This window comes from Amblyomma maculatum, chromosome 8 (genome assembly GCF_055883805.1).
Source record: "Amblyomma maculatum isolate TAMU_Amacu chromosome 8, ASM5588380v1, whole genome shotgun sequence".
Classification (NCBI taxonomy): Eukaryota; Metazoa; Arthropoda; class Arachnida; order Ixodida; family Ixodidae; genus Amblyomma; species Amblyomma maculatum.
The window spans coordinates 47,003,385-47,075,473 of record NC_139351.1 but is presented as its reverse complement, the minus strand read 5'-3'; the positions used below and the strand labels follow the sequence as shown (position 1 = coordinate 47,075,473).

General features: G+C 44.2%; 1 protein-coding gene, 2 long non-coding RNA genes and 3 other non-coding genes across 7 annotated transcripts; 5 read left to right on the top strand and 1 right to left on the bottom strand.

Annotated features, from left to right (window-relative positions):
- Positions 1-203: 203 nt before the first annotated feature.
- On the bottom strand, positions 204-7,189 carry LOC146181104 (uncharacterized). The gene is made up of 3 exons (XM_084576249.1): positions 7,032-7,189; positions 2,880-2,934; positions 204-1,590 (listed from the first exon to the last, which is right to left on the bottom strand). The coding sequence occupies exons 1-3, from the start codon at positions 7,082-7,084 to the stop codon at positions 259-261; spliced, it is 1,440 nt and encodes a 479-aa protein (XP_084432375.1). The 5' UTR covers positions 7,085-7,189; the 3' UTR covers positions 204-258.
- Positions 7,190-27,197: 20,008 nt separating this feature from the next.
- Positions 27,198-45,987, top strand: LOC146181100 (uncharacterized). 2 transcript variants are annotated; one of them, XR_014700158.1, is made up of 4 exons: positions 27,198-27,313; positions 27,894-27,978; positions 41,136-41,266; positions 45,800-45,987. It is a non-coding gene; the product is annotated as an uncharacterized LOC146181100 (long non-coding RNA). The 2 variants fall into 2 exon arrangements; XR_014700157.1 differs by lacking the exon at positions 27,198-27,313 and having other exon boundaries at positions 27,571-27,978.
- On the top strand, positions 35,920-35,993 carry TRNAS-GGA (transfer RNA serine (anticodon GGA)). Its single transcript has one exon. It is a non-coding gene; the product is annotated as a tRNA-Ser (tRNA).
- TRNAS-GGA (transfer RNA serine (anticodon GGA)) lies at positions 36,205-36,278 on the top strand. The gene has a single exon. It is a non-coding gene; the product is annotated as a tRNA-Ser (tRNA).
- TRNAS-GGA (transfer RNA serine (anticodon GGA)) lies at positions 36,490-36,563 on the top strand. Its single transcript has one exon. It is a non-coding gene; the product is annotated as a tRNA-Ser (tRNA).
- A 602-nt stretch (positions 45,988-46,589) lies between the features above and the next one.
- LOC146181099 (uncharacterized) lies at positions 46,590-66,996 on the top strand. Its single transcript, XR_014700156.1, has 3 exons — positions 46,590-46,721; positions 64,596-64,716; positions 66,578-66,996. It is a non-coding gene; the product is annotated as an uncharacterized LOC146181099 (long non-coding RNA).
- Positions 66,997-72,089: the final 5,093 nt, after the last annotated feature.

Genomic DNA, 72,089 nt, shown 5'->3' with positions numbered 1-72,089 from the left:
CTGTTTTTATTCAAGGAACCTTCGATTATTGAACGTTCACAAACTGCGCTGAGAATCTCTAGGTGCGCTGTAGCCCTTTGAGTATCGCTCCTTTGAGTATCGCTCCTTTGAGTATCGCTCCTTTGAGTATCGCTCCTTTGAGTATCGCTCCGAAGAAGTGCTTTCGCTGTGGTCTGTGCACTAGGAAAAGAAATATGCAGCCGTTTTTAAAATGACGTGAAATGCATTTATTTCCCGGCAAAAAATGCCCACACAAGTTTATCCTCTCAGTTTTGGAAGCTTAAGTTTAAGCTTTGGGAACCTAAGCTCAACTTTCGGAAACAATGAGTTTTTAGCAGGTAGCGGCGGTAGAGGCCGGTCTAAGCTTCCAAACATTTTAGGTGGCAGGGGGAGTGGCGCGACGGATGGTCGTCTTAAAGGCGTCCCTAGTGGTTGTAACGATTGAGGCAAACGTGGCAGAGGTGGAGACGACAGGCTTCCTGGCTTTCCGTGAGGCGGCACTGGCGGAGGCACAGACGTCAACGAGTTGACAGATGGCCGACGTGGTGGTACTGGCGGGGAGAGTTTATTTTGCAACAATGGGGTTGCTTGTTTCCCATGCGGCGGTACTGGTGGAGGGACAGGTGGGTTAAGTCGTGGGGCTGGAGTTGGGGGGAACGGTCGCTCAGGTGGAGAGGCCGACAGGGGCAGCGATTTCCGTGGGGCTGGAGTTGGTGGCGCTGCTCCATTTTGCGCAGGTACTGAGTGTGGCGAGCGTTCCGACATATGGGGCGGAATTTGAGGTGTGCTAGATTGCGTAGGTGGAGGTGCCTGCGAGAGAGATTGTGATTGCGCAGCACCCGTCGTTTGTACGTTAGATGGACGCTGTCCAGGGGTCGATATATAATCACCGTCATCATATGCCGTATATCCGGGACGGCGGATTCCATTCAAACCGGCGCCTGGCATTCCTACACCCGCCATTCCACCCGCTCCATGTCCTGCGCCAGGGTACATACCCATGCCTGGCATCATTCCCGTACCTGACATCATTCCCATGCCTGGCATCATTCCCATTCCTGCGCCAGGGTACATACCCATGCCATATCCTCCCATTCCTGGCATTCCAAATCCTCCTACTGCTCCCATTGCTAATTGCGACAGCGCTTGACCTACCCCTCCTCCACCTCTTACTGGCATATGCCCTGCCATCCCCGCTGGCGCACCATTTCCCATTCCTCCTTCGTATTCCATCCCACCTGCATTGAGGCCATTAGCACCCTCGACTGGATAAACACCAGAGCCACCTGCAGCTGTGGGAGGCACTCCCTGCAATGCACCACCAGACGAAAGCGGGTTCTGCTGCGGTTGTTGAGGTCCGACATTCGCCGGCAGTTCTGCCGTCTGTGGCAAATGTGGGCTCATTGAAGAAGGCAGCTCAGAAGTAAAATCGTCATCAGCCTCTGATAGTTGATAAGCCATGTCTTCGTATTTACGGGCTTCCTCCATCGAAGAGCAAATTCCCTTTTTGGGGTCCTTTGTTCCCGCTTGATATGGACGACATATGCAAGTGAGACCGCACTCCATTTTGTTTTCTGATAAACTGCATGGCTAGAAAAAAAAATAGCACCAAATAATGTAAGTGATGCGTTTACATCAGTAAACGCTTTCAGAAATAAATAATTAGTATAAAGCACATATTATTCAACACAATGCTTTACTGCAATAAAATAATTGTACAATATATGGTGAAATGAACTTTTACATTCACAGTTTCGCTTCATTACATCATTTTTCACAAACTTTCTTTATCGCATAGTAGCGGCATAAAGACATGAACCTTAGAAATAATAACGAATCGCAAAAATTGCAACTTAATCCAAACTTTACTCCAGAAAATGGCTTTTCAACATTTATGTTACGCAGGCTCCATAGAATGTGAATAGCGTCATTTTTCAGTACATGTTTTCAGATACCCAGATGTCTTCTGCATCGCTGAAGAAGCGTTATCAAACATCTGAAAACAAAGCAATTATGATAGCATATAGGTTGCTCAGAAACCTTTATAGTCAACTTCGTAGCTCCATCAGCAAGCGCCAAGTTGCGAACTAAATATTTGTAGGTCGTGGCCACATTTCACTGTGGCGCGGAGCTGCCAGCAACGGCGTGCGCGGCTTTGAGATTGCGATAAACCAGGTCATTTTGTTGGTTCACAGGGAGGGGACGTGAAGTCATTGACGCTTCATTGCAACGAGCGCTTTTTAAAATGGGAGCATGCGATAGACAAACTTTGTTCAGACACCGGTGAAGGAATACCTCTAAGACATTAGGTGGAATACGGCTAACGTAGTCAGCTGTATGTCTCAATTCAGTCTCAAGCTCTTGAGATGAACAGGTGAACACATAAATCTGTAGAATAAAGCTAATGAGTTTATACCTGAATGATTCCTAACAGCGAACATTGTTACTGCAACAACAGTTAGCTATCTTGATATCTCAAATATCATTGCTGAAAAAGGTGTAATTTGATATAAGAAAATCTGTTACACGCAGGTCGTGAAGGACCTACCGTTACGCTTACTCCGCATATACATAGCATTTAGTGTGTTCAGTAATCATCATACTAAATGCGGTCTGCGATGCGCTGCAAATAGGGCATATAGATCTTCAAGAAAAAACTAAAACTCCACTGCTCTGCAGGTCTCAATACAGAAAACCATTTTCTTTTTTTTTTTTCAGCGCATCCAATCCTCTGTATTTAGCGCCTTGACGGTGATGAAAAACAAAAAATTCATTTCCAAGTAGAAGTGCGTGGATTTTGTGTCTACATACGAGCTGAACCTAGGCTACATCTAGAGACTGGAAAGTGTAAAATGTGCAAATGCAAGCCAAACATTTACCGTTGACGGACAAATTCCTTCGCCGGCGGCATGATGGTGATACCTCAGGTTACCTCTGTTACGAAAGAATGAGAAAAAATTATTATATTTATTACTGAAATGCTAGGTGTAAAATTATGTGCGAAATGCTGTGAGAAGTATTGGAAAAGTACGTTTTGTGAACTATTACATCATATCTTTGTACTTTCGTGCTTCCTAATCTCCAACTATGATTAGTGTAAATTACGGTCCCAATGTGAATACTGAAATCAATAAAACTCTAATCCACCAAACCACTTGTGAGTTACTGCAGTTCATAAAGGCATTTCCGGCTTGGATTGTAATGGGAAAATAACGCGTAGAGAACAATATGTTACAATATTTTAGTGTTAATACTCCATGTTCCTTTTCAAAAGTACTTCCAACACGGCTTGTAAAGTAGTCTCTGCAAATTATCGCATCACAAAACATTGAAGTTCCGCGTTTTGATGTCATATTTATCGAATATTTTGCTCAATTATTTTGTCAAGGCAGGCATGATATGCACTGAAGAAAAGCACATTTTTGAACGCATCGAATAGATATCAATATCTATTTCTGCCTTTGGCTCAGATTATGTATGCACAGTGCCACATTTGAAATTACATTTACGAGTTAATGCAAGCTAAATATTTTGAAATGGCTCTCGGCAGTGTTATTCTTATTAGGAACTTCTGAAATTTTTCAATCTGTGCAAAAATTTAAAGCTAGGCACTTTTAAAAGTAAATAGAGCTACGAAGTTCGTTGTTTTTCACTAGCTCTTGGCCTGTACAGGTATAAAGGCGTCACGGACACCAATTCCAGAAAAGGTGGAATGAATGTCTCCAAGGATGGAGGATTTTCAAAGTGTCTGAGCGCCAAATATAAAGGCAGTAATATTTTTTGGTCCCTGCCGGAAAATTGTTTACATTACTTCCTGTTGTAAACTAAAATTAGGTCTTATGACAAATGTGGAAAGGGAAATAAAAACTGGGGTTACAGTTTGTGTTTGATATATTTGATAAGCACCAATTTATTCATACAGTTTTTCATTTCACAGCTACACAAGGGCACACAGGACATATTCCACATATACAAACGTAACCCTGGTCCTCCGCACAGTGTTTGCTATGAAAGTCGTCATATAAACACTAATTCCAGTTCGAAACGGAGCGCTTCACACTGACCTCAACAAGAAATTTTGCGGTTTGGTTTGGTTTGGTAAACCTTTATTTCCCACAGTAGGGGTCCTGAAGGACACTTGGCTAGGCGCCAGGTGTAGAGGGCAGCTCCCACGTCGGCACAGAGAGCCCGAAGCTCTCCGCCGCCGCGCGCGTCCAATGTATTTCTCGAGGAGCTCTAGCTTCCCGCACACGTCATCTAGCCTGCGCGAGCAGAATAATCGTTCGCCTTAGAATATGTTTCCTTGTTACGCCCTTCTCACGTGTGCGGAATTTGGACTTTACAGGGATGCCAACGAAGCGCTCTAAATAACCTCTCGACACATCAGCTTGTTTCTTTTGCTCTGTTCGCTATACTACGCTTTTTACCAGAAAGGAAACGCCCAGAATCCGCACGTTTGACCAATTTGGCGTGGAAGCGAACTGGGCTAAAAAAGATAGGGAGCGATTCAGTGCTCTAACGCCAACTACACGTCAAACTAAACGCGTCGAACTCTCTTAGGCATTGTGGTTTGGCCTTGAGGATTCCGCTTCGGAACTAGATTACGCCACAGAAATCTTGTGTGCCATGTTTGATTTATGCGCCGAGAAAGCATGCCTTATCAACATATATATATATATATATATAAGGTACGATGGAGTCCAGTCAGACTCCGCCCGCACCACTAATGTACCGCGGGTAGGGAAAGTTCCGCAATTAAAAATATAAATGAACAGGTTTCTCGGGCAAATGTTTTTGATTGATTGGAAGTTGAATAAAAGGGGGGGGGGGGTGCTGCTTTAGCGACCCACAGCCGAGGAAGCGGGCCCGGGGAGAACCCACGTATCTCCCATGGGAAGTAGCGGAAGGGATGGGTTATGGGGTAAAGGGAAGTAGAAATTAGGATTGGGTTATGGGAAATTGGAGGGGAATGTGGGCAGCGTAGGATTTTGACTGGCAAACAATTCGAGTCGAGCTCCCATGTGTGCCTCCGTAGAGGGCGAGCACTCGCTCTTAGCCGAATATGCAGCCCTCGGCACTCGGATCATTCCACCACCGCAATGCGTTTGCCGGGTCTCCGGCGTCTAGACAGGTTCCTACATGAAGCCACTTTTGAGGTTCCCCGTCCCCTAAGCCCGGTTCTCACACCCCGACTCTAGTTTAATTACTCAGAGGTAGATTTCGCAACATTCATACCTACTTCAAGGTGCTCGGCTAGTGAACAGACTTTAATCTGGGCACCCTGATGGATACTCTTCCCCGGTTTTCGCTCGACAGTGCATGTTGGAAGGTACATTTCATCGGCGTCACTCCACCTTAGAGTAACGCTTTGATCCCATCAAACGCTTATGACCGCCTCGTGCTAGAGGGCCTTGCATCGTACAGAGAATGCTCCCTGCGTGAGCACTTGGCGAATTGTTCACCGGCTACTAAACGCTTCCGAGGTCGGCTTTCAAGCCATTCAGCACCCCTTTCGGAGTTTGCACTCAGCCGTTAGGCCGTTCCGTACTAAGCGGATTGCGTAGGATAGGTGACGTTTAAAGCTTGAATAAACTAAGGGAAGCTGCTGTTTCATTGAAAGAAATGAGCGCCCTTCGCTGAGAGTTGAGAGGAAAGTAACTCTAAGTGTTAAGTACGCTATGGGAACAAATCGCTTTACTATCTCGTATTACTTTCATGGCGTCATACGCCTGGCTCCTATTAAAAAACCTTTATCTTGAAACTGAATCAAGGTAAAATTGAGTACAACCATATAATAACAATCCATGCAAATGTAAATTAGTTTATAGAAAGGGAAATGAGCCGCAGCAGTCAGACCTCTTGGAAACCTCAGCCTGAAGAGAACGGATGACCGCAGAAGGGACAGAACACTGAATGAAATGACGTATTGGAGGGCTCCGTAATAGTATCGATCACCTCAATATCTGCAACGTGCACTGGCATCAAGCAGAACCGGGGCAATTTTCCGTTTTGCCTCCTTTGAAATGCGACGGCAGCGCTTGGGTTGAAATTGGTGTAGTCCGGCGCAATAACCGTGCGTATTAATCACTCAGCCTACGTTGCTGGTGCTTTGTCCCATTATAATTAGGTTAAACTATGGTCAAATATCGGGCATTTTTATTCACGTCGGCTGTCCAACCCAGCCGATGGAAACCTCGGTTGCGACTATAGAAAGCAACAGCCAGTAACAAGCTACCACCTATTGCTGCCAGGGACGGTGGTAAGAGCACTTCGCTATTGATTTGAAGTGCCCGAGCTCGTAGCCAGCCTCAGCAGCCTCGCTTTGATAGAGGGGGAAATCTGAAGAGGACCCAGTCCTACATGCTATAGTGATTGTGGAAGATACCCTATTGGTCAAATGGCACTGAACAAGGCTTGAGAAGAAGCACCAGTGCTCGAAAGCCGAATCAACGTGTCGACAATGTTTAGAACGGTGGCTCGTCTTGCGAACTGTGACTCCCATTCCCTTGTTCAGTGTTTTTTTCATACTGTGTATCCATCTTCTTTCTCTCGATATAACCTTCATCCTAGTGGTTAAAATCATTCAGTAGTCGGCCGCCGTGGTAACGCCGCCTCTTAATTTTTCCACATCTGCCTTTCTCCTTTTCTTTAAGACAGCCTTGATGGGTGCACCATGAAGTTAGAGTTCCTTTTTTCTACAGCGCCTGACATCTTCGATTTTTAAACTAACATCTTGCTGCTCCATTTTATTTCATTTACTTTAATTTTACTTTGCTCGTGCAACGCCGGTAAGCGCAAGTCATGAGGCAGGTATCACTTTTTTTAACCCACTATATACTCTGTACCTCAGTCTTTCACTGTCTCAAACCTGACACTGGTTCACCGAAAACAGCCTAGTCAGTTTGTGCCTAGAAAAATTCAAACGAATAAAGATTACTAGCAACTTTAATATAAAAACTGAGCTCTGTCGACACATTTGGTGTTTGACCAATTTAAGACTTAGCAAATAAAACGATTTCGAGTTTACTCACAGAAAAAGTAGAACGAGTTCGAGCCAAAGCGCACAAATTGGTACAGCTCTCATCTTTTGAAGGAAGTATCATCTGAATTAATTGAGAAGTGAGGAACGCTCCTAACGGGTGCTTATATGCAGAAATTGTTGTTGTTTTTTTAATTATTCTTCGGAATTTTCGTTACAAGCTAATACTTCTGCATAATTATATGCAAACACTTAAGCACGTACTATACTGCTTTTAATAAGCCCCTCGCACTTCACAGCCAGGGCGTCTGACTTAGCAAAATGAATTATTTAAATACCATAATAATTAATACATTAACATGCACGTTTGCTGTCCTAGGATTATTAAAACGGAATTTTGAAAAAGCGCTCTCTTAGACAGTCGCGTTGTGTTACTTGCAACGCTCATTTCGTTCCACGAAATGATTCTTTGGAAAGGCTTTTTAGCTGGCGTAATAATTGTTGACGACTGTCGCAAAAAAAAAAAAACAATTCAGAGCTTTTCAATTGCATTGGAAAAGAGATGGCTCCGTTCCCACCAGGTTATCATTTGCGTAGAGCACATTTTAGAGCATGGTTTAGAAAGCAACTCCCAATATTCCAAACGGCGCAGTAACAGCGATGCCGGTTCAGTATTCCGAGACCCCAGTGTAACACCAGAACTCGATGTTTCTTAATCGACGTCCACGAGGACGAGGCGTCGCCTGAAAACTGCGACAGAAATGCGAAATGTGGCAGAAGCAGTCACGTGATATAACCATATCGTAAGACCGCCTTAGGCGCAAATAGGGCACGTTTGTTGCGGGTGGCAACGGGCTCTTTTTTGAAATAAACGATTTGCCAAATGGCAGTTTTGTAAACCAACAATAAACGATTAGGCAATTCCTATTTAGAAATAATTATTTCTACAATTTTAAAGGAGGTGTGCTTGTTACTAGGTTATATGAGTTTTAACGGCCATCAGTTGGTTTCATCGCAATAGATGATCCGGGGATATAAAAACCTTGGTTATCTTTAGCTCTAAGGCCTGCCCTTCTCTTTCACATGAAGTAGAGGAGTACGGTTTGTCGCGTAGTGATATACTTTTACAGCTGAGAGAGAATTGAAAGGCAGTTCGAGCGCGATTTGTATTTTCGCGCCGATTGTAAATCGCAGGACTGTTGCACGCCAGAGTAACTATTTTGCTGAATGTAGCCCAGTGTAGAGAAGCGAGCATCATCCTGCTATCTACATTGACTTTTTTCTCAACCATGTTACGTACATTCAGTATAGAAGCCATTTCGTAATAGCGTTCAGTGGAAACCGAAATGCCATTAAGAGCCCTGTGCGAACAATAATTGATAGTCATTACGTTCAGCCATTTAAGTGTACGTCATTGCCACAAACGTGACCCAGACTTCCAAAATTATTGTTTTTACCTCATGTTTTTCGATGAATCGTAGTGAGCAATTTGGAGGAAACATTGACAATTGCTCTCTTGTTAACAATTTTTAACCGGACGAAACAGTTTCTAATAGGTTTCGCCTGCTTAATTATCAGTAACTCAATTACGCGTACTGGAATAAATACTCTTGTAGAGCCCTGCAGTTATAGTGGCCGTTTGCAAGCTATAGCCAAGGTTTCCACACAGACGTTCTAATTTATTCTGCGCAAATATCTTTCCCTCGCCTTCTGAAGCACTTGGCTTCCATAAGAATTTATGCTGCCACCATGTACACGCTGCCTTTATCTTGCCTTTAAACTACATGATGTGTCCGGGCAAACATTGCAAAGATATTTTGCCCCAATGTACAGAACGGTTTTGGTAGCTGTCCTGTCACAAATTTTATGTTCTGTTTTCTGTGATTTCGCAGCTTTTTTTTTTTACAACGAACGTAAAATTTCTGTAAATTGACAGGAATCATTATCTGTTTTTGTTTTTTTTTCTGTAAATTTATAGGTTTTTTTTTGCGCCTTAAAGAAGATGTCAGTAATTTCTGTTTCTCTGTTTTGATTTGTGTGTTAAAAAAATAAAAGATTTGCGTATCGCTCTCTTTCATATAATTAAACTGCATTTTTATGGAAAACCCTCACTAGCCCAATGACGGGAGAAACTGTGTGCGGGCGCTGTAAACACTCGATGTCACTCACTATTAATCCTTGCAACAACCGTAGTCTAGCGACCGAAAATGCGAGTGCAACGACGGCATCCGTAACATATTTCACTGCACAGCATGGATCCAATCCTCCTTCCCTTGTGACGCGCTCTATGATCATAGACATCAATAACGGACCTCAGTATGGGCCCACTAGTTATCGTCTTTCTAAACAAAATTGTTACACACCCGTTCGTCGAAGAGCGCCTTTAGAGTCTGCATACCATTTCTCTTCCAATTTGGTGCCCACCAAATCTTCATATAAAACTCCTTTTGCGACAGGAGATTTAACTGACTGTACATGTACCTCGAATTGTAGTCCTTCCAAATAAGCTTTCGACAGGAAAAAAATAAAATAAATGTTTTTTAGCAGATTGCATTAAATGGCGTCAAAATGAATTTTGTCTTTGGGAACAAAACTTTCTCTTGTAATATGCCCCCCCCCCCCCCCTTTAGATCGGCTAGACTATTTTTAAATTAATTTGCTTTGTTATTTACCCAACCTCTACAATTTTCATCTATTTTATGTTAGCGTTTTACCTATCGCTTTTCTTATCTCTCTCTGCGTTTCCCCCTATTTGCTTCAATCCTCGTCGTTACCTATACCTCGTTTTGGCTGCATTGGTAGATACCATAATATATAGCTGTGATGTAATTATCTATGCCTATGGATACTGATAAGCTGCCATTGATGATATGAAAGCACCTGGAAGAACACCTTGAAAACTTTTTTATGCTTTTCATTTTCATTTTTATTTCAATCGCAGTCGTTGCCTGCGGACAGAACCTACCCAGAGGTGATATATCCTTTTTTACTAACAGTACCTCTCTACTCGTGGCAAAACTGCTCACTGTTAAGATTAGCTATTTCAGAGGCCCAAGGCTTCACGTATTATGGTGCGGCAATACGTGCCTGCAATCGTCTTCATAAATTAGCATAACCTCTTAATATAAATTAACCTTTTAGGGAAGATTGCTGATGAAAGCTGTGGGAAGTCGCTCGTTTTGAAAACAAGCTCAATGACAACGACGAATTGAAATATGCGCATATCGCATTCTTGAAGGTATGCAAGGTTGCGTCCCTATACCCGTAGTGCGCATATCAGCAAGATTTCACTACACTGTGCATTTCGCATTTAAATATAAGAAACGTTTTATGTTTGCACTCAGTGTGGCTTTCTCATACATTTCGCTTTTCATCACACTCTCCTTGAAGAATTCATCCAAAAGATGTCCCTGTGGGAGCTGCATTATTGCCATGTTTTACTCATTGTTGAAATGCATAGCTTAGACGTTCCGCGAAATTATTAGAACTGAGTCCAGTGTTTCATCTACGCCTCTTGTGCTGTGCAGGTACAGTGTCCCTGTTTTGCCTTGTAGCACACGTTTCATTATAAATTCAGACAGCGAAATTGTATTGCCGGAGAGAGACGTTGCCTGATGAACGCATGACAGAGTTCGTATGCGTTGTCACATGCCTGTGAACGATTATAACTGCATACTTGCTGTAGATATGTCAGCTTAGCATCCATATTGAGCACATAAATGTACTTAATTTTGTGAAATTGAGATCCTTACCTAAAAACGTTATAGAGCACTTTTTCTTCCCCTATCACGATCCGCATCCCCCCATTTAAGTCGTATCTGTTTGTTTTGCCTCCACATGACATCTATTCTCTGGCATTCGCACTCCTTTTAATCTATATGTAGCGCCGGTAAGCGATATGGAAAACTTTCTAAATGTAAGGTTATCGCGACATGAACGCTCAAAGTGCACAGAAGAGTGTAGCCGCGGCTAATATTTTCTGTAATAATTGCTTGCTCGCGCAATGTTACTTTAAAATCTATTCTTTACTAACTTTTGTGTATACATGGTGTTTCCATTCGTACCGTGACGCAAGGGCGGGTAGCTCGTTTCAAGCAAAACTTGCTTTTGCATTGCGTAGCACTGGTTCTTCACAGTTACATCGGGCCACATTAACGGCATTTATACGTTATAGATTTAGTGATTACTATTTACAAAAATAGTGTTGCACCCTGCGTGCAATTTTATTTATATTCAGTCATAAAAAGAGGCTGAATATTGAGTCAAGTTCGCAGCACGCTTGCTGGTGCTTGAAAGTCGAAAACATTTCAACATTCATTTTCTCCAGTTTCCTAAAACCGTGAGTCGAGTATATTGCGGCTGTGTTTCCTTCCTGCTTTCCAATCTACTGAGACGTGGCTTTCGTTAACAAGGCTTTCACTCTATTAGCGCTGCTGTTTAAAATTATGTCGAAATGTCCCAATTTGCATGCCCCACTTTCGCAGTCAATAGTTATGAAAATATATCCTATGATATATTCGATCCATAAGGCAGCGCATATTTTTACTGTCTCTTTAAAATATAATAGTATGGAGAAGTTCTATTCTTACAATAGGTAATTGATTAACACCATGGCCAGCTTGGATTGTTATGTCTATTCTTTTCGGGTACCCAACCCAAACTGCAAGCAGCGGGAAAAACAGAGGAACATTTTAAAAATTATTACTTTAATACCAGGTGCCTGCGCTCACTGTTGACAGCTCTACAAAGCAATACCATAAATACCTGGTACTAAGGATTGCAATTAGTGTACAAACCACCGCGTACAGCACAACGGCGTTCCTACGTTGACGTCAATATATGATACTCTTAAACAGCACTACCGAAAGAGGATAAGAGCATTTCAATCTTACCCATCTAAGCAAAGCATGCTAGGCTGCCTTAGAGGAACACGTGAGATGATCGTTATCGATCAACGTATGCCCGGCTCTGGGCGGCTCACCTGTAACACATATTTTTATTCGCGGCTAATAAAAACTGCACAAGCCTGTTCAAGAAGTCTCAAAGAAGTTAAATGTAAGCATTAGTGGCAGGATGACATCCAGATGCCAATATTTTGTAGGACCAAGTACCGACTACGACCGGCGCACTTGAATGGAGAACCAACGCGATAAAAGATATTCTGGTGCACTACGCTAAAGCAGGTCATTTGATTAGAAGTCTGACCTCCTGCCTAGGCACCTATGCCTACCATGTCCACGCACTCCACAGTTGGCCCACCGGGTCGCAAAATGTACTCATATATGGCCGCCCTCTTTGTGCACGTGCGATGTTAGGATAACAAAGATGACATACCGCAAAAGCATCATCGCAAGCAAAGCCAGGCATTGAAGGAAGTACTTTTATTTAGGTGGTATACAGATGAGACTTAAAGAAACGCTTTGTTTCTTACTGTATACTCGAAACATCATGATGAGTCATGTTGGGATGACTGTAATACGACGCGTACTTTGGATGCAAGGTATAAAGACATGGTATCTGCTACTCACGTTTTATTTGTGCAGTTCTCATAGCACATGTATGCACAAGAAACCACCACTGGGCGCCGGCAGGAAAGGTTTGCCTCGCTTGTTAGGTGAAGACGCGCTTATTGCTAGATAACCACTGCGGCGGTCTAATGGTTTGTGCATTATCTCAAATATAACTAATTATTTTTATCTTTAACTATATTTAAGAGGACCAAGGCAAAATCTGATCATACACATTCCAATTTTAATATCTTACCATCTTTAAGGCGAAAATAGTGCTTCAGACCTTCCCTCAAGAGTAAGCTTTCGGTTACAGTGAAGCTGCAGCCTAAATAAGGACCTGTTCTCTCCAGGAGCCCTCCAACAGGCTGATTCCAATCACCCATCAAGGTCGAGGGCAGTGAAACTTCAACAATATGGATGAAATATAGGAACATTTCTTTCAAAACGGAGAGGTGCACTCGCCACAATGCTTTGCTCTTTTTCTTATACTTTTTAATGCTGCTATATATCGGCAAATTTCTCTTTCAATATTACATTTTCATTCCTACTCTTTGAACTTTACGTCTTTGGTTTTGAGCCACCAATATTATAATCTCATTTTTGCTCACCTCTACCACAGATTCCGACACTTGAACATCTTACATTTAAATGTTTCTGAGAATTACTACTATTGCATTGACATCCTGGTGGACACCGTCACCTTCGACTATGAGAGGTTCAATTGTTTCCACAGATTTTGCACACACTGCACACGTCTCAGCTTCTTCAAAAAGTTGTTTTCTAGATGCAAGTTCTAAGTCACCCTGATGTATAGCTTTATGAGTAGGACGCTTTGTCTCACTTTCATTGAAATGATAAATTTTTTTATCCGCATTGTTTATACCAATCGTTTAAAGTTCTTTATTTCTCCTCCCGTGTAGCCGGCATATTTACAAATCTGCCTGCTATCCCTATTTTGGTACTTTGATCCAATGCTTTTTAGGTACAGGTATTTCTCATACTTAGTTCCCCACAAACGGCTGTCCATTTTTCTCGGGATTTCTACATATCCTGAAAGAAGTTCCGTTGGTGGTTCTTTAGCCCTGTGCGCCAGGAGTGCACCGTCAGAGACGGTATATACGTGTTGCAGCGGAAGTTCCTTGCGCCAGAGACAGAGACGTCGGAGACAGTATGAGCGAAGACTTGAAGGCAGGAGTTGACGAGAAGAAAACTGAATTTTATACACACAGCAAGTATTTACAACATTTACAGCATAGATACAGGTTGGAACTGGCTAAAAGGGAAATATTCCCACCTCGGCCTAGCCGATGATTCCGACCATCAAAACCTAGTCCGGAACTCCGGACCGTGCCCTCGGGCTCAGTTTTAACCCCCTTAGGTCCAGCCCTAATTTACGCAATGACCAATCACAACCAACCTCAACCTGATTGGTTCGTTCCGACGTCCTTTAAGAGGACTACACCTCCTCTCTCCCCACCCCCCCCCCCCCCAAGAAAAAAAGGAAAAGGAAACCTCCAAGGGCCACGTCCTTCCATTAGGCGCCTACATTGAATGAGCGTCTAGCTTGCCTCTGCGAGGTCGAGAAGCGCGCTCAACCCGGTGTACAAAAACAAGGAAAGAAAAGAAAACAGAGCAGTCCTGTCACGACTCGCCTGTCATCACAAGTTATACAGTGCAGTGCCATTGTTAGGCGTTCGCCACCGCGTTCTATTGGGACTCGCGCTAATCTGTCGTGCCCGTCGGTCCCTTACATGCTGTTTTACTCTTACCTTGCTATGTTTCCAATGATACTCAGTGTATATCCCCTGCATCATCCCATTTCCCGTTTTGGTGGTGATTCTCCTCAACCTTCCTAGTTGCGCCATGCGCACAGCCTCCGCTAGTTTCGTCCAATTGATGTGCACCCCCATTTCGAGGAAGCGTTCAGTCGAAGTCGAGATGGGTAGTCCCAGAGCCCTCCTCGCGCATCACCTGATGAGTGCGTCTATTCTCTGCTTTTCTTCTGATCTGATGTTTAGGAATTGTGTGGCGTAACATATGCGGCTAGCGATGCAAGCCTGAATCAGTTTCAATGCTTCGTTCCTTAAGGCATCGACCCTTAAGTGTGATTATCCAGAACATAACCCGTGACTTGCGTGGCATACGTGTTCAGCTTCTGATTGTAGGAACCGCCCCAGAATCCTAATTTGTTCGACTTTCGGCAGTGTGTGACCGTCTACAGTTATGTTGGTGTTTATCAGACATTTGCACCTGGGCGCCTTCGGGTTGTAGATAAGCAGTTCCGATTTTTTGCGGAGAAAACGAGAGGGCCCCTTTTGGCCGCGTAGGACACATCGATGTCCGCCGCCGCCTTCATGCGCTCCTCGATGTCGCGTCACTCCCCTGGGTTGGCCACAGGCTGACGTCTTCCGCGTACATGATGAATTGCAAGTCTTCCACCTTCCTCAATTCTGCCGGGAGGTCTCACATGGCCACATTAATGGTTGCGTTCCGGCCTGGCATGTGCGCAGAGGACGTAATGCTTCGCTTAAAAGACGACATCATAGAAAGCGGAACCAGGGACGCGAGGGTACCACTAGGTCTGAACTTAACAAAGGCCTTCGATAACGTAAACCACGTGTCGATTCTTTCTGGACTCCAAGAATTCGGGCTCTAAAAGAAGACGTACGACTACGGAAAAGACTCTGTCGGGCAAAATGATAAAGATAAAGTTTCAGGATATTGAATGCTCCACCGTCAAACTAGGAAGCAGAGGTACGCCGCAGTGTTCGGTGCTGTCTCCGTTCTTATATGCATGAATCGCCGGTTGACTTCATAACCTGTCATGACGGTACATCGCGCGCACCTCGTCAAACACAACGAGTAATTATTTGAACGCATCAAAGTTCACCGGAGGTCTATAACTCGTTTACCGGAAAGTAAAAGCGCAGTAACTGCCACTCGCCGAATCCCGCGATCACCCTGCGGTAGACAAAAGGGAAATGAAGAGCCTGTCATCATCCGAGACGTGGAGCAGTTGGTAAAGCTCTGGGCTGGGGATGAAAAGGATAGAGGTTCGATTCCCAGTGGTGACAAGGTTTATTATTTATTTTAACTATCGCCCTTGAAAGCGTACAACCTCTGCTGGTAACATTCTGTCGACAACGATGAGGCGTTAAAGGCTTTCTCCTTATTATGTCATGGAAATATGCCACACGCCAGCAAATAAGTAGACAGCAACGTTAGTGAGGCCTCCAAAGGCTCTAAATTCATACTGACGAGCAGTCACAGACCGACGAAAAATCAAACTGAATACGGACACTTACAGCAAGCTTCTCACTAAAGAAAATTGCTGGCCACCTCATCACATCGCCTACCTGATATGGGACTGCCCACCAATCACTACTACCCTCGACCCTCCTTCATATGTAGAAACATTCTGTGATGTATAAAATCCTTGGATATCGATTTGAACCACTCATGTGCATTAGGTAAGTGGCTAGTTAGAATTGATGTAAATTTTGAAAAGCGCATTGAACAAGTAGAAGCCACAATATTCAGAGACATGAAAGTGTTATTTTGGTTTTAATATTGCGGTTTGTCGAGGGAGTAGCGCTGCTTTGTTTGCTAAAAGCATTGGGTAGAATAATAAAATATATAAACGTGAAAGTAGAATGCAGTTGTCTCTCTCAACTTTTTGCATTAACTGGCCTTTTATCAAGTATTTTTTCCTTAGTGTAGCTTACCAGACAATACCATTTGGTTACTTTTTTACTTATTTCATTTTTCACAATTATGTGCAAATTTTCAAGAGAGATTTTAGCACTATATGAACTTGGACCTTCGTAGAAGATTATTGTATGGACTAAATGCAGCTTTTCTGAAGCTCTGGTTTCTGAGGCGATTAATTGATATTCCGCACGGAGGTGCTTTCTCTATGCGCCTGTATTGTAATTTTTTTGCGGTAGAAACTTTATGAATGGTCAACTGATATCTTTTATTCCTAATAATCCAGTTCAATTAAGCATTCGTGTAGCCTTTCGCCTTTACGCATTTCATGCCGTTGTCACTGCCAATATCTGCGATTACACTAGTGTGAAATAAAAATGCAAGGAACAATTTAGGAATATTACGATCATTATTTAAACGCTTATTCTGACATGACATTTAGACACATTTTGGAAATCAATGCGCAAGTCATAGTGTAAACTGACTTTCTGAATTCACCTTTCTCTCTTCAAGTACTTTAATAAAACACTATCGGTAATGCAGCTAAAAGCATTCGACATGCACACATTATCTTTCATTGATAGCTTATTTTCATTTCATTTCATTTTAAAGAATTTAAGGTTTTTTTCCTACGGTACACGAGGCACGACCGTTTCGGCAGGCCTCCAAATGCATAAACACCATCTCAAATAAGTCTGAATCTGAAACGATAGATTCGAATTGTTAGGTGTTAACCATACGGCACCCAGCTTTAATTTGGAACTTGAGGCTGCTAGAGAATATTGAATGGAATGGACATAACATAACATGTCTGCTAACTGCTGAAAACATAACATGTTTTCATAACATGTCTGCTAACTGATATTGGTATATATTTTCAAAAATGCCAACGTCAATCAGCGGGGTGTCCTAACCTACATCATAATTATATGCAGTAACAATTAAGCAGTTGTGATTACGCAGTAAACACTCGTAATTTAGGTAACTGAAAGCATGCATACGGCTTGAAAACAACCCTTAGAAATTTCATTGCTGCTTATTTTTCGGTATTTATGGATTCATTCTAATCGATCTCTGCCAATTGTGTGTACATTCGATATCTCTTCCGATTTCCTTATTTGAAAGCGTCACTCAAGCGGTAAATTGAACAAGAAGCTCTCCTATTTGTTTACTAAATTTTTTATAAACGTTTTCCGTGTCGGCTTCATCTTAGGCCAGGTATAAATTTACCAGTAGAACACCTTCGAACAAATTAATATTGCTTAGCGCTTTGAATATGCAATAAAATAAAGCAAGAATTTTAATATTTCTCTCATCTTTATCAAAACAAACATATTCCACTCTCTTGTGGTCTCACACAGACTGAAGTGCCCAGCCTAGCATTAATCAAATACCGATATTGTGCAACAATTACCTGAGAGAATTTGCTTGCACACAAGAAGGCTTTAGTGTTTAAAATTCAAACGAATGTGTTTCACTTCTTAAATTCTTCTGCGTAACACATGACTTTAAGTGGTTAATTGTGTAGCATTTACCATACAATTTTTCTTTATGCCATAATTCTTGCGGCTTGAAGGAACATTTTATTGAAGTAATTTTATGTCGTTTTTATAAGGTCACACACACACGTTACCCATAGATTCTTGCCAACAAGTAAAGACAAACAACTGTGTGAAATGTGCTCACAGTTAACGACATTTTAATCTAACGTTCTAATCTAGGAAAAATAATTTACAGCATTTTACAATATATACATTCCATTTCGTCCTGCCTTGTATTTAGGCCAACAAGCACTAGTCGATGTTCTTGTTTGTACGTTTCTGAAGGAAGCCAATATTTTAATATGATAACCATAATATCTAGCCATCCAGCATCTAGCCACCTAACGTTGCGTTTGGTGCATGATAGCCGCATTGCGTATGCGCCACAAAGCCCTATATAGGTAAATTAAATTTATGCCATAGCCGTGACCAGTTCGCAGAGCCTTTTGTCACTGACCGTGATGCCCGTTCATATTTTTCTGTCTCTGTCAAAATATGTATGCTTGTGTGAGTATATACCGGGTGTCCCAGCTAACTTGAACCAAGGGTTACAAAATAATATATTTGAGGTAGGTCAGTGAAACCAATTGCATACAACTGCCAGCCTGTTTGCGCATTACAGGCAATTTTTTGTTTTAGATTTACTTAATTAGCTAATTATGTTAATTTTTCTAATTGATTAAATATCGACTTTAGACTATACATGCAAATTGGAAAGTTGTAGAGCACCTTCAGAAACCCCCATTTCATTAATTGCGATAAAGGAAGTCTCACGTGTATCTTTTTTTCGGGCTCAGATGAAAGCCCGCGAAATACAAATAATACCACGTGACTAGCGCATTTGTGCGCCGCGATAGTGGTGCTCTCAGTCGTGGTTTGAGCGAACGAAATAAGCTGCGGCCGTGACCCGATGGTCCCGTTGCAGCGGCAGGCAGAAAGGTTGGCGATGGTTCGAGCGAGCTCGAGCCCGCCCGTCGCCACCGCGATTTTGGCCAGGCCAGCGCACCGCAGCAGCCTACGTCACGACTGGCGGATAGCGATAAAGAACCGGCAAATGAAGGTGCAGCGCTAATTTTAGTCGAGTCACATGATGTCATATCTCGCCCCTTTACCCAAGCCTGTATGCGCAGATTCAGTGGCTGATACATGGTAGAAGAACAAATGGTAGCGTAACTCCCATAGAAGCCTGCGTGTCGACTCTGAGCGAGGCTTTAGTTTCCCAGCGCCCCCTGCGAACTGTGAGGCACAACAAACACGTGACGTTGCTTGTGACGTCACAGTAACGTACTTTTGGCGGGGAATTTGTCTTTTTACTTATGAACGAAAAACAAGGCCAACAACGACGGAGGCAGAACGATGCTCGAATAAGGCAGAAAAATGGACACCGTAACTGTTAGCCAACTTTACTTGACATGGATTTCTACTGTCAAGTTTTACGTTAACTGAAATGTTACGGCATCTTTAACCACCTTATCATAGCATCGTTCTGCCTCCGTCGTCGTTAGCCTAGTCTTTCGTCGCGCGTCATGTAAACGCATTCTGGGGCTTATTTCTTCGGGCACGTTTGTGAACAAGGGCCTTCAAGTGAATTCGGCAAGCACATGGATAGAACCACATGGCTTGAGGAATTTCACTAAGGGCATAAATGAGTGAAGCTGTGCTGCATAGAAAGCCAGGCTTTATTAATTCACGATTACTTACATAGACGCTTCACGACAATGAAATCTAAGTGTAGGAGAGCGACCACCGCTCATTCGTCACGGTCTTCATGAAATCCTCGTGATAACAAAATTTCCTGAGCGTAGGTCTCCAAACGAGACGCGGTGAGATTATAAAAGGGTGAAAGATCTTGCTAACAAAGTACATATCAGCGTCAAAGAACAAAAAAAAAACAATCGAACGGAATAAATAACGCTAGCGCTAGAACGCCAACCTGTAAGAGCTTAGGTAAGCAATTCAAATTGGGATTGCTAGTATTTAGAAGTTAATGCGTCTGAGAAGTGAAAATATCTACGATATAGCTTCGCTCCAATTAATCTCGCCCTGTTCATGATTCCCATATTTTACTCGCGCTTTATTTGCCACTGAAAGGAGTCAATGTGAGGTTACAAATTTACAACTTAAGCATTTAACATGTTCATGAGAAAGATCCCATTGACAATAGGAACATCACTGTAATAACAGCTAAAGCACGTTCAGCGAACGTTGGTGCGGTAATACGACGCAGTAAGCAAAACACGCAGCAAAGGGAGGGGAACGGAAGGCTCTGAGCAATGCGACACGCGTCTTGGGGGCAATAAAATCTCACCTTCACCACTCAAAACATGCAGCGATACGCCGCTCATGCAGACGTGTATCCGTAAAACAAGCCACCACTTTTGCGACGTGCCTGGGAGGCCGAGCCGAGTCGCCGAGCTGTGACGCAGCATTGTCCCATCGTCCGGAAATGCGCACATGCAGCGGCAATCAGTTTTTCATCGAGCACAGACAGTCTTCGCCTTGCTGTAAAGCTCTACCACAACCAGCAGAATGAAATACTGTCTGTTTGTTACAGATAACCCACTCTGTACGCAGCACGCAACGATGAACGTTGAACCGGGGCCGACGACGCACCCATTCCAAGGTAGATATACCTTGCCCATTCCGCGGATGAAAAAAGCTTCGGCAGCATTGGTCTGAGCCATATCTGAGCTTTGGGCAACTAAGCAGCGGATAATAAGTGGCCGAGAGAGGCCGTTAGAAACAAGTTAAAATATTATTAAAAATGTGACACGTTTTTTCTTACGCAAGAAACAAAAACTGCATTCATTCCTGAGCGCGAATATTATGTTTACTTTCTAGTTCTTTGGAGTTCTGGCAGATCTTATTTTCTGTGCGCTAGTAATTTGCCTCACAGTTCGCAGGAGCCCTCATCATCGAGTTGATGCCGCTAGCAGTAGGCAGCTACACGCGTTTTCTTCCAAGTTGCGCGACCAGTTGTACATTGACCTTGGCTGATACCTTATCGCTCATTTGTTTGTCGTGACGTTCGCTGATGGAGAGAAGAGGCCTTGTTAGAATGTCGGTGGTGTCGGCTCGCCGCTCTCGCTGCTACTGCACCGTCACGTGGGCCGGCTGTCTGACGCGGGCGAAGAAGCCATCTCAGGCATATTGGCCTGCCGCTTTAACGGGGCCAAGAAGACACGGCCGCAGCTGATTTCGTTCGCTCAAACCACGACTGAGAGCACCACAATCGCGGCGCACAAATGCACTAGTCACGTGGTATTATTTGTATTTCGCGGGCTTTCTTCTGAGCCCGGAAAAAAAGATACACGTGAGACTTTCTTTATCGCAATTAATGAAATGGGGGTTTCTGAAGGTGCTCTACAACTTTCCAATTTGCATGTATAGTCTAAAGTCGATATTTAATAAATTAGATAAATTAACATAATTAGCTAATTAAGTAATTGCAAAACAAAAAAATTGCCTGTAGTGCGCAAGGAGGCTGGCAGTTGAATGCAATTGCTTTCACTGACCTACCTCAAATATATTATTTTGTACCCCTTGGTTCAAGTTAGCTGGGGCACCCGGTATACTCCCCCTCCTATTTGGGGTTATTGACAAAGGTGAATTCAACTCGTTCATTTGTATTTCGTCTCATGACTTGTATTCATTGTTAAACACGGTTTGACCTACTGGTAATATTGCAAATAGGCGCTCCGATAAAAAAGGAAAATGAAGAAGTGAGTCACTTCCGCTCCCGGCAGGACGTGCTGTCAACTGGTGCCGTCGCGCTGCCTACTAGGCCCACGTCTCATCTGATAGTTGTCATAAGCGCCATGACTAATCCGGTGAAAGTAAGGTGCGATGTCCCGTACCCACCAGTTAGCCGAAGTAACAGTCCTACATTCGTGGACGCTCCTGCTCACCGTGACAATCGCCGGCAACGAGGCCTACCACTAGAGCTTTCCCCATCAAACATGTCAACTGCGCGACCCGAAGTCGTCGCAATGCCTTACACGACACCAACGTAGGTGACGCTTTAGTACTCCCGAGCCCCAAGACTGTTCACGTGGTCAGCTTTTAGAATGTGAACGATTGTTTGCAGCATTATGAGTGGGTGGCCGCCTTCAGCTTCAGGGATGCCGCTGCCATGTTCCGAAACGTCTACTTCAGTCTTGAGGACGGCACTCGGACCTGGTTCGAGAACATTGAAGGACAGCTATCGTGTATGTATGTATGTATGTATGTATGTATGTATGTATGTATGTATGTATGTATGTATGTATGTATGTATGTATGTATGTATGTATGTATGTATGTATGTATGTATGTATGTATGTATGTATGTATGTATGTATGTATGTATGTATGTATGTATGTATGTATGTATGTATGTATGTATGTATGTATGAACAGATGGATGGATGTTTGTATGGATGGGTGTGTGGATACATGCATACATACATACATGCATACATACATACATACATACATACATACATACATACATACATACATACATACATACATACATACATACATCAGTTCAGTTCAGTCGTTCATTCGTGTCTGATTCTTCATGACCCTATGGACCATGTCACGCCACGCTTTCCGATCTCTCACTATCTTCCTAACATCACATAACTTCATCTGCAGTGCCTCGAGGATGCCATCTAACCATCGCGTTCGCTGCCTACCCCTTCTCCGGCGACCCTCAACCTTTCCCAACATCAAATCTTTCTCCAGCGACTCCGCTCTTCTCATCAGATGACCAAAGTACCTGAGCTTTAACTTTAGAATTTGACCCTCCAATAAGCAGTCAGGATTTAGGGTCGACAATATTGACTGATTTGATATTCTGGCAGTCCAAGGAACTATCAAGAGTCTTTGCCAGCACCACAATTCAAACGCGTCAATTCTTCGGCGGTCAATACATCACAACTGGAAAGACCATAGCACGAGTTATACGGATCTTGGTTGGCAGACTAATGTCTCTGCTCTTTACTAGGCGGTCAAGGCTAACAATTGCTCTCTTTCCCAGAAGCAGGCGTCTCCTAATTTCATGGCCGCAGTCTCCTTCCGAGGTAATCTTGGAGCCCAAGAAGAGAAAATCTGTCACAGCTTCCACTTCTTGTCCCTTGACGCTCCAGGACTTGATAGGGCAAGACGCCATGATCTTTGTCTTTTTAATGTTCAGTTTAAGCCCAAACTTCTCACTCTCTTGTACGCGCATCAGAAGTCTCTTGATTTCCGCTTCACTTTCTGCCATTAAAGTGGTATCATCCGCATATCTAAGGTTGATACGTTTTCCAGCAATCTTCACTCCAGCTTAAGACTCGTCCAGACCGGCCTTCCTCATGATGCACTCTGCATAAAGGGTAAATAGGCAGGGCGACAGTATGCAACCTTGCCTCACTCCTTTCTCAATCGGAAACCAATCAGTAAGACCATGCCTAGTACGGACTGTGGCCTCTTGCCCTTCATACCGGTTCCTGAGGAGACAGATGAGGTGAATTGGAACTCCCATCTCTTGGAGAGCTTGCCACAATCTGCTGTGATCTACGCAATCAAACGCTTTCGCATAATCAATAAAGCAGAAGTAGATGGGTTTCTGGAACTCTCTTGCTTTTTCCATGATCCAGCGAAGGTTGGCAACTTGGTCTCTATTTCCTCTGCCCTTGCGAAACCCAGCTTGCACGTCCGGAAGCTCCCGATCCACATACTGCTGCAGCCTACCTTGGAGGATTTTCAACATCACCTTGCTAGCATGCGAAATAAGCGCGATCGTGTGGTAGTTGGAACAATCTTTGGTCCTGCCTTTCTTTGGAATGGGGATGTAAACTGACCTCCTCCAATCCTTTTGCCCTGTTGGGGTGTCCAAATCTTTTGACATAATGTATGCAGTGTGTTAACAGCGTCGTGGTTGAGGTTTTGAAGCAACTCAGCTGGAATACCATCAATTCCGCTAGCTTTGTTCTTAGCAAGGCTGGCTAAGGCCCATTCAACTTCACTCTTCAGGATGCCCGGCTCGAGATCAGTGATCACAACCGCCTTATGTTGGGTTTGCAGATTCGGGTCCTTCTTGTACAGTTCTTCTGTGTATTCCTGCCACCTCTTCTTTATCTCTGCGGCTTCAGTGAGGTCCTTGCCTCGTTCGTCCTTTATCACGCCCAGCTTAGCACAGAAGCTTCCTTTGATATCTTTGATTGTCTTATACAGAGCTCTTGTGTTCCTTAATTGGCTGTTATCCTCAACTGCTTGGCACTGTATGTTCAGGAAGGCATTCTTATCTCTCTTTGCTATTTTCTGAAAATCCGCATTGAGAGCCTTGTATCTTTTTCTTTCCCCCATAACTTTTGCCATCCTCCTTTCCTCAGGTATTTGCAAAGCCTCTTCAGATAACCAGTTTGCTTTCCTGCATTTCTTTTGCTTCGGAACAACCTTATTAGCAACTTCTTGTATTATATCACGAACATCAGTCCACATCTCTTCGGGTTCTTTGTCTTCTAGATCTAATTCTTGAAATCGATTCCTCACTTCCACAGCATATTCTAATGGAATTTGATCCAGATTATACCTGAAAGGCCTTCTAGTTTTCTGCGTTTTCCTCAATCGAAGTTTAATCTTGGCAACAAGAAGCTGATGATCGGTGCTACAAGCGGCCCCAGGCCTTGTTTTTACTGCTTGTATAGCGCTTCTCCATCTCTGCCGGCAAATAATATAATCGATCTGATTCCTGTACAGACCGTCCGATGAAGTCCATGTGTACAGGCGCCTCTTGTGCTGTTGAAAATGAGTATTCGCTATGGTCAGGTTGTTTTCTTGACAAAACTCTACTAGCCTCTGCCCAGCTTCATTTGGCTCACCAAGACCGAACTTGCCTGTAATTCCGGATATTTCTTCACTCCCTACCTTAGCATTCCAGTCTCCTATGAGAAAAACGACGTCTGATGATGGGGTGCGGTCTAAAAGGCATTGTAGGTCCACATAAAATCTTGCAACGTCAGCTTCTTCAGCAGTAGTGGTCGGTGCATAGACTTGGATAACTGTTATGTTCAAAGGGTGACCTTGGATCCGAAGTGAAATCATTCGGTCGTTTTTGGGGTTGTACCCTAGCACTGCTTTGCCCATTCTTCTCTTTACTATGAGAGCGACCCCATTCCTTCTCTTGGATTCGTGCCCACAATAAAAGACATAATGGTCGCCGGAGTTAAATTCTACCATTCCGGTCCACTTGAGCTCGCTGATACCCAAGATATCAATGTTCAATCTGTCAATTTCTCGCTTTACGATATCCAGTTTACCTTGCGTCATAAATCTTACATTCCATGTTGCTATGTGATACATCTCCTTGCAACATCGGACTTTCCGGTCGCTTCCCGACACATCCACAACTGAGCGTCCTTTTGGCTTTAGCCCAGCCGCTTCATTCGTCCTGGAGCTACTAGGAATCGCCCTTTGTTCATCCCCAGTAACATGTGGGACGCCTTCCAACCTGGGGGGCTCATCTTCCGGCGCCATATCATTAATGGTATTGTGACTGGCCATAGGGTTTTCTTGGCAGGAAATACTGGAGTGGGTTGCCATTACCTTCTCCAGTGAATCACATTTTGTCAGAACTCTCTGCCATGACCTATCTTGGGTGGCCATCCTACATACATACATACATACATACATACATACATACCTACATACATACATACATATATACATACATGCATGCATACATACATACATACATACATACATGCATACATACATACATACATACATACATACATACATACATACATACATACATACGTACGTACGTACATACATACATACATACATACATACATACATACATACATACATACATACATACATACATACATACATACATACATACATACATACATACATACATACATACATACATACATACATACATACATACATACATACATACATACATACATACATACATACATGCATACATACATACATACATACATACATACATACATACATACATACGTACGTACGTACGTACGTACGTACACACCTACATACATACATACATACATACATACATACATACATACATACATACATACATACAAACATACATACATACATACATACATACATACATACATACATACATACATACGCACATACGCACATACATACATACATACATACATACATACATACATACATACATACATACATACATACATACATACATACATACATACATACATACATACATACATACATACATACATACATACATACATACATACATACATACATACATACATACATACATACATACATATTGGGCACAAGTCTGGGGACCACGCAAACTGCAAGCAAAGCGCGTATGACTTCGGATAATAGTCTCGGACCGCACTTGTCGATGTGGAAGTTAGTTATTTCATCTGTACTTGAGAAATGAGCTAATTCGTTCACATTGTGCTTCTAGTAGCAAATAGTCAAACGTGTTGTCAGAACCTTTTGTCCTCAACAGTACGTCTTTTTTTTCTAAGTAACGCATGCCACAGAAGCACGAATGAGCCTCAAAAGCACTATATGTTGTTAATGGCTTTGTGAAAGCATGGAAAATATATCGATCTTCTTTCTAAAATGCCCATGATATCAACAGCTATTAGGAAAACTGAAATGAGTAAAACTGAAAATATACATATTAAAGTAAATGCAAATAGAATATTTTACTCGCGTTGTAGTTTAGTAAGCGAATTTCAGTTTGAGCACTGGTGGAATTAATCAGGATTTCCCAATTTTATCATTGCTGACTTATAGAAGGCTGGTTAAACTTGCGGTTGGCAGGCTGAAAATCATCACCTTACATTTAACAGCAGAATGACCAACAAACACCCACCGCTCGCTTGAGACATTGGCCTGTTCTCTACTTTGACACATTTCCTCTTAATCCTCATGCATGTCATGTACATACCCCCAACTGTTGAAAGCTTAAGGCACGTGTACTTTTTCCTGGTTGCATTTCCGGTCGTCCAGGAGTGTTTTTCCGGGTCATCAGTGACGCATCTGTGGAGTTTTTTTATACTTCCGCATTCCATCGTGCCTGCCGACTTTCGGGTAAAATTCAGGTCAGTTCCATTAACGTCTCACGGTTCAGTTATTTTTTGTATGTGAACGGTAGTGTTAAGCGTTGGCTGCGATCAGTTCACAGAGTGAAATCTAGAATCTTACGATGGGACAGGCAGGCAATATCGGCGCTGTTTTTACTTGCGTAACTTCTTTCCTTGCTCAAGGATCACACTACGGCTTCTATGCGAAACATCGCATATCTCGTCAGCCTCACGCGCTGATGATCGTTTGCGAATGAGCAGGCGATTAAGAAGAGCCCAATGTTGTGTCGCAGTTTATGATGGATTTGCGAGATCCGCTCGCACACAGCAAATCCCTGACGCTCGTGGAATATCTAAGGGAGCGTTATTAGACGATCAGGTGTGTGCCGTTCAGCTGCGTGTGGGCGCATCAAGGTCTGAAGCGTACTGAGCGAGGTTTGATTCGATGCGTCCAAGCAAGATATCCTCGACGTTGTTCATCTATGTGGACTCGTAATTTTGTACCAGTTGCTACCTTGTCATGAATAACAGGTAATTGATTCACACGCAAGCGTTCTACTTAGTTCCGTTTTGTTCAGAAATGCAAATTAAGCGAGAAATTAAACCAATGAACTTCTTGTGAGAAAAAAATATCAAAACATGGTTCTCTCATGAAGGTGTACGTAAGCCGTCAATTCATTACACTTATACCGTAAGCATAAGACAAAGGAAGGGTTCTTCTCCATTTCGGTTCAATGTGTCATGTTTCAAGCAAGCATTCTGCATGGGTGTTACTTGGAGAACAATAGCTCCATCAGTCTCACATGTTTTGCCGACCATGATAACCGCGGTTCGCGCACTGTTTATTTGTCAGGATAGCAGATTTTCAATGCTTGCAAAGCACGTTGGAAGTGCTTTCTTAGAAGAAAAGGTGTTTTGTGCACATTGGCTGAAAAAGGGAATCTGCCAATTCATTTAAACGCTCATACATCAGACAAAGAACACAGCTAAAGGAAGTTATCTACTGGACAGAGCAGACGGAAGTGCTTTATTGCATTGATGCCAAGCTTTGATATGCGTTTTCTTTTTCCAGGACTTCCTGCCTTTGCAAACCAAGCGGAGCAATGACAGAATCTGGCGGTGATCAAGGAAGGTAGAAGAAGGAGTGTAATGAAACGGTGTGTTTTTTTAGTGGCTTCAGTTAGGCCAATACTTGATGCAACGTGGGTAGAAAATTTTCCATATGGACTGTTGCGTGGCGAGAAGTTGCATTAACTTTGCCTAAGCGACATTACGGAACTTACAGGGAAGGCGAGAAGAAAGAAATCTTCCGACTGTTTTTGAAAGCTTTAGCTGCAGTGCTCTGTTTTCCTATACCCGCACGCAAAATTACCCTGTAAATGAACTTCAGAGCTCGAGTAGCTAAACATACTTTGTCGCTGCAGCTTTGACATACCTCGAATTTGTACAAATCATTTTAAGCTAGGAACTGTCATAATTAAGAAAGCACAAGGGTGCATTTTTGGAAACTTTCGGCCAGACTACATTTGCAGACGTTAATAAGCAGCTTTGTGGTGCATTGAACGTGTTGAGAGGAATTCCCGATACTCTGTGTAGGTGCTTAATACCAGAGTAATTGCATCCATCCAAGCGCAACATGGGACGGTGAAGGAAACAAGTAATCAGCCTTGACATAAACCTGGTAGCTGAAAAAAAAATACGTACCAGCCTTAAACTAACGCTCATACTACAAATTACTTTAATTTGACTTAACATGTACGCCTAGCAAATTGTACAGCGATTCGGAATTGGTGAATTCTGAAGTGGGAAACAAGTTAACACCATGTAAAGAGAATTTCGTCACGGCGGATAAAATATTTCATTCTTTAAAGAGGATGATAATAAACAACTCTAACTCGAAAATGAATATTGGCAAATAAGAAAAGGTTTTTTAAAGAAAGGAAGGAAATTACAACGATGTGCGAAACAGAGGCAATTTTCAGGTGGCCAGATGCAAACTAATGAGGCAACTTGAAAGACCATGCATAATTAGAGAAAACAAGCCCAGTCAGCGACAAATATCTATTATCTCTCTTCTTCTAAGACTCATTGTATTCATTTTTTCAGTTTAGACTTTGGAAATATAATTTGCGACACAGTAAATTATAACCAGAAATTGAAATCTGCCGCTAAAGTGTGCCCCGCCGGGGTGGTGCAGTGGTAAGAGGCCCGACTACTGTGCCGGAGTTCCCGGGTTCGAATCCGACCTCGGCGGCTGCGTTTCGATGGAGGCGAAACGAAGAGGCGTCGTGTGCTGTGCGATGTCAGCGCACGTTAAAGATCCCCAGGTGGTCGAAATTACTCCGTAGCCCTCCACTACGGCTCCTCTTTCTCTCTCTCCACTTTCATTCCCACCCTCCTCCCTTCCCTTACGGCGCGGTTCGGGTGTTCACAGAGCAAGTGTGACAGTTACTGCGCCTTTCCCTTCCTGTGAACCAATTTAACTTTAACTTAGCTAAAGTGTGATTTCTTTCGCATGCACAAATGGCGTTATTGAATTGCGTTTTCCTCTTCCATGTTCAATGTTCACTGCAATCGTTTTGCTCCTTGTTAAGGCTATTCTCTAATTAAGGCTATTTTCTCTCCTTAGTAGAGGCGTTGTTGCTTATTCTACACAGCAGAGAGATCTATCAGCGTCATAGATGACGATGAATCGGCAGTTAAACTTTGCAGGGCAGCGGTTACGTTCGCACCATCCGCGTTTTCTTCCTGCTTTTTTTTTTTTCTGCCGAGAGCATGTTTTTCCACGCGCGGATATTGTATGTGCTACAATTTTGAGTTGAATACTTCAACTAAGCGAGAAAAAAGAACATTTGAAAGGAAGATCAACAGCAGTGTTGTAGTTTTTGTTTTAGACGCAAGCGGCTTGATGATAATAATAGAATTGAATGCGTGAGGTGAGCTTTTGCAACACATTTTATGACACCCGCTTTCGATTAAGTTCGCACACACCATCCTGCCATGTGTAATCAGCGCCACATTGCGCCGGCCGAATTCAACGCAACAGAAGAAAAAAGAAGGTCTTTTTGGTTGCAGACTGCATATTGTTGTTGCTAATTTCCGTTCACGTAAAGACCTTCTACGTGGTACCGACAATCCGCTTCTTGTTCTGCATGTTGCCGTGTTTACTGTATTCAGCTGCTCTAAACATCTAATAGCCTTTTAATGTTATAATGTGAAAACCTTTTTCTTTACACAAAGTGCACTGTAACTTAAAAATATTTAGCGTGAGTACTGGGCATTTAAATATACCATTACAAGCTTCTTGCGCGAAAAAGGCCTTCTGGGAACTGTTCATATGAACACGCAGAGCTTTTATTTTATTAAAATACAAAAACCTGCACACTTTGTTTTCAAAGACAAGCGCTTCGGGGATGCCATTAAAATGGCTTAATAGTAGTTACACCTATATAAGCTAGTTTAAGACATATGTAATCCCTAAAAAAATAGCCAAAGAAAGTTTCACATCCGTGCCATAATGGGGTGCATTGTATCTATAAGTGATAAGTATGGTTTTATATGCTGTGCCACCTCATGAGGCTGTTTCGAGACGATAAAGGACTTATTTAATCCCGGAGAAAATGTCCTGAAGCGCTGCTGCACGACTTATGAAGTGGGAGGCTGTTGTGACCGTGCATGGACCGCGCTTGCGCGCACTACTGTGCGCCTGTGGGCATGGTATTGATATGTGCTGTTGGTGTAAGGGCTTTAAGTGAGCCTGTTCACATGAATCTTTTTGTGTGACCATGTTTTGCTTTGTCGTGACTCTACAACTGCCAAGATGGCCCTGTCAAGGGAACGTCAAGAAAAATACGAAGAAACGTCGCCCTGTGAGAAATAGCCGGAAGCGCTTTAGTTCAAGTGTTCACCCTTCCCGTCCAGAGGCGCTATTGTCAAGTGAGTAATGCCTATTGTCAAAAGGAGACGATCGGAGTGACACGTCCGCTGACGTACAGGAGAAGAAAGGAGCATGAGAATTACGGCCATTAGAGGATATCCCGTGAATGCAGGAAAGAGTTGCAATTGCCGGAAAGGGACAATGCTGGGAGCAGTATTCGTGGCGCGCACGTACACTTGGGTTTCTGAGAAGGAAATCCACTTGCCGGAATCAACATAGCGGATATTTGCAGAAGAATCGAAATTTACCTCCTCGCCGTTCCCAAGCTCTACCCGGCAACAAGTGACCACGCCCGACGAAACAATACTGGACCAGTCTGTGCATCAGACCATCAGTGCAATGATGTGTTCGATTGGTTGCCGATATCTGAGGGGTGTGCCCTGGAACTGATTGGTCAGCATCTTCAGAGATGGGCTGGACATAGGGGGATTTAAGAACGTTGCAGAGCACGAAATGACGCTCTGAGTCCTGGGTAAACGGCTCATCCAGACGCTTCTCGCTATGAACTCTTAAAACTTGCCATTTTGCTGATATACCCGTTTTTCATGTAAATAAGTTTTCTTAAAGTGCCATTAAACCTGCTTGTATACATTTTACCAACTTCGAAGATTCAATCCTTCATCAACCCGGAGTCTCTGCACGCTACCAAGTAAAGGCCGGGTCCACTTAGTCCCACCGTCACGAGAACTGGTGACCAGCGTTGGGACACGAATATACAAGCCACAACATCTGGTGATTGGAGGTGACATCTGAAGCTACAAGACACAACATCTGGTGATCGGAGGTGGCATCTCAAGCAACAAGCAGGAGCAACAATCGGCCAACAAGAGAACAGCTCGGAACATCGATCGCATGTGTGAGTGAGTGCTTGGCTTTTCTTCTGATGTGGAACAGGTTCTAGAACAGAGTTAGAGAGAGAGAGTAACATAGAGAAGGCAGAGAGGTTAATCAGGAAAGCTTCCGGTTTGCTACCCTGCACTGGGTAAGGGGAATGAGGAGTTTAAAGGAGAAAGATAGAAGAGAATGATAGGAAATGTAAGGCGGCGAGGAGCACAGTCACAGTTTCTCAATCAAGTTTGTGTCTCTCATAAAACGCATAAGTGCTTTGAAGGCTTTGCCGTTAGACGCCTTCTGTGGCCATGGGCCGAGGATTTTCTCCTCTGTGAAAGGACGGCTGTCAAGATGGTCCAGAGCCGAACGCAGCGCATATCTTTCGCTTGAAAAAGCAGGGCACTCGCAAAGGAGATGCTGTGTGGTCTCTTCGCAGCCGCATCTTTCACAGTTAGGGCTATCCGCCATTCTCATCACATAAGCGTATTTTTTGGTGAATGCAACACCGAGCCACATACGGCACATCAGTGTTGTTTCGCGTCGCCCTTTGTTAGGGGGAACACGAAGGCGCAGCCCAGGGTCTAGTTGCCTGAGGCGTCGGTTGGAAAATTCTCCTTTGTTCCAGGCCGAAAGCGTTAGCTCCGCCGCTAAGGAACGAAGTCGACAAGCTGCGTCAACTCTAGATATAGGAATGTTCACTGTAGTTCCGTCGTTGTGTGCAGAACGGGCAACTTGGTCTGCCTGGTGGTTTCCCTCAATACCGCAATGTCCAGGTAGCCACTGGAAAATTATATCATGACCTTTTGATGTAGCGTCGTGGTATAGCACGCGGATCTTGGCAGTTAGTTGTTTATGTGATCCACGACGTAGCGCCGCTTGAACGCCTTGAAGCGCTGCTTTCAAGTCCGTAAAAATGGACCAGACACCTGGAAGTTCCTGGCCGATGTATTCAATAGCTACACGTAAGGCAGCCAGTTCCGCACCATTTGAAGAGGTGGGGTACTTCGTCTTGATCCTCAGCACGATGGACCTCGACGGTATCACTACGGACCTCGCGGAGCTTGTTGAAGCAACTGAGCCATCGGTGTAGACAGTACACAATTATTGTGCATAGAGTACAGGTGACCCAACGTCATTTGCTTCAAGGCAGGCAATGGTACACCCGTTTTCTTTTTTACTCCCGGAATAGATAGGTAAACTTTCGGTTCATTAGGCTCCACATGGGTAAACTCGGTCTTGAAGCTGGAGTGAACTGTGAAGGAAGGTAGGTGCGATGAGCTGCTATGGTTTTGGAAAATGCAGTATGTGGTCTAATTGTTGGGATAGTTGCCAGGTGGTGACGGGAAACCCGGGTGAGGTGTCGTATATGTGTCCTCATGTTTTCAACAGCAATATATGTAGCTATGGGATGCTCGCGGGAGAGAAGAACCGTTGCTGCCTTTAATGTGCATTTTGGCAGTCCAAGGAAGATGCGGAGAGCTTGAGCTTGCACGCTTTGGAGGATCTCGATGTTCGTCTTCCTAATATTATTGAATATTGGAAAGCTGTACCGCATGTAACCCAGGAAAAGTGAACGGTATAGTTGCAGCATAGAGTGCACTGACGCGCCCCAGGACTTGCCTCATAGAAAGGAGAGAGCATGGGCAATCGCCGTCAGTCTTTTCTTCATACCACTGATATGTGGACTCCACGAGAGGTTCCTATCAGACGATTCCAAGGAAGCGATGACTCTTTTCATAAGGAATAGCTTTGCCATTTATGTATACTGCGTATTGTGACATTGATTTTCGTGTGAAGGCCACCACAGAACACTTCTCTGTTGAGATAGTAAGACCTTGTACACGAAGATATGACGTCACAATCGATGCCACTTTTTGTAGTCTTGCACGAACTTGGGGTCGAGTCACGTTTGAGGCCCAAATGCAAATATCATCCGCATATATCGAAATCTGAGCTGACTGAGGCAGCAGGTCGACTAGGCCGATGAGCACAAGATTGAATAGAGTGGGGCTCAGTACCCCACCCTGCGGAACTCCGCGAGAGGTTCTATGTGAGGATGTTCGTCAGTCCTCTGTCTGGATGAACAGTGACCGGTCTGACAAATAACTGCGTATCCAGCTATAAGTTCTAAAACCCGGAAAATCACCGCTCGATATTAATTCATACCGCCCCATTGCGCTCTCCAGCTGCGTCGGCAAAGTAATGGAAAGGATGCTATTAACACGCTTTGTGGTACTTGGAACGACGCGAAAAATATCCAGATTTCATGTCTGGGTTTCGAAGCGGCAGCTCCTCTATAGATAATGTCGTAGACCTGGTTACGTCAGTCAATGTCCAAAAGAATCTGAAAAGATTGACTGCGGTATTGTTTTTAGACATAAAAGGTGCTTACGACAATGTAACACATGAAGCCATCCTAGATGCACTGAAACTGCTGATATCGGAGGAAGAACAGATTTAGATTTTAGAACTGATAAAGAGTGTTTAAACGCCTATAGATTTGGTAGTTTGGACAGTTGTTTTGGAAGTAGCCGACACTCGGAGCATTTATGGACCTACAAAAGCTGCAGAAACCGGAACTGTTGCTATTGTGTGAGGAATTTGGAATTGATACAAGTGGTTTGGCACGGAACCCCTTAATTTTAAAGGCAGTCACTGATTTGGGAACCGATGATGAGGAGCTCAGTGAAGCATGGAACCTCATCGGACAAAAAAAGGAAGAGCAGCTCAGACAGCAGAAAGAGCGGGAAAAAGAGGAAAAGAGGCGTGAGCGTGAAATTGAGAGAGATTCAAAAAGGCTGGACCAAGAAATTGAGCTCCGGAAATTCGAAGTAGAGTTGAGCAAGAGGTCGCGCAATTGTCCCCAGCTAGCGGTACCTCTTCTCAACAAGGAGGTAGATTTCAAGATGTCAAAGTACATGCAGCGAAATGTGAGATGAGGGGATATCTGTGTGTATCTGGCTAACTTTGAGCGAACCTGAGAAAAACTGTCCTTCCAGCGAGACACTTGGTCTCAGAGATTATTGACGGTTCTGCCCTGCGAAGCAGCGGAGGTTGTCGCGCGGCTAAGCAAGGAGGACGCGGACAACTATTAGAAGGTCAAGGCTTGCCTTCTTAGAAAGTATAGGCTTAGCGCCGAGGCGTTCAGACAACGTTTTCGGAACGCTACTAAGTCCAGGGACGAGAGTTACTCTGACTTCCAGTACAATTTAAGTCAATTTGGGCGAGTGGCTAAAGAGCAATGCTTCCTACAGTGATAGGGACGCTGTAGTCGAGCGAATTCTTTTGGAGCAGTTTTATAACTGCCTCTCAGAAAAAGAAAACAATTGGTTGCAGGACCGAGGTGACATTAAGTCGGCAACTGAAGCTGCCGAACTCATTGAGGAGTACGCTTCGCGCCGACAATTCAGCAACCCAGCAGTGGATAGGCCCCGCAATCCCAAGTTGAGTGTGAATAACCGTCAGGAAAGGTTCTTTGCTAGAGTTGCAAACGAAGAAAGGAAGGCTTCTTCAGGCAAACTCCCTAGAAAGGACGGCAGTGAGAAAAGTGTGGAAGTGAACAACGCGCAGAACACAAAGAACAAGCTTGAGGCTGGGAAGCCGCTCACATGCTTTAGGTGTAATGAGCATGGTCACATTGCCGTCAACTGCCGGAAAGAAACGATTGCTTTCTCGCATGTCAGTGACTGCGATGAAAACATGAAGCTTTTGGAACCCTACATGCATGGCCTAGTAGTAAACGGGAAGCCTTGCAAGGTACTGCGCGATTCGGCCGCAATGATGGATGTTGTCCATCCGGCGTATGTGTCGCCTTCCGACTGTACAGGACAGTGTGCATGGATCTGCCAGGTAGTGGAGGAGCAGAGTGTGTGCTTGCTAATCGCGAACGTGGTCATTGAGGGCCCTTTCGGCGAGTTAACAACCGAGGCTGCCGTTTCAGGAAAGCTTCCTAAGACCTATCCGTATTTGTTTTCCAACACATCGGACATGCTGCTGCGAAAGAGGGGCATCCTTTTCAGAGACAGAGTTGTGCAAGCCTTAACACGTTCAAAGGCGCGAGAACTAGCTACACTGTTGGTCAAATATTTAGGGGAATCCCCCAAGGTGGAGTAGATTTTTTTATTTTTCTATAACTACGAAGTTTCTGAGAAGGCTGTATAGCTTTCCTTTGTAGCCGTATGGCTGTGCTTGGGTGGATGCAACGAGTAATTACTCCCTTGTTACAAATCTACTCCACCTTGGGGGATTCCCCTAAATATTTGACCAACACCATTCCCACTTCGAGTTGTAGATCAATTCGCTCTCGCCCTACCATCTGATCTGCTGACCGTCCTGGTTAGCTCAGTCGGTAGAGCGACTGCCCCGGAAAGGCGGTGGTGCCGGGTTCGATTCCCGGATCAGGACGAATTTTTCTATAACTACGAAGTTTCTGAGAAGGTTGTATAGCTTTCCTTTGTAGCCGTATGGCTGTGCTTGGGTGGATGCAACGAGTAATTACTCCCTTGTTACAAATCTACTCCACCTTGGGGGATTCCCCTAAATATTTGACCAACACCATTCCCACTTCGAGTTGTAGATCAATTCGCTCTCGCCCTACCATCTGATCTGCTGACCGTCCTGGTTAGCTCAGTCGGTAGAGCGACTGCCCCGGAAAGGCGGTGGTGCCGGGTTCGATTCCCGGATCAGGACGAATTTTTCTATAACTACGAAGTTTCTGAGAAGGCTGTATAGCTTTCCTTTGTAGCCGTATGGCTGTGCTTGGGTGGATGCAACGAGTAATTACTCCCTTGTTACAAATCTACTCCACCTTGGGGGATTCCCCTAAATATTTGACCAACACCATTCCCACTTCGAGTTGTAGATCAATTCGCTCTCGCCCTACCATCTGATCTGCTGACCGTCCTGGTTAGCTCAGTCGGTAGAGCGACTGCCCCGGAAAGGCGGTGGTGCCGGGTTCGATTCCCGGATCAGGACGAATTTTTCTATAACTACGAAGTTTCTGAGAAGGCTGTATAGCTTTCCTTTGTAGCCGTATGGCTGTGCTTGGGTGGATGCAACGAGTAATTACTCCCTTGTTAGCTACACTGTTCATTCGAGAAAATTCCACAGTGGAGGGAATGGCAGTTAAAACAGTGGTCGATTCGGAAGATAGCGGGTCAGAAAACTTTGAGAGCGAGGCATCTCAGATAAGTCAACTTGAGAGTGAGCTTGATGAGACGCGGAATGAGGATGTTCTTAAGCGTAACCTCTTGCCGCTAGTGTCTAGTAATCTCACGAGACTTCTAAGTGGAACTCGATAGGACTTAGCTATGGAGCAAGCCAATGATCACAAGATACAGGAGATAAGGGAGCGCCACCGCGCCACTAAGACAGCAAAGAATATTTCTTTCGAGATGAGAAAGGGAGTCCTGTATCGCTTATTCAAGGATAAGTGCGGAGTAGAGCGGGACCAATTAGACATTCCCCAAAAGCACCGCCAAGACTTACTGCGTCTTTCCCATGGCAGCTCGTGGTCATGTCACCTTGGAATAAGGAAAACAAAGCAGAGGCTGTTGCAAGAATACTATTGGCCTGGATGTTTTAAGGACACGGAATATTTTGTACGGTCATGCGACACGTGCCAGCGGGTTAGAAAGGCGCAAGATAAGTGGAAAGGTCCGATGGTGTTAGTACCAATCATTACCGAGCCGTTTCACCGGTTAGTAATAGATGTAGTTGGGCCACTTCCTGTGACAGAGTCAGGGTACCGTTATATCCTCACTATGTTATGCCCAGCCACAAAGTTTCCAGAGGCTGTTCCGCTGCGCGATGTGACGTCCGAGAGTGTAGTGGATTCGCTGCTGTCAGTGTTTGCACGAGTTGGATTCCCTTCCGAGGTCCAGAGTGATCAGGGTAGCGTTTTCACAAGTGTCCTCACCACCTCATTTTTCGAGCGATGCGGCATTAAGGTAGCGCGCAGCTCGATCCACCATCCGCAGAGCAACAACGTAGAAAGATGGCATTCTGTTCTCAAACGCGTCCTGAGAGGACTGTGCTATGAAAACAAGCGCGAATTGGATACCTGCCTGCCTGCAGCACTTTTCGCTTTGCGGTCAGTGCCGCACGAATCCACTGGATTTAGCCCAGCCGAGTTGGTGTACGGAAGGTCATTGCGCTCATTTTGCGAATGGTGCGCGAAGCCTGGGAGGGGCGAGGAGAAGACCCAACAGTAGAAAAGTTTTTCTGAACCTCCCGAATTGCTTACATAACACTAAGGAACTCGTTGAGGCAAGCATGAAGTCAGCCCAGGCTCGTTGCAAAGTGTACTATGATAAATCGGCCCGTCAAAGGACGTTTCGTATCGGGGACCAGGTGATGTTGCTGAGAGGTTCAAGGAAGAATAATCTCGAAGTACAGTGGGAAGTACCTGCTGAAGTCGTTGCAAAGCTTTCTAACACTAACTGCGCAGTGAAAATCCCCAGTAGGAGTAAAGAAGTGCGCATTTATCACTGCAATCTTATGAAGCCTTATCTGCAGAGGGAAGCCGCGGTAAATCTAACGTTAAACCTTCCTGAGGAGATGGGTTCCCAAGGAGATGGGTGACAACTTGATTTGCCTAAGCGGAGAAGAAAGCAAGCTCAGGAGCTTCTCAAAAAGACGGAGCAGAGAGGGCTTATTGCGCGTCAGAGAAAGAGTGCGCTTGCATTGTATGGGCCACTCAAAAATTGCAGTGCTATCTTGGAGGGGCCAAGTTCACCGTAGAGACGGACCATTGTCCCCTGGCTTGGCTGTAAACTGTGACATCGAAGAACAGTCGCCTTCTGAGGTGGGGCTTGATTTTACAGCAGTACAATTTTAAATAAGATACAAAAAGGGGAAGCTAAATGGGAATGCGGACGCGCTTAGCCGCTGTTTCTAAGCGGTCCGAGGTGCTCCTCACCATGCATCCAAATTGACGCTCAGGTTCTTTTTTTTCGTGCGCTTTTATATATGTGACTATGTAAAGCAGCACGTTTGGTTTTCTAGGCATACGTGGGTCCTGAGCGTCTTGAGTGTGGGCTTTTCTCGGACAACGATGGCAGGTTTCTTTTGACCTGGTCTCTTCAGACGAGAGCCGAGTGCTTGCTTGGACAGGTGGTTGACTTTCAGAGATAGCTCAAGCAATTTGGCCTACGACAATCAAGACAACGCGACAAGCGACAGCGAGCTTCAAGCGTTCATGTGCAGGCCATTAAGTCGTCTTTTCATGCAGCAGCTGCGACTGCTGCACTTCGCGACTCTTCTGGCGGGCGAGTAGGCTGTTGTGACCATGCATGGAGCGCGCATGCGCGCACTATTGTGCGCATGTGGGCATGGTATTGATATGTGCTGTTGGTGTAAGGGCTTTAAGTGAGCCTGTTCACATGAATCTTTTTGTGTGACCATGTTTTGCTTTGTCGTGACTCTACAACTGCCAAGATGGCCCTGTCAAGGGAACGTCAAGAAAAATACAAAGAAACGTCGCCCTGTAAGAAATAGCCGGAAGCGCTTTTGTTCAACTGTTCACCCTTCCCGTCGAGGGGCGCTATTGTCCAGTGAGGATTGCCTATTTTCAAAAGGAGACGACCGGAGTGACACGTCCGCTGACGTACAGGAGAAGAAAGGAGCATGAGGGTTACGGCCATTAGAGGATATCCCGTGAATGCAGGAAAGAGTTGCAAATGCCGGAAAGGGACAATGCTGGGAGCAGTATTCGTGGCGCGCACGTACACTTGGGTTTCTGAGAAGGAAATCCACTTGCCGGAACCAACATAGCGGATATTTGCAGAAGAATCGAAATTTACGTCCTCGCCGTTCCCAAGCTCTACCCGACAACAAGTGACCACGCCCGACGGAACAATACTGGACCAGTCTGTGCATCAGACCATCAGTGCAGTGATGTGTTCGATTCGTGGCCAATATCTGAGGGGTGTGCCCTGGAACTGATTGGTCAGCATCTTCAGAGAGGGGCTGGACATAGGGGGATTTAAGAACGTTGCGTAGCACGAAATGACGCTCTGAGCCCTGGGTAAACGGCTCATTCAGACGCTTCTCGTTATGAACTCTTAACGCTTGCCATTTTGCTGATATCCCTTTTTTTTTTTTCAAGTAAATAAGTTTTCTCAAAGTGCCATTAAACCTGCTTGCATATATTTTACCAACTTCGAAGATTCGATCCTTCATCAACCCGGAGTCTCTGCACGCTACCAAGTGAAGGCCGGGTCGACTTAGTCCCACCGTCACGACAGAGGCAAACATATCCCATTTAAACTGATAACAAAACGTTACCTTTAGTTACTTAGTCTTTCAACTGTAATATTAAGGCCACATAACGTACACAATTCGAAACAAAAAAAATGGAGGATGCTTAAGCTTCGCTTTCGCCTTTCGGAGATCAACGCGGTAGGTGTATTGTCTTCTCAAGCACTTCAGCCTCACAACGACATATTTCGTATGATACACCACACCGTTTCCTTTTGAGTGCCGGATGAAATTTCGCTCCTGCCTTTATCTGCGCAGCCAATTCGATAACCACCGTTTGGTTATTTCATCCCGCTTAAAGTCTGTAGTCTGTCTTTGTCTCCGCTGTCCTGAAAGACTAATGCTTTGAAGACAGTGCACGGATGTATAGGCTTTGATTCGGGCGGCGGCTCACGCCATCTGCTGCGGCAACGCCGTAAGATCGAAGGCATTTTCCAGTGAGCGTTGCAACGCAGGTAATCAAAGCAGAAATGTTCTTTGCTACCCGCTGAACGCATCATCATCATCATCATCATCAGCCTGACTATACCCACTGCAGGGCGAAGGCCTCTCCCATATTTCCCCAATTAACCCGGTTCTGTGCTAGCTGCATTCACTTGACCCCTGCGAACTTCTTAACCTCATCCGCCCACCTAACTTTCTGCCGCCCCCTGCTACGCTTTCCTTCCCTTGGAATCCAGTTTGTTACCCTAAGCGACCATCGGTTATCCTCTCTTCGCACTACATGTTCTGCCCATGTCCCGCTGAACTATATTTCCGTAATTAATTTTTTTGTAATGGCGTACCTAAACATTAGCTTACAGTCAAACGAAAATGCATACATTAGGTCCACCTTCGTTCGGAGAAAGGAAATGCGGTTCTGGGCAAAAGTGGTTGCGTGCTCATCTCGCACTGCGAAGGAACGTTGCTCGACGCAGCGCTTTTCTGCCAAGCCTTTATTGTATCTGTATTTTTTATTTTTGCATTACAAATTCAACCTCGACACCGGCTTTTCTGCGACACGGGGCCGATAACTATATAGCGTTAAAATTTACCGGACAATTCTTACAAAGTACTTCACCGGAATAAAAAAAAAAAGCAGGTGAATCCGTACCGCATAAACTTTCCATTGTAACGACCAACCTCTATGCTCTGAAAACGATTTAGAAATGACTGCTATTAGAATACTTCTTTTCCGACGGTAGTTTTATGCCCATGTTTTGTTGTAACTGAATTCCAACCGCTGTCTCCAGGCCTCTTCTCGTTGCACCTCATTACCCTTTCGCTTCTTTCTTCCTTGCTTTAAAGGGACGAACTGGGCATGCTCGGGAGAATGCATTTGCGCATACGTTGATGAAGATCGTTGATGAAGTGTGATGCAGTGACCACAGGATGGTGAGGTCCCGAATTGGTCTAAATCTGAAGAAGGAACGCAACAGGTTAGTGAAAGAGAAGCCCATCAACGAATTAGCGGTGAGGGGGAAGGCAGAAGAGTTCAAGATCTCACTACAGAATAGATATTCAGCTCTAACTAAGGACGGCGACGTTATCCTAGAAGCAATAAACAATAATTTTAGAGATATCATTACTGAGTGCGCTGTAGAAGTAGGCGGTAGGATAGCTAGAGAGGATACCGGTGAGCTGTCAAAGGAGACGAAAGATTTAAAGTGAAAGTGAAAGTTTATTAGATTGAACATATTTGCAAAATGCATAAAAATACAGACGAGGGTCCCGTAGTCATAAGACTGCACCGGGACCCTCGATAGGTCAATACAACAAAATAAATAACAGCAAACTTAGCAAAAAGTTGTAATATACAAAACATGGCAAATCGGTATATTTACACAAAAATGAAGGCAGTAACACAGGAATTAGGCGAATCAGTAGTTTTACACAAACACAAAGGCACTAATACACGTATCAGACATAAAAAATATAAAACAATAGCGATTCCACAAATATTCCTTCAAGTTATTCTTAAATGTGGGCAAGGACATATAAGTTTTCAGTGTTAAAGGCAATGAGTTCCAAAATGAAATGGCTGCAAAATATGTCGTAATTTTTCCATAATTAGTACGAACTTTCGGGAGTAGTAAATTGTTATTCGCTGCAAATCTTGTAGAGTTATAGTTCGAAAGTAGTAACGAATTAACAAACTGGAATTGCAAGCTGCCATTCAATAGTCTAAAGAACGCCATTACAAGGTGTTGCTGAAAGAGCTGGTGGACTGGTAAGATATGATGTTCATATAATAAGGGACGAGCGCTAGTGAAAAACACGGTGCAGGTGATAATGCGGATGGCCTGATTTTGTATATGCTGTGCAGACGATAATGGCAGTTGTAAGTATTTCCCCAAACGACAATCCCGTAAGTTAGGCGACTGTGAATGAAAGCATAATATAGAGATAAGAGAATGTAACAAGGAAAATATAGGCGTGCTTTAATGAGAGCTTGGATGCCAAACATAGGTATTTTTCTCGGATGAATGATGTGGGCTGAGAATTTAAGTCCAGAATAAAGACTAACGTCCATAAAGCTAGTGTTATCGGAAGCTGGGATAGTGTAGGAACAGAGGGTTAACGTAGGAGTGCAAGGAAGGATTTTCTGGCTACTTTGAAGATTAAAAACTTTGTTTTAGTGGGGTTAATAACCAGGTGGTCATTAAGACACCATTTTGCTATGTTGCACAAAACGGTATTCAAATTAACAGTAAGATCATCAACGAACCTGTTAGATAATGACACGGTAGTATCGTCCGCGTATAATACACAGTGAGTTGGACTAATAAAAGTACGAAGGTCGTTAATATATAATATGAACAGTAAAGGTCCTAAAATAGATCCCTGATGAACACCTTAGTTGATATCTTTATCTAGAGAGGTAGTTCCACTAATATTACATATTTGTTTACGATCTTATAGGTAGCTTCTCAGGGCCTACTATGCCAGGGCCTACTACGCCATAACATTCTGGTTTCTGTAGCAAAATCAAGAAACGCCAGAGTATGAAGGCTTCCAATCGAACAGACCAGATAGAATTGCCAGAGACATCAAAGCTAATAAATAAGCCCAAAGTGGCCGATATAAGGAAGTATAACATGGAGAAAATTAAGCATGCTGTAAAGAACGGCGGAAGCCTTAAAGCGGTGAAGAAGAAATTGGGCATAGGCAAAAATCAGACGTATGCACTAAATGACAAGGCGGGCAACGCCATCACGAATATGGACAAAATAGTCAAAATAGCAGAGGAGTTCTATACTGGTCTGTACAGTAGCCAAAGCAGTCAGGCCCGTCATGAGATTGGAGGTAGGAAAAAACAGTCAGAAGTTCCACTAGTGATGAAGGACGAGGTTAGGAAAGCAATAGATACTATGAAAAGGGGGAAATCAGCTGGAGAGGATCAGATAACTAGAGATGGCTTGAAGGACGGGGGGATATAGTGCTAGAAAAACTGGCCACCCTTTATACGCAGTGCCTAATGTCATCGACGGTACCGGAACCATGGAAGAACGCAAACATTGTCCTCATTCATAAGAAAGGCGACGCTAAGTACCTTAAAAATTACAGACCAATCAGCTTACTGTCTGTTACGTGTAAGGTATTTACTAAGGTAATCGCTCATAGAATCAGGACAACCTTATACTGCAATCAAGCAAAGGATCAAGCAGAGTCTCGGAAACGGTACTCTACTATGGATCATATCCATACCATCAACCAGGTGATAGAAAAATGTTCGGAATATAACCAGCCCTCATACATAGCATTCATTGATTACGAAAAAACATTTGACTCAGTAGAAACCTCGGTGGTGATGCAGGCATTGCGAAATCAGGGGGTAGACTAGCCATACGTGAAATTTCTGGAAGATATATATAGTGGCTGCACAGCAACCATAGTTCCGCATAAAGAAAGTAACAAAATTCCCATAAAGAAAGGTGTTAGGCAAGGAGACACGATCTTCCCAGCACTGTTCACGACTTGCTTAGAGAAAGTATTCAGAGACTTGGAATGGGAGCAGTTAGGGATAAGGCTAGAGGGAGCTAGGTCATCGGCTCGGGCGGTTCTGCTAAATTATTGACGATTGCAAAGTTCGGCACTGGCAGTGTGATCATACGAGGGCTATCAAACCCCGGCGGGAGTGTTGTATTGCAGTCTCAAACTGCTCGATACGAACAGAACGTGAAGCAGGACTGTTGTGCAGAGAGCCGCTTGCCTCTGTCCCACATGGTGGGACCAAGGCAATCGAATCCCTACTTTATTCTTTAATCCCTCCCCTAAAAAGGCTTGGAAGGCCTTCCTTCTCATATGCTTGACGGTCGGTGTCCAAAAGGCGGCCGGCACTTGCGGCGGCCCAGATTAGGGCGAGTGACAAATTGAGGCGTCCATATTCACCTGTCCGCGTCTTCTTAGATCGTGCGCATAAAGGTATTTCACACGCAAGCACGCCTCTTCCTTCTCTCATCGACGAGAAGAGAAGGATACGTATTTCACTCTGTAGAATCTCATTAGCCTACTGCCTGCAGGGACATTACCGCGAGCCTTGCTACACTACCAAAGGGAAAAGCCTTCCTAATGTCCCTGCATTTGGTCCGCTGATATCACAGCTTTAGCCACATAATCCCGCATCCAGGAGAAATATTTGCCTCATTAAGTACATGTCTGATGACCCTAAATTGCCCCGTTGGAATGAAGACACGTTAAGATATTTAGCGAAAGGAGTAGAGTGAGTTTCAATAAATGTTCTCGAATGATGGCGTCATAGTATTTATTTCCTCTGTTTAAATTATCTTCATTTGCATCTGATCAGGAAAAGACCCCGACGCGGAATGAATTTATTTTTTGTTGGGTTCTAGAAGGGACATTACCGTAGGCCCCCCGTAGAAGCGTTTTACACAACTGTTTTTGATTATCAATACACTAATATCATCAAGCAGAAACTGAAATTACTACATCATTTTGCCTGTACGAAGAGATACAAGGTGGAAACTACAAGTGTGAGAGGCAGTAATTTAGTGTAGGCTAAACAAAAAGCCCAAAAAGTACCGCTATGCGCTTCATAAGCCGCCTTATGTGCAGAAATGCTGAAAACATAGCGAGATCTGTTCCTACTTCCATTATGAGCTCTGCCTTGCAGTGCTTAATACCATTGCTTAGCTGGAATTCCTATTGGCCAAATTAGGACGAAGTGAATGGCGGTTCAAGTGGATGTTACACCGAAATTTTGAAGTCTGCATTCAATTGACCATATTAAAATTAGGCTAGTGACCAATTTGCTGTCAAATTCGGACGGCTTCCAAGGCCTAGGTCCAGGGCGCCAAATTCGGAGTGTGGCCCGCATAAATCTGCGTCATCATGCAATCAGTTGGCCACAAACAATTAGGTTTGACTCGAAGCTTGGCTAAATACGGACAAAATCAAATTTCGGCGGTCCAGGCGGACGAAATTTCAGGGGTGGCCAGGACAATTTCTAGGTCAACACTGCAATAACCGTACTTGTAATAAGTCAGAAAAAGATTTTGGTCAAATTCCGCAAAGGTTGGTAACCTGGGGACACATATCTTGAGTGCGGCAAGTCCGAATTTGCTAGTCAGCACTCAAATGGCCATACTCGATAAAGGATATCAATTCTGATCAAATTCTAATGGAGTAAAATATTGGGATTGCTGGGAAAAAAAACCTTAAGATGATCCATTCGATTTGGAGATTCGTGTCGTGTTGGTACTACTTGAATTAGATTGGATACCAAGTGTCAAAATGACCTGAGTATTCACATGGATAGCTCTGATAACAGTTTCTGTGGGCACGCTCTGTCCACAGCTCCCAGCCAAAGTTGAATTCATTATTTCAAATAATTTCAAGTAGTCTGATTTCTGTTTTATCGAGTTATATGTAATAATTTCAACTATTTACATGCGTCCTTATTAAGCTGTTTATTATTTTTTCATAAAAATGATTATTGACACTTTGCACAGACACGTTTTATGACACGCTTGACGACCGGCTGTGTCCACGCCACTCATGACGAAGGAAATGCTTTCGGATTGGAATCTGCAAAAGGACACTACATTCTACTCACCGATACGAAAAAAAAAAATTCTAGCTGAGAGAAACAACAGTAATAAAAACTGCTTGTGCAAGGCTGTCTTTGAAGCTTTCTATACACGTGGATAAAACATCTTCAGTCCGAACATTCAGATTATTCTCAATTTAAGGGAGAAATCTAAACAAAATAAAACAGTACGAATAAGACAGGATATAAAATAAGCATGTAGCGATTAATGCTGAATTCAATAACTAATGAGCATTCTACGTAGAAATAGTTCGCATTCACATTATTAAGAATAATTGTGTGTAAATTATGTCGACATTGTAATTTGGTTCCTTGCGCCAAGACACAAATGTTCTCTGCATAATGTTAGTCACGGTAGTAGCACTTGCTGGATATGGTAAATATATCGATTTCCATAATGAATATTACTGGGCAAGTTGTTTTCTGTTACAATTACTGAAAAGCAATGTATATGTTAAGGTTATCTCTATCCCGTCCATCTATTTCTGCAAGATATTGATAATAATAACAAATAAAAGAGCCCCATAACGTATTTTTTTCAATGTCTGCAGATACTGTACCCAAGAGCCTAAATTAGCTTTTTCCCATCTGGAATGAATCAGCATTGCACTCCTCGATCTGAATTTAAAGAGCTACAATTAAATAGAGCGTAACGAGGAAGTCGAATAAAAATGACCGTTTTCTAGCAGCTGGGATATCATTACTTAACAATATCATAAAAAGTACAGCTCTGGAATTTAATGAATAAAGAAAGCGCCGCAAATCACACAGCAAAGGTATAAGATGTTTCAAGACACGATGATGATTTTTGAAATCGCGTGATGGTAAGTAAAAAGTACTTTCCCCTATGTACTTAAGAAAAGCCTAACTAAATGATCCCTAAGAGATTGGAATGAATCATGAAACGATAGAAATTATAGTTTTAGATGCTAAATAAAAATACGAGAACAAGGGTACCCACAGCGATATCTCCGCAATGCTTATTGCAGATGACTAAAAGCATATGTCGAACAGTGGACATAATTGTGCCCATTTTGAATATGAGTCTGACAGAGGCTCTGAGTCATGTGCGCAACTTGAACCGAAGAACGTTCTGCGCCAAAGTTTAGTAGGGTGTTTTTCGAGGTTTGCCTTCCCTAAACATTGTTCATGAACAGCGGACACTCTTGGCCGGGCAAGATGGGTTGTGAAAAAGGAACTACCTTGCTTTGATTGTGGCGCACGAAATATAGGAACGCATAAAAAAGGCTGGTTTTTGATTTGGTGCAGTTGTTGATTTACGGAAAAATACCATGCAGTACGCTTCACTGGGGTTATGAACGCTCATACGGTCGCACACCTAGAGTGATGACTTTGTCTTCATCTTTAAGTTTTATTAGGGACACCAAGACTAAATTGGATGCGCAGTTTAACGAATACAAATAAAAGGCCACCGTAGGTGTCGCTACTACAGTGAAAAATGTCGACCCTAACATCGCAGGGAGGATGTCTGGCAGATAAAGAAATGAATATCTTCCCTATAGGGGTGTGTGATTCGCTTAGCTACAAAGTATACTACTGCAGCCTGGTGTTTCAGGTACATTTATAGGCTCATTGCAACATAATTTTTGCCAAAACTACGATTTAAAGATCATAAAGCGAGAACAAAGAAACTTAAACTTAATATCACAGACCACAGATCTAGTATTTCTTTTTGAAATACAGTCTTAACGACATTATCGGCATATTGTTCAAGCAGTAATCTCCCGGTGCAACAATTCTAATTGATCCAGACATCAAGAAAATAACAAAATAATCAAGAGATCTCTATTGATCTGCGTATTGAAGGGCTCCAATATTATTGTACGTGTCAAGTAAAGAACGCAAGAGCTAGGCTGTGAAGTCAGAAGAAATGACCGCAGTGCAACAGCCGCCTGATCTGCTTGCCTTCGAAATAGATTCGAAGGGCTTTTTGAAACCTCCAATATATATTATTGTTTGTTAACTTTTATAGGGCATGACACGAACATGATATTAATTGCATTTCCTTTCAAAGTGTGTTCTGTTTTAAAAGAGCATGACGTGGAACATCAGTATACTTCTAAAGACAATAAATTTGCCATCTGAAGACTTTTTGAACAAATTGGAGCGAGGAAGGGGCGAGAAATGTTAGTTCAAAAACATATTTTCATTTGGCGATTAACATCTACAGACAAACGGAAATTTTGCCGTTTACCTATAAGCCAAAATAACCACCAATACTGATGTGATATCTATTCAAGTGGATCCCGTTTTCATGTTACACATGTAAATTAGCATTACTGGTGCTTTTGTGAGGTAACTATCTGCGGCCATTCAGTCAAGCCACACGTTTCATCGCATGCAAAGGAGGAAGGCAATCGCCCTTGCGAACGAACGGACTTGCACTTGATAACGAACAAAAGTAATCAGCAAGGACAATTAGGACACTTACGTGTAGCAGCATGCGATGCTTCACGTTACGCTATCTCTAAATGGGGTAGCTTGTAAAGAATAAGTCGCATAATGACTTATACGTATGACCATGGCTTTTGGTGATGGCTATGGGTTATGTTTATACAAACGCTACAATTCTCAATAAGTCACTAGGTCAGTTAGTTGCCTAGAATGCAGTTATATGTAGCAGTTATAGAACTGCACATTTAAAGTCGATGAAATTCGCGGTTATCCATAAAAAAGAATTTATAAATCATGACAACAATAACAATTTGTTCAACTCAAACATAGCTTTGATGTGTTTCAGGCTGCATTTCGATAACTCAGTTTTCACAGACAGAAGCCCTAAACAAAGCAGCAGAGCTGCAGCTCTCTTCAAAGTTTTAGATCCCTACTGGCGTGTTTATAAACCATGGCGGGCTGCTTCATTTTTTTTTGTGGGAATGCTACACTCTTGAGAGAGAAGGACACTAACTCTTCTGACCTTCAAGGCATTTGTAAGGCTGGGAAAATTGCAAGCAACATGATGTGGCCCTCAAGAAATCCCCAGGGCGTTAAAGAGTTGTCAAAGCCAGTATAATTAACGAAGTGCTCACATGTAGGTACATGGTAATTTTTGATGATATTTACAGATTCATAGTTTAAAAATTTTAAGACCTTTCTTTTTGCAACACGGATGGTTTCTAGTTTCACGACGTACCTGTCATATCAGCGCTTCGGACCAATAAAACGTGATTTTCAAAGTAAAGTACTATTAGGACAGAGGAGGATAGGAGTCGGAAATGTGAGCAGTAGAAACAGTTGTGCGCGGCGAATATGCCGAATTGTTTTTCTTATTTCTAATAAAGCAATGTAAGCGGCTGATAGATCAGTGTCGGCGAGTGCGTTGTAGAAGAGTGCAACAAAGTATATTAAGTTGTTTAGAAGCCAATCTCTTTAAACCGTCTTCAAAAATACGAGTTGTCAAGCCAGGCAGACCCCGGAACGGCTTTCCATTCCCAAGTGTTTCTTCACAACACAAATCTGTCGGCTGGTTTTAAAAATAGAGTGCATTTTGAATGAACAGCGTACTTTGCCATAATATGTTTGGAATCTCTAGCAAAGTTTTAATGGTCTATGTCCGACGGTGTTGCTTCGGGAAAGAAGAAAAATATTTAGGTACGCTACGTGCGCATCTATGTTCTATTGTTCTTATTCCCATCTGGTGGCTACATATATTTCCTGGAATTTTAATAATGTTCTGTTGCTAGCGGTCCCATTTGCAGCTCAATATATTTTCTGATGTTCTAAAAGATCTTCGCCTTTCAAATTACATTTCATACTCTAATAACGTTTACAGGGTACGTGTTGACTGTTGATCTATGCCAAATGATGACAATAGAGCAATGAAGTCTGGAAAAGTGGCCAACTACCTGCAGAGTGGAAGCATGCCAATACGGTCCTCATCCCAAAACCGGGCAAGCCGCTGGGTCTACCCAACCTAAGGCCGATCTCACTCATGTCCTGCCTAGGAAAGCTAGCTCAACACGTCATCCTGAATAGACTATCGGAATACGTAGAAGTAAAGGAGTACTTCCCTTATAATATAATTGGCTTCTAGGTCTCTCAACGCAAGACGCTATGCTACGCATCAAGAAAAGTCTGTTGGATCGCCCCACACGAGCCACCAAGGCGCTACTGGGACTCGACGTGGAGCAAGCTTTTGACAAAATCCAACATCAAGCCATTCTCAAAGCCATATCTGACCACAATCTCGGAACACGCTTCTACCACTACGTCAAGGCGTTTCTGCAGGATCGAACGGCCACTATCCGGATAGGCGAACACGTCTCGGGGAGCTTTATTCTGGGCTATATGGGAACACCACAAGGCTCAGTACTTTCACCATTCTTATTTAACTTGGCGATGACAAAGCTTTATTGCGCATTGGGTGAAATTGCTGATGTGGAGCACACCATATACGCAGACGATGTTACAATCTGGAGCACTGGTGGCAGCGATGCGGAATTGGAAGCGCGCATGCAAGTAGACATCACGGTTACCGAGGCCCATCTTGCCCCAATGGGACTTCGCTGCTCTTCTAGAAAATCCGAGCTACTCATCTACCACCCCCCAAGACCAGGGCGCCCGTCCAACGACTGGCGCCGACACCACACATCATGCATAGAGGTACACGACAGAGATGGAAATCGCATACCTACGGTCGATAAAATACGAAATCTAGGATTAATCATCCAAAGCAACGGGTCCAACTGGGCGATGCTTGACAGCATCACGAACAAGATCTTAAACGCGATCCGGATGTTTCGACGCATCATGAATAGGCACTGTGGACTGAGTGTTGACAACGCTATTCAAATGGCCCATGCTTTTGTACTCTGTCACATCACATACCTGGCTGCAATGCTCAACTGGAAAAAGGAACATCAGTGAAGGCTTGAAGTACACATACGCCGAGCTTTTAAGACAGCGTTGGGGCTCCCTGATAATGCCTCCACTGAATTACTGTTACAGCTAGGAGTGCACACTACTCTTGCCGAAATCATCGAGGCACAGCACACGGCACAGATTGCACGCCTATCAAGCACCAAAGCGGGCAGAGAGATTCTCGTTAAGCTCGACCTGAGCACGATAGTAGAAAAGGACAACGTCCTGCAGTTACCTAAAGTCGAGCGAGAAGCAATCAAAGTGTCCCCCTTCCCAAGAAACGTACACCCGATCCACAATCAAGGAAGAAGGCTCGCCCGCGCCAAAGCTCTCGCTGCGGACGCAGCACAGTTTCCCGACCAGACAGCTTTCGTGGATGCAGCGTACATACCGGGAAAGCATGCCTACTCGGTAGCAGTAGTCTACGGACACAGGCGTACGCGCAACTCACTCACACTTCACCAAGACGCCAGAGGTAGCTGAACAAGCAGAGATAGCACTAGCTCTAAAAGACTCGAACTTCACAACTGTATACAACGACTCTATTGCAGCCACTCGAGCTTTCGCCAAGGGCTCGATAGACAAGACGACGCTACGCATCTTAGGCGGAAGTAACATCACCGATCACTCCATCGTAGGGTTCCCGGCACACATGGGCAGCTTAGGGGGCGGCCTGCGGAATCTCAATGAGATCGCACACGACGCGGCGCGAGGACTCAACAACCGCGTCCCTCCGGTTTCCCCTGCTACTCCACATGTCGAGTACAGAGATCAATTATTCACGTACAAAGAGCTCACTAAGCACTTTTATCTAGGCAGACGAACATTTCCCCTCCCAGATAAGAAATTAACCCGGAGCCAATCAGACACGTTACGCTTGCTTCAAACGAACTCATACCCCAACCCCTGGCGCATGAAGCACATCGACCCAGACTACGACGGACAACATGTGTGTGAATGGTGAAGTTTCAGTTTAGACTTAAACCATATGCTGTGTGGTTGTGCATCGAGCGACGCCTACGCCAAGAACAAGGAACGTTGGGACAAAGTGTTAAAAAGTGCTTCACTACATGATTAGCTTCGGGCTGTCCAGGAGGCCCGCGCGGCGGCGGAGAGCTTCGGGCTCTCTGTGCCGACGTCGTGGGAGCTGCCCTTTACACCTGGCACCTAGCCGAGTGTCCTCCAGGACCCCTACTGTGGGAAATGAAGTTGTACCAAACCAAACCAACTTCCTGGGAAGTCAGTAAACTCCTTTGAAATCTTTTCTTTACATCTATTGCTAAAGCTGCTAAACATTGATTTCACCTTCATTCGGTTTAGCAGGGCCACAGCAGAGCGGCTGGATATTGTTTACGTCAAACACTGGTATGGATCAAAAAAGAAAGATATCTAGCGTATATTACGATGTCTGCCAATGGAACTACGGCAGCTTCAAATCAACTCATTGAGGTGTCTTTAAACAGGAGGATTTTGTGCGTGAGGATACTTATTCATGTACTTGACGCAGTCCACTGATTATGCAATATTGTTTAGTAATTTGTATCAAATCTTTTTTTTGTGTGTGCTCTGAGTTCCATGCCTATTGAAGGTGGTAGTAGGTGGAGGTGATTTACCAGACATTGGTCGGTCGGCTAGTTTTGTCACCACAAGAAACCATGTGAAGACCGGATTTCTGCCAGCTTGGGCAGTACTTTTGAGATAAAAGTGGGTTTTCCAGAACATTGTAATGCCAAGAGAGGCAAGCTGCTCCTAATTCTTAAACACGCGTTCATACAGCTTCCTCATCTAATAACTTTCTACCGGTATTGCTACTGCACGTTGGACCACATACATCATATGACAACCGAAGTAAGTCAAAGAAAATCAAGTACAACCAAAAATACACCAGGCAATTCCGCCCTACATAGCTAGTTGTGTACAGTGCCAGCGGTAAGGATGCCTGCAACACGTCCACAAGGGCAGCTCTAACTTATCACACCTACTACTGCACTCTTTGAGGAGGTGCGCATCTATCATATCTCATATTGGCCCTTTCCCTGTAGTAACGAACGGATTGTGGCATGTTGTGGCCACCTTACCCAATATTCGGAAAGAGACGCATACTATCAGGTACTGCTTCCTAACTGTGCCTATATCTTCGATATCTCGTTCTGCCACACGGCCCCTCTCGAGTTGTCATCTGTGATTGGGGGCGCCAATTCGCAGCTGATGTCGCTAAAAAACTACTTAGTTTCGGTGCCTTCAATTTTCGCCGCGAAACACCGTACTATCCTAAAGCGAGTCAGTTAAACGCACCAACTGCACGCTCATCACCATATTGGCGATGTCCTCGAGTCTGATCATAAGAACTGAAATGACGTCCAACCTTTCAAGACATACAGGTATAATACTGCGGAGCATGAGACGACTAACCTCCTTTATGATCTAGTTCCCCGCATCTATTTCAATACAATCCTTCCTATCTCTCTCCACAAAGAGTCTTCTATCTCCGTCACTTTATGCCGAGCTGAAGAGGCTCGCTACTTTGATCGCTTACGCATAGTGTACTCAGGGGAGCGCTCTAATGACGGTTACGACAATAGCAGCCCTCATGTCTGCTATGTCCCCGGTGATTTAGTGTTGCTGTGGAGAAGCTCTTGTTCCACTACAGGAGCTCGTTTGTTATTATGGAATACTATAGGGACGTGAAATGCATGACAGCACGCCGATCAGAAAGTGACCGGTTCTTCGGTGAGACTATTATTCTAGGGGTATTAGGCCTTAGTATTGCAATGAGTAATATTACATTGCTTCAGGAGGTACGAAGCTACTTGAGGTATAAACATAATTCTGAGGTCTCTCAGCAGATTTCGCGGCTCCCCGTGGCGAATTTTTTTTTTTTTTTGACGAAGGCGGCAACACCGCTAGCCATAGCAGCAGGGAGGTGGCGGTGTCGGCCTTAACCGGTAACATGATTCCCGCTGAGATGACTCAACGATTCCGGCTACAGTGTAGGGAAGCGGGCTGTAGTGGGCAATGCCGCGCCAGTCAAAAGCCGGATAATTCAAAGAAAGGCTGCATAATGCAGGTCTAATCCAAATGGCCTGTTTTGCGTATTGTTCTCCAGGGCACGAGCGGACGCACTTGCAGACGTAGGTGCAACATCCGCGGCAGTTGTAACGCAGGCTAAGCCATGCATAAATCATGAAGTCACCGGCACCAGCGGTTTGTGAGTAATTGTGGAATGAATGCGGGTTTCAGAGCGCACGTCGTGGTGCAATACTGGATTAGGTGCGGTTTCCATGCTCGTTCGTGGCTAGCAGTCCAAACCCTATACCCACCCTTTGATCACGCGCTTTTCCCAGAACACGCCGATCTCGGTGGGTCGCGTCCAACACGCACTCACAAAAACGCATTTATTACTTTAATAAAAGCCAAGGCTGCTACCAACAAAACGCACTAATGAATTTGTGCCCTCCTCTAACCAGCAACGTTTTGGACGAATGTGTGCCCGCTCTGGGCCAAGGAATTAACCCCGATTCCGGACAGCGGGAGTAGGCGATAAATGTTACTACCAAATGAAGCCTTGCGGGGAAGAGCGAACCTCGTGGGGATGCATCCGCTCGCAATGAGTTCCGAATGCCGAAGCCGCGTCTTCCCAGTACGTGCGCAGTCACGAAGCCATCAGTGGCACTCGTGCTGCCTCGATGCTAGCGCCGTCTCATGAGAGTAACTTGCGCGGCATGGCAGGGGAAAGCTGACTTTATAATAAAAATACGAAATTGGCCCCACGTCCCCCAAACTTAAAGTGGCCCATCTGTCTTGAAGTAAATGATCCGGAGGTGTTTTTAAGATCTTGCGGCAGAACGTGTAACAGATGTAGCGCCGATGGCGCCCAAACAGGTTTCCGCGGCATACCGAAGATGGCGTGAAGGTACCTGTAGAGTGGCTGGCACTTCGCGTGAACAACAATGTCTGCAGGCTGGTAGACAGCGGGGCAGGGTTGAGAAATATCTGCAAGGCAGATGCAGGCAGTGTGAGATGCCAGGTAGGATAACCAACCAAGCAAGGTGCTTGTACGGCGCAGTACTAAGGACCGACATCGAGTGTACCACGTGCCCAGACAGCCCATGAGAGCGTCTTAAAAGCTGCAGGACGGGATTTTGTAATTTTTGAATGTTAGGAAGAACGCTTGCGCCTTCTCGCCTGGGCAAGCGGAGCTAGAAGTGAATGCTGACCAGCCGAACCACGGATGCCACAGATGCATGCGTATAACTGTCTACAGGTAGCTCCATCACAGCAGGTAACAAAGGTATAGTCTGCAGGCTGCGATGAAACAGCCTTTATTGTCAGGAGGGGCAACGGCATCATTATAGGCCTTGTTTCTCACGCAAAAGGTGTTAGCAAAATGTCTCGTATGCCTGTATAATGCAGTTCAATTGCAGTCCTTTGTAGAGTTTAACGAGGCTGCCCGGTGCATGCGAGGCTATGAAAAAAAGCATTCGGGTAGTAATGTGCTTCCTCACTGTAACAGCACGGCCCTGTCGGTCCTGCTTCTTCTGAGGGGGTGCAGGCAGCTACAAAAAATCTTTGATCTAAAAACGACAATGAGAAGAACCACCATCAAAATAAAGACGCTGAATTGTTGCTTGCACAGAACCGCAAGGAGACATATCTGCTCAGTAGAATGGTCCTACATGACTCACTGCATCAAGAAGATTTACCGCATCGGACGGTGTCCGAACGCTTAGTGCCGAGCCGCACAGTCAGCAAGCCCGTGGAGGCACAAGTGGCCCCAGACTGGCGGGCCTTCAGAGCCGCGATTGCCGGAGTAGCAAAAAATAGGAGATATGTGCAAAACACTCTGGCTACACACCTCGCTTTCATACACGCTTCGTGGCCGCTAGGCCTACTTCTATCCTAATGCGGATTAAGTTGTGATGAAAACATGACATCTTCTTAAAAAAGAATGAAAACATACGCTACATATATTGAAAACATGAAACCTGTGCCAGCGGATTTTATCTCACTCTGAAGAAAGCATACCGCAGTGCCTAGAGATTAAAAATCATTTCATGTCTAGCACTTGTCTTGTATGGAGAAAAAACATCCCTTGAATCGAGCAGTCATCATATATTTCACAAGCAGGCCCCACAATTGGTTGTCAGATGTGGGGTTGTAATAGTGGGGTAGGGGCGCGCTTCCCTATTATTAGCGGCGGACAGTGCGGATCGCTAGACCCATTCCTGTGATCAGTCGCATTACCGTGTGCCCGCCGACCGGAACAGAGCAACAGCACGTGCTGATACAAAAAAAACAATTATTGCTGCAGTAACAACCACGCCAGATAGTAATGAAACATAACTGCGGCGAATGTTCGCCCACTCTATGACAGGGGACAACCTCCGAGGCCATTCAGGGTGAGCAGGCGGGCGACAAGGCGCCTTGCCTCCGAGAGCGGATCCCATGGGGATGCGCTCGCTGGTTAGAGATACCGACGCCGAAGCATCCCTCTCTCTCATCCCTGCATGCACAGAGAAGTAGCCGTTGGTAGTGCTCGAACTGCCTTGATACAGGCGATAGCTCGTGACGAAGGAACTACTTAGGCGACGTCACTTTAAAACCAACTTTAAAAGGGTCAATGAGAGATCGATACCCAAAAAGGGCTGACGAACAGAAAGCAGCTGTTCGCGCCTATGAGCAAGAAAATATTGGTGGTATAAGAGCCCATCAGGAATAGTGGAATGAACGCCCTGGCGGAGGAATCCACGAGGCATCAAAATGTTCGAAAGGTGCGGAATAAACCCCACCAAAGACGGGAGTCATAGATCTTCGGACTGCACTATTGCTATGTTGGTCAAAGAAAAGGAACCGCAGGCTACAGACTAATCACAATGACTCAGCGGGTATAGAGAAGAGAGACAAAGTATCGAAGTAATTTTGTTTATTGGAAGGCGACACATAATACGAATATCATAATATTGAATACCTAATGTCCAGTGAGTGAGGCCGTCAGTCGGGCCTTTAAGAGAGGACTGCCAGCACAGGGAATGGTGGTTCCTAAAGACTTCGAATAGTCGGTCGTGCACGTAAGGCCGAACGTTCTCTATCGCCCAGAACAATGTTTCTCAAATGGGGGTCTGCAGACCCCATTAGGTCTGGAAAGCAATTTTGAGGGTTCATGCCCACAAAAAAGAAAGATCGCGCGATATCTACTACCTCGATAGACATAATTCAGCGGGGTTAAAAGCACGTAGCTTCAAAGCCGACTTTAGTTTCTCAAAGCAAAGAAGTGCGAAAGGGTTGTGAAACAGAAAGCTCGCGAATGAGAAGCACAGAGATTCTTAGACGATTATTGATGCCGGAATCGGTTGAACTGGAGCTAGGACTGCACTACTGCAAGGAGGATCTATGCTAGACGCGTCGGGTGTCGGACGACCAAATGATGTGGTATTAGGAGTGGTCAAGTCTCTTCTAGCGGCATTCATACTAGCGCCGACGCATTGCCTCTTGCCTTGGTCCTCTGGAGGCAGTAGCGATTTGGTTTATCAGTGCACGTTTTATAGGCCGGTTTAACTCCGACGCGATTTGCTCCAGGAATATTGGTAGCAGACCGTACAAGATGGTAGCTAAAAATCACCCCCTCCTCGCTTTGAACTGGTTCCCAACAGTTCTTTGTTATAAAAGAAGTCATAAACATACTCATGGCTGAGAATCATTGAACCAGAAGATGGCTGAGCATTCCTCTGTAATTGAGTTCAACTTCGCTTAGATCAATTCGAGGCTCGCGTATCCTATGACATATTCAACACACCAGAGTTTCCATTACGCTAAGATAGCACCAATACTTGCATGTGTCCCTGGCACCTGAGTAGATTGCGATGGTAAAATCGGGTACAAAACTGGGTTCGGGGAACGCAGCGATAGCACTAAGTTTATATGGGTCGTTATGCACACCTTCCTTAGATACAACATCGTCGAAAGGCTTGTGCGAAGACATTTCTTTTAATTATGTTGGAGGCCAGCTGAAGTAGGTCCTTCCAACGTGTCTTAGTCGGACGAGGTGCACAGGAAAATTCGGCGAGGGAACAATAATGTCAGACATATGTAGCACAAGCAGGATTTTACTTGAGGCGGCGCAATATGGTGTCTATCATGCGCTGAAAAGTTGCAGCTTTACGCAGTCCGAACGGCGTGACGTCAAATCCATTCTGTTTATCGGGCATCATGGAAGTATCCTTAGTAAGGTTAGCGTCGGCTATTATGACTTGCCAGTACTCGGTAAGGAGGTCTAACGATGACTGTATTTGGCGCCCTTCAAAGATCAAGTGGTCGCCATTTAAGGGCAAGTGACAGACGTCCTTTGGTTGATTTTATTACGGCGCCAATACCCCAGCCAAAAGAGGATTTAGCCTTCTGTTTTCCTGACAACACGGACGGTGGAGGTCCTGGGAATTTGAGATGGTTGATTTAAGGCACACAAGCTTCAACATGTATGTCATGTCAGTTATATGTTCGTCGATGACAAGCTGTTTGGTTGCAGCAACTTGGTACGGCCGTTGGAGCAGCATTGAGTGGGACCGGTGCCGGTCCGATGAATAATTTACATGTCTGAAACCAAGCGATGATGCACCAAGTCAGTTGAGGAAAGGATCTGATGAAGTTGGGGAGAAGCTGGGTGTGTTCAGTCTCCGTGACCTTGTCAATGCAGCTGACGAAGACGTCAACGCGGTATGGATAAGCAGATGCGGAAGTAAGCGCAGCAACCGCAGTGCATCAAGGGTCATTGTTGCTGTTGTTGCAGTCGACCATTTAGGTGAAATGCTGGACGTTTTCCAGGCAATTGTTAAGCAAAAAAGAGGAGGAGTAATTGAAAGGGTTGATGGCGACTTTTGTGCTGCAGCCAGTTTTACCAGAAAGTACGGAGGAGGGAGCCCTTCTCTCGATCCGCAGATGGCTTGAGATCAGCTTCCGTCCGGTTGGAATCCAGACTCAGTGTTACTGTGGCCGTTCTGTCACCGATCAATAAGAAACAATCATGGCGTGACGTCAGTTCAGTGCAGAGCTTCGCGGTTGGTTCCGCCGTCGCGCTCTCCCCTTTCCTATCGTCCCTCTCACCTGAGGATGCTCCTGCCGGTCTCTCAGCGCTACATAACAGGAGACAGGGTGCGGATAAACTGATGCGTGCACATCGGGGGCCTCTGACTGCATTCACATGTCGGTTCTCTGCTTGTGAAATCACAGGACAAAAATCGCGCTGCGGCATCACCGACTCTACCAAACATTTTCCTTACAGTCGCAGTATGTGAAACGGCTCTTAGCAATATAGGCAGGGGTCTCAGCATTGATGAGAAAAAGCGCTACTGCAGCACTAGTATCGCCGATGACGGATTAACATGCCGATAAAAAATCCCAGTCCAAGAACACGTCGTGAAAGCATGGCGAAATTGCAGTAATTCATTTGCATAGAGAGCACGCTCAAAAGTAACATTAGCAGTCTAGACTGCCTCAGGCTCGATGGGCGGTGAATTAGCGACACGAAGCAAGAAAACATACAGCGGTCTCGTAACCTTGCGCTGGATGTTCGGTTTCGTCAACAGCGGATACGACGCGGCGGAAGATGCATCACATACCCAGCGAAGTCGCAGGCGCAGCATACAGGCAGGTTTTCTTCGCCATGGTCGAAACTTTGGGGCGTTGCTGGACAGCAAAAGCGGAGATCACCTGAGCGGGAGCTCGAAAACGAGCACTGTCTATGGCTTGGGTGGAGTTTCCGCGTAAGTAAGCGGCGCAGCAGCGGCAGGCGGCCGGTAGACTAATTGTATGCCCTCGGGCACTTGCTCCAAGATCATGGGCTGGATGTTCTATGCCAGATATGATGGCGGGGTTTGGGCAGAGGGAAGCGGCGACAGCTGCAGGCGGCCTCCTCACAGGTAAGCTGCTTCGTGTGGACGACTACCAGACTGCTGCCTTTAGCCGTCATGGCGAGGCTGGTGAGTCTCGGCGAACAGGAGTGAAGACACGTTGTCTGCGCAGGTCGTCATAGCACTAACACACTTTGTTAATTTTGCTGATGGGTGTGGGCTCGCAGCAACAAGCATGTAGAATTCATCGTTCATTTTCCAAAACTGCGCAAATAAAACAAGGACAGAGCGCAAAACACAGGAACACATATAAAGCTCTAATAAAACAGGAACAGAACGAGAAACAGATTAAAAAACACATAGTGCAGTATGCTTTAGGTGTGTTTCTGTGTTTTGAGCTCTGTTCTTGTTTTATTCGCGAAGTTTTGGAAAATGAATTATTTACACCAGCTAGCCCACCAGAAGACACTTCTGAGTTCATCGTTCTCAATGCGCATGAGTTCAATCTTGATGCGGTCAGCGTTTGTCATGGACACATTGATGCGCCTGCATAGGTCGAGGATGTCTTGCATGTAACTCGTGATGCTTCAGCTACCTGCTGGGAGCGGCCGCGAAGACGCTGCTCAGCGCAAACTTCGCACATGGCTGGACAGCAGACGATGTCGATGGATGTATTAAGGGGCCATGTGGTGAGGTCCGATTTGTGGTTTTTGAACCAGCGGTTGGAAACACCAGTCAAGCAGACCATCGCATTCGTGAGCTTCATGCTGTTGTCCCGGCCGTTTTAAGCGTTCAACCGGTCACAGAAGGACAGCCAGCCTCCACATCGTGTTGATTCGTACCACTGAAAATGGCAGGATCCCTTTGCCGATGGTCATCATGGTAGGTGGTTGGGGTCGGGGAAGTATCGGCTGGTTGGGAGATATTGGACGCCCATTGGCAACAAGCCTTATCTGCGCAACTCCAGAATTGGTCCCCGGACCTGCTCTAAGATTGCCCCTCCCCCCTCCGGGTCCCCGAACATGCTCCAAAACCTGCGCCAAGAGCCTCTCGGCAAATTCCTGGTGATAGCTGGCCGAGAGTATACGGCGCAAACAGGAGGACCCGCCGGGCACGAACGCCCATCTTCTGGTTTCCGACAGCGATGCAACCAGTAAATACTGCATGATCTCTCTGCCTCTTGCGGCAGATGCCGTGGTATGTCTTGTCCTAAAACGCAGCATGCACAAGAGTTTGCAGCCTCCATTCTTGGAGCGGGGAAATCTCTGCAGGAATTGAACCAAATTTCCCGAGTCAGAAGCCTTTCTTTGGCAGTCTTCTCGTTCTAAGCAAAACCTTTGTGTTGTATAGCTAGACGGGTAGCTATGCATTATTTGCAAGGGCAAAAATTAGCTTTTCAATGTCAACGCTTTGCCTTCCCGGTCACTGTCCTTCTTTTCTCTCCTCTGGTCGCTACCCAGAACGCTGAATCCATAGAGCCGGAATGCCGCCAGGGCGGAAGGCTTCCCCAGTCATATAGCCACAATGCCCTTCTATTGCATGACAAACCCTTGGGATAAGGGACGATAGTAAGTTCGCGGCTTAGAATGCAAGCTCGGACGCAATCGCCTTGTGGTAGAGCATTCGGGAGGTACCAGGTTCGATCCCTGATGCCGCTGGTATCCACCGGCTTTCAATGGTAACAAGCTTTCCCCCGGCCTGGTGCTCGGCTCTATGGGGTGAAATGCTTGGGCTAGGGGTCATAGGTCACAAATATTTGCGCCGATTGGAGAGAAAAAAAAGGGCCACATAAAAGGGCGGAACAGATCACGTGTCACTGCCAAGGGAAAGGGTCATAGGTTCCACATAGTTGCGCCGATGGGTTTGTAATCCGTTCCGCCATCGATCAAAAATCAGTCCGCCTCGCGCGGCAGAAGCCTATTATGTGGCCCTTTTTCCGAAGCATTTCACTCCAGAACAGCCAAGCACCAGGTCGGGGAAAACCTTGCATTTATTAGAAACCGGTGAGTACCCGGCACCGGGGATCGAATCAGGTATCTCCCGAATGCGAGGCGGATGCTCTACCACAAGGCCACAGATTCGGTGAACCGCGGTGAAGGGTAAACATCGCTACGCCTGACATGAAATAGGATTGCTTGCAAAGGTAATATGCTGCCTTTACCACGAGGTGGGAGGAGAAGCAGCCCGAACAAATTAACCTGTATGCATTGGTTTTGCGAAACTATTTTAGTTTCTGGTGCACGGATGAAAGAGAATCGGTGCACGGATGGCCATTCTCGATGCGGGCTAGGTGTTATCACATGGCTTCCGACAACGCTGAATACAGGAGCTAAGCGCATTTCATTCTTAAAGCATGGGGCAATCAACCGGAGTAAGGCAGTCGATGAGAGAAACTGTACTCCTTTTTAATTCTAGCTATGATTTAGTCAACGGTACTTATAGATGTCTCTAAATTCTTTATGTTCTGTACAATCTTATCGCCCCTATTCCTGCGCGTCAATATATACTAGACCTTCTCTTTCATCCTATCCTCTCTCTCTCTCTCCTGCCTATTGCGTTTCATCTCTCTCCTAAACTTGGAGATGATTTCACTATTGCCCACTTCGCTCCCTGCTAACTGTGATATGTAGAGAGGCATAAAACAGACCAGACGGTTTTCGTCTTCGTGCCATTGTTATGCATTAGCGTTACTACGCCTAATTACCCTTTAAGTGAAAAAAAGTGCAAGGAGGTTCGAAGAATTTATTGCCGTTTGCTACTCATTCCAGTGGGGATCTGAAGTAACTAAAATTTTATGCTCCTTTAAAGGTTTGTTCTCCTTAAAGTGGCTTAACTGAAGGAAAATTTACAAAAGTACACTTCTCACACGCAACCTCAAAACAGGGATTCAGCGTTATACAAGGCGACGATAACCGTTTTCGAATACCTTTGTACATATAAAATTGTTGATCTGAAATTCAGATAAAGTTGAAAAAAAAAACGTGTAGTTACAATAGCTAGAGGCCCCGTTCCATAGAAAATTTGAATTTGTCGGCGGCAGTGTTTACGAAGTGGGCGAAAAACACGGCCATGGCTTTTACAGAAGACAGTTGATAGGTAACTTAATTGGACGCGGATTGGTTGGAGGTTCGTATAATATCACGATATCATATGATACCCTAAGACTTACAGACTATGCTTCTTTCTTTGAGATGAGAAGTGCAGATAAGAATCAACCCTGATTCCAGCGTTAGTCTTAAGTTTCATAGGGAAGTTTGTACTTGAGGTTAAAATGGAGCCTTTTATCTGTGACGTGTGGTCTATCTTATAATATTTATCTATCCTATAATATCCTACCTTATAATATAATATCCTATCCTAAAATATATTATAACACTATAACATGATAGTGAGTACGCATTGTGATATTAGACGAAAATAATAAGAGATAATTGATTGCCCGAGCCGTAAACTTTATTAGCACCAACACGGGCTCGAGAGGGAAGCCGCAGATGGTATAACGACTAAGACAGGTGAGTACTATCTTTAAAGGGGCAGATTAAGTTTTACCCAACATTCCTTTTAGTTTTCAATAGGTGCTTTCTGTGCAACAATTACATGCTGTGCATGGTGGCACACAATAAAAAATTATTGCAATGAATAAGAAGGTTTGCGAACTTCGATAAGCAGTTTTTGCGCATCATTTAGTTTGATGTCTATTTATGGAAGCAAGGAATGGTAATGAGAATACTGCACGTTCTATCTGAAAAGAATCACTTTTCTTTGAAAGTAAGCAACGCACCTAATGAAACAATAAAATACGAAGTTTTCGGTGAATAAAAAAACCCATGCCCAAAAATATCGAAGGCTACTCAATAACCAATATATCTGATGAAAACTTAAGAGGTTTTATTTTAAGCTGCTGTACGAAATGTAAGCCTTTAAACTCAGTTGTGTTCTGGGATTCGAAAAGCGTTTACATAGAGAGAATACCTGCAGGGAATGAAGAAAAAACGTTTAGGATTGTGGCCAACGCTCATTGTGGACAGGCAGTTTTTTTCTCACGTCATTTTCTCTTTCAAGGTCTAAATCTATTATGTTTCAAAGCTGAAATCGTTACGTAATAACCTTCCCTATCCATACTTACTACAAATTAAATAAGAAAGAGTTTCCTTACACAACATACGCTTCCCAAGACGATTCATTGTTCGTGAAAATAGCTTTTTATACTGGCTTAACCACAAGATATAAAAGCTTTCGAGGGACATCAGTGCTTTGTTAGCTTAGAAAAACACTTCTAAAAAACCACTTCATTTGGAGCTATCTCCATGATGACGCATTGCGTGTCTACTAAGCGAGAGGAAGACATAGGCTGTACCTTACTTTCAAAAATGAAGAAAAAACGGCTTAAATAATAGCTTGCAAGCGAGCATGTCGTCCAGTTCGTTTTCGAGACCATCTACAAGATTAGAAAAAAAAACCTTCTTCCCGATACAATTATTAGTATCTTTAAACTTTCTCCTGCCGGAATTAAGCAAAGGAAAAATACGAATTTCTCTACTAGGAGACTATCAGATGAGCTGCGTTGCTTTCAATTAGCTATAATTCATTTTTTGGACATGCTATTTTTAGGTCTCAGCACTGGAACATGTAGCCCACATGAAGGACAGCTGCCAGCAGAAATGCTAACAATACATTTTACTACGATATTGGACGATATTTAAATGTGAATATATATTCTTATGTATAACAGCCACGTAAATGCTCGTGCTCTTCACAATATATATAATAATGGGGGTTTACGTTTGTTTAAACGCCGCGGATATGAGAGGCAGATTACACACTAAAAGGTCACCTGGAGTGCACCTACTATTTTAGGTAAAACGCTTTGCCTGCCTGAAGTGGCAGTTCTTGCATGTCTACCACTGAAGTAATTTGCTATTTCACATTCAATTGAGTTTGCTAACAACCAACATGTATACTGTCTTGTTTCAGTGCAATCCATCAAAAAATCTGCATTGCTCAGACGGGTGTTTTTGCATTGAATACAAAAATCAACCCGGACAATGCTGGAACATTTCGGACTACGGCAACTTCCGTTTTGGCTGAACCTCAAGTACGACTGATCTTCATTTGGCTCTTACTCTAAAATGGAACGTCAAAATTTACTTAGTGATGTATTTTTAATTTTGTTATAGAGTTACAAAAAAATGAAGAGCTATACTGTTCATGTATTGCGAATATCCCAAGCGTACTGCCGCAAAGGTAATAGAACCCGAGCCCAGCACGAATGATATATCTCGATTATTTGGGTTTAAATTTACTTTCTTGAGCTTAGGACGAGATTCCTATGCACTGGGAATTTCGGAATATTAATGTTACAGTGAATTCTATGTATTTTGTACTGACATGTTGCCCGTGTTGAAGCTACCGTATTTATTGGTATAACTGGTGCACGTTTGGCGATCACGTAACAGTTACGTTACTTAATTAACTTGTGCCGGCATACATCTGTTCACAGAAATACAACTATGTTCGCGCATGCACTAGCGAATGTGTTCCACTACAAGCACCCTGTTCACCGCTCACTCTTCACTTTGTTTTAGTTCGTAATTGTACATCAACTGCGGCAGAGCTCGTGACCATCACGAAGAGGCACGCCACATAATTCCATTATCGTGTCGATGGTGGGACATATTCGACGATAGAAAACCTTCTATAGAAATTTTAGAGACGTCTTTTACGCGACACTAACTACCAGATTCTAACATTAGACACCACTGAGCTTAATAAGTTCCTAAGCTCGTAAATGAATCCACATCACAATGCTTGAGGAAATCATTGAACAATGCGGCCTTGGTGGAAATGACGGAGACGATGGCCTCCAAACAGTTGTCCTCTAGACAGTGCACCATTTGTATTCTTTAGAAATTTGTGAGAAATATGCGACAGCGGCTTACTATACCCATCTAGAAGACCGACACATCTACATTTAAGGGCTAGAGACCCGGATATAACATTTTTGTTCGCCGTGCAGTCGCGTTTACTCATGTCCGCGTGTTGCGTAGATTACATTTCGGCGCTGACCAGAATGTTACATTTGTGACATAACTGAGACTGGAACATGTACTGATGGTGTGTGCCTAGTGTCCAGCATGTGTACGCAAAAGGTCTGATTAACGCAGCAGACCATTAAAGAATTACCAACTGCCAAAGCGCGTGGTCGAAGAGTTCGAAAGGTCTCCAGGCAGTGGCCGTATTTTCACGCTTTGTGAGTGAAGAAATTCTGGTTTCTGGAGGTACATTAGTGGGTACGCTGATGATATAAGCTCGGAAAATACGGTGATATATTGAGGAAAAAACAGGGCTGATCAGATAAATGCGCAAAGGAAAACTACCACTTGTACCGCATTTTTTATGCTAAAACCGAGACGGACGAAGAAAACAAGATATGGCAAAACACTATTTGGAGAAAAAGTGAAAACCTAGCATTGAAGCACACTTGTCCTCTAAAGGCGATGCTGACATGCATAAAACTGCAGAATGGACATATATAATGTCGTAAAACTCCGTCATGTAGTACGTGCTTCTGCCTGTTCATCGTTGTTGTGCTATTCGTTGTAATGTACCCGAGTTTATAACCTTTTGCCACACTCCTAAATATTATCTGCGTAAACCTTTATAATTCCTTCTTTTTTTTTCAGTATGTGAAAACGCTTCTGGCGATATTAGTCACCACGGACAAATGTAGGCGCATTATAAGGCGCAACCACAATGAAAAGCACAATTGGGGTCCGAACTGTAGTTTTATCACTAGGAAAGGCTCAACGTACTTTAAAAGTGTGGTGTTAATAGCTATATAACACACTCCTCAATTTGTTTGGTAGCAATTCCTCCTCCGTCGAGAGGTACGTTGTTTTATCTGTCAGCACTCTGTTTTTTCTTCATAGTCCTAAAGCTATAACATTATTTTTCAGGTGCAGCGCTGTCGGACAGACTCATGGCTCGACCGGAAAAGGGCCCGTGTCCTCTCTGGTCTATTGTGTTACTATATATCAAAGCAGTGAGCTCGCCGCTCTGGCTGCAGGTTGCACCGTCACATCCCAATTGGCTTACACGGACTAAGGAATCAGCGCTGAAATATGGACCTTCCTTGCTTTGATGTGGCCGCATATCTCAAGCATCGATTGAGAGCAGCACAACATGGGGTGTGAGCGCGATAGGCACGTGGCATTTTTGTATTCGGCGGGCTTTGGTTTGAGCGAAGGAAAAGATATACACGATATTTCCCTTCTTTCAAATACTCTAACATGGGTTTCCGAAGGTGCTCTGCAATTTTTAAAGTCCTATTCTGTAAAGTCAATACTTAAATAATAAAAATTGACTTTTTTATGTAGCCATTTTTATGCAAGAAATTGTCTATAATGTTCAAGGTGGATGTATGCTCTATACAAAAGTTTTCTTCCCCCTGCCGCCAATATAAAACTTTTATTCCTTGTTTATTGAGCTGTTTAGTTGTACACGGACAAAGGAACTGGGCAAACGCTGGAGGGAACGAAGAAGCCCATTGAACTCGATATAAAGGTAAGAAGTGCTTGGGACTGGGCTAGTTGGAACATATTCTCATAAATGCTGCACTGCATGCTTAGTTGTATACGGATAAAGTAACTGGACAAAGCGTTTGTCCAGTTCCTTTGTCCGTGTAAAACTAAAGAGCGCAGCATTTATGAGAAGATGTTCCAACTAGCCAAGTCCCAAGTACTTCTTAAGTTTATTGAATACCTGCATCGTCCCTCGGGCATTAACCCCGTCAGGGTTAAATAAATAAAAAAATTATGTTCCCAAATTTCCAAATTTATTTTTATTACGTAAAATGTTTGAGTAATGTGTTTTACATAAAAAAATCACAAAAACAATTTCTGGCGGATAATTATATATTATTAGTCATTACCTGCCCTCTTGTGCAATACTCCATACCTTACACCTTCGAGGAGCGTTGAGAAATCAAAAAAAATAAATTCTTGAAAGTACAGATAGTGCGAAGTGGCTTAGAATTGCCGTGCAAAAGATGCAGCATTGCTCCTACATGCATTCAAACTAGATGAGAACACTATCCGTGTTGTAGCGTTCGAAGCATGGCACTGCGCAGAGGGCCTTCTCGCGCCACCAGGTCTATCCGGCACCATTCACGGGAGCTCGCCATCGTGTCATCGCTACTGTCTTCTGCTTCTGACTCGCTGTCGGTAAAAATGTCATCACTATCCTCTTTACTTGAAGAACAAAAACGACATCATCATCACTTGCGCTATCATCCGACGCAGAATAATCTCCCGCACCTGATCCACGCACGCATGATGCCATGCTTTAGAAAACGCGGGAAACGGGATGCAGAAATTCCGCCATCTAGTGTTCAAAATCGCATTCAAGAAAAACACCAACGATGGGACCCACGCTGGCATCTATGTTTTATACCGTTTCAAGAGTTGGGTTTGCCAAAAGCCCCTTGAAACATTGCAGAATAGCTATGACGACCTCAGCTCGTCATAAGTAAAATAGTACAGATCGCTTGTGACGAGCTGAGCTCATCATAAGCCCGTAAGGGGTTAAAGCAGGGGGGCTACATACGGTTATTGCGACGACATATTATTGAAAATGCATGGTAAAAGGCATCGGCCGACGAAATATACACACTGCTTGATGGCAAACTGACCCAATCTCGGACAGTTCCGGTTGGGACCAATTACCTCTTTGATTACAGACTGAAGCCTCCTCACGAAGACCTTCATAAAGACCTCACAGTGGACGTCTGTTAGCGTTATTTGCTATAGCCATTAAACGATCAGAGTTCAATTCCACGTTGCTCTTGAGAATTAAAACCGTGTGTGCACGCGTGTAAGAAGATGGTAAGAAACCGCGCTCAAAAGGTTCCATGAAGACCCTATGCAAGGCTGCGAAAATATCACATATAACTCTTTGTACACGACAGCACTTAATTCGTTAAAACTCTCCGATTTTCCGGGGTTCAGTTCATCAATGGCTTTTTCAACATCACCGACTGTGCTATCTATTTCAAGAGCTGTCGTAACCTCGAGGGCCAGCTTTGTATGACGGACAAAAAAGCTTGTGTAATCCCGGGATTTTCGGTATTCGGTGTCCAAACAGTTGGCTATAGTGATTTTCGAATGCGCTCTTCATACCGTACTGGTCGTGTGATGCTACCCCTTTATATTCTATTTTCCAGAACTTTTTGCCTCGAGCGTAAGCTTTCTCATCCGATAAGGCGCGTTTATTGGGCTCCTCACCAGCCAACAGCCTCTCTCCTCATGCTCGAATCATTGCACCCATGTATTTATCTTCATCGAGCTTCTCCAGATTTAGTTTGATTTCTATAATTTCTTGAACAAACCGCCCAGGAATTGCTGTCTGAATTTTAACTAACGCTTGCAGCCCTTCCCTGAGGCTTTTTCTCTTTCGTGCTATGAACATGAATTCGCAAGCTGTTTCTACTCCTTTCCCTTTAACTTTTTGTTGAAAAATTTCCCATCCTTCAGTTACGATCATTTTGTCTGATATAGCAGAGCTTGTATTTATTTCATTGTGTTCGTCATAACTGAGTCATAGGTTAAATGCTTCGACTTGAATTTCCACACGTGCCAATCAACTTCGCTTCTTTTCTTTTTGCCGGTTGAGAATATAACCAAACTGTGGTCAAATAATGACACAGCTTCGACCAAAGAGTCCTCTCAGTTGGGTGAAAGTTTAGACGAGATGTACAGTCGATCCAATCTGGCATGTTTTGAACCTTGATAGGGGGTGAAATGACTGCGGTTTTCCCTATTAGCCAAATGCGCTACGTTGAACAGATATACATCATTCACTAGGCCCGTTAAGAAATCGACACTCGCGTCTTTGTGGAAAATCCTCGATGTTCTGTCCGCAGCTTTGCAGACACAGTTGAAATCTCCCGTTGCCAACAGGAGCTTATTACGTTTCAAGAAAGTTGCGACATCCTCAAAAACCTGCACTCTGTGTTTAGGCGTTGTTTGCACATATGTGCACCATATATAAGTAAATCGCAGTCGGCATATTTAAAGTCACATATTACATTACCCCAGTTTAGTGAACTCGTAAAATTTTGAACAACAAAACCCAGCGATTTCTATTAAAACGCGCTATTTACGATCCCGGGTGTGGCAACGTGGGGATGATAGTAGTGATGATAGGTTAGTCAGCGGCATATTTGGGCAAGCAAGTACTCGTCATTGAACAGGATTGGATTCGATTGGACTGGATTGGATTGGACTCAATTGGACAGGATTGAATTGTATTTCATTATACTGAACTGTACTTGATTGGGATGGATTGCATTTGACTGAATTTGATGGGATTAGATTGGATTAGAGAGGAGTAGGTAGCCTAGCGCCAGGCACACATGCTTTTGCTACGTATATCCTAGCATAGCAGAGCTAAGCTATGGTCAATTTTTTAGGGACGCCAAGCATGAGCGAACAGGAAATGTCTTCTTTCGCAGTTGCTGTCCTCCAGAGAGCGCTCGTTTGTCCTGCGCTCCGATATGTTCTGTGGGCACCTTTGATCATTGCGTTGGCTTCGCGCATTAATGTAGCTCTACTTGGAGAAGTGGAAATACAATACACAAGCTCGGGAACTACTAATACAGGGCTGGAAAGGAATGTTTTTATGCTTTAAAATCGTCGACAACCTTTAAAAACTGATCAGCATGAGATCAGTTGTACATCATTTAAAATATTCTAAACCTTTTCAACGACGTTTTAAAAAGATTCAAACGTAAACGAGTAAGACCTCATCTGAACTTTACCTGCAGGACGTCTTAAGCTGAAGCATTTAAAAGAACGTCAGAATAATTTAAAGCGGCCTAGATTTTCGCCACTGGCGTTGCGCAAAATATCAACACAGTTTCATGTCATTATAATAACATTTATCGAATTCTAAACGGAATAAATTGTAATACTGGGTAACACGTGTAGGCGGAATCTGGGGCCCGTTCAATGCGCAAGGTTGCGGGTATGATTCGTCTTACATGTCCAGGCACCTCACCCTAACTTTACTTCACCGAAGCAGCTTGATCACGTGATCATTACCGAGACATAGCAATAAGGAATGATACCAAGCCAACTCAACGGCTGAGGAGGAAAAGTGCCATATTTGAACTGGAACGATGCATAAACATTCCTTTTTTTTTTTTAACTCCACTTTTCTCACAATCTTTTTACTACATAAAGTAGTCAACTACAAAAATGGCCTATATTGTTTTTCGCATGACTAGCTCCATGCTGTGCAAACGGTTAAGAACAGGTGTGCGTGATTTCTTAAAATTGGGACCGTATTTTCTCAACAGAGGTATCATTATTATACATTTGACGCCAGGGCAATTTAAAACGGTAAAAAAACTCTTTGTTATCAGTCGGTGCTTACATAAAATTCCCTCTTATTTTTGTGTTGACCAACTGAACTTTAAATATTTTTTTCATCGTTACATATACCTTTAACATGATGGAAGTGCTATAAAGAACCGCGTTTTGCTTCGTCTTTTCTACTGCCCGATGAATTTTGTTGTTAAAGATAACCACCAACTTGAGTTCGTCTTTTAAAAATCTAATCGGTCTTTTCGGGCTGTTCTTTCCAGCGCGATGCTCAGGCAAAAAGTATTTGAGCACTCAAAAGGACTGCATAATTTGCTGTTACTCCCAACTTCTGAAGACAAAAATAGTAAAGCTGGCATGCAAAGCTACCAGGCGTTAAAATGGCGAAACAAAAAGGTAATTCATAATTTAAATTATATTAGATATCTCTTAAGAGGAAAATGTAGAAGTCCTACCCTTCTTCTATCATTTGCTTCTCATTTGCCTCGCGTTCGTGTCAGTGCTACATATAATTACAATTGGTTTACTGGAAAGGAAAGCCTCAGTCTTTCAAACTTTCTCCTGCAAATGTTTATATGGCACTCTCTAGTCACAGTTCATACAGAATTCTGATTTTTCTCCTGGGAGCATATGACTCTCCAGGAGCGAGTGTGGGAATGTCCCAGACTGTTGGCAACGCCAGGCAACTGCCCGCCTGCACTGTAGGGTAGGGGCTGGCGCAGCAGCCACCTGCCTACTCAGTCGAAAATGCGGTCCCTTTCCTCCCGGGAGGGGCCTAAATCTGACGCCGCAACCATGGGAGACCATGCTGTGCTGCTCGGACTCTGGGCTCCATCTAGCCGCCATCCAGCTGGCCTGGGACGCTAACGGACAACAACGTCTGGCAGCCTGCGTCTGAGGCAAGGGCCCCACCATCCATCCCAGGTGACGGAGGACACGAGCGCCTTCATTCGCTTGAGTAAATAAGCTCTACTCTATCTCTATCTCTGGACAGTAAACCATAGCTCTTGTGGCGTGGCGTTCTTAGGTGCGCGTTCAAGGGCGCGATTGCAGATGCACCCAGTCGAACAAAACTACAGAACTGTGT

What these genes read in the sequence shown, in the direction of transcription:
- LOC146181104 (XM_084576249.1), bottom strand. Translation starts at nt 7,084, where the DNA reads ATGAGAGCTGTACCAATTTGTGCGCTTTGGCTCGAACTCGTTCTACTT. An exon ending in GAACTCGTTCTACTTTTTCT is followed by an intron (nt 2,935 to 7,031) that starts GTGAGTAAACTC and finishes CTTTCGTAACAG; the next exon opens with AGGTAACCTGAGGTATCACC. An exon ending in AAGGAATTTGTCCGTCAACG is followed by an intron (nt 1,591 to 2,879) that starts GTAAATGTTTGG and finishes TTTTTTTTCTAG; the next exon opens with CCATGCAGTTTATCAGAAAA.